The sequence below is a fragment of the Solanum dulcamara genome, chromosome 1 (assembly GCF_947179165.1).
Source record: "Solanum dulcamara chromosome 1, daSolDulc1.2, whole genome shotgun sequence".
NCBI lineage: Eukaryota > Viridiplantae > Streptophyta > Magnoliopsida > Solanales > Solanaceae > Solanum > Solanum dulcamara.
The window spans coordinates 34,841,697-34,913,785 of NC_077237.1; the positions used below are offsets into that span (position 1 = coordinate 34,841,697).

Consider the following 72,089-nt stretch of genomic DNA (forward strand, 5'->3'; position numbering starts at 1 on the left):
TAGAATATAAATCCCGACAAGGGAGTATTACAATAACTCAGGCAGTGAACAACTACAAATCTTGGCTAAAATATTATAATGATAACAACAACCTTCTTGTAGCTCATAAGCTTTATGGAAACATGTTGGAAAAAGCAAAGAGCCTTAAAATACCTTTTTCAATGATTTCAATCTGCCCATGGACTTCTTAACGAACCCCCCATGATACTACAATAGGGAAGTACCACAATTAACATAATAAATATAAGACACCATGACAATCCAATAACAAAAAGATATGGATTTCCATCATAGGTGGCTATTTACGGCTTATCGAAGCTAGAATAAGTGAAAGGAGGGTCTTACCTTGATCTTAACCTTGGAATAAAACTCAAACCCTTAAAACATAGAAAAAAAAACCTACTGCCACAACCTCCATGGAGCTACGCCTCATAATTCACAAATAAAACTATGCCAAAATGATGAGCTCGCGACATAGAGTAACTTTTCTAAAGCTTGCAAGATAAGATAACCAAGATCTAAAGAGTATTTTATGAATTTGGACGGAAATTCTTTGTATTTTGGCTACTGGATTCATCGAAATGAAAAAGGAAATTGAGGAGGCTGCTTTAGCCCTTTGATTTGATAAGCCACGGGTCCCAAAATTCTTTATATATTGGTAGAAAAGCTCTGATACATTTGACCTAAATTTCAAAGAAATCTTTTAAATGAACTTACGATAATTTTTGCCAATTTTTATTTTACAACCCGCTAAATTTTAAAAAATAAAATACGAACCTTGAACACTTAAAATGTGACATACCAAATAATTCTTAATTTATTAATCACTCTTTATCTAACTACGAAGACGTGGGTTAATTAGACATTTCAAAAAGTTGGGTGTTACATCCTTCCCCCTTAAAAGTATTCATCCTCGAATGAAAAAAACTTAGTCACGTGGTTAATTTCTTAGGAGTGGCCAAAATTTTTGGCACAATATCCTCCGTAAACATGACTATCTAGGAACCTAAATGTAGAAATTACAACCTAAGCATCTCACAGTACGACATAAACAGCTAAGCACCATAGCTCCGCAATAACAGTGCTAGCAGAAATACAACAACAACAACTATAATATTAAGCAATAATATAAAGACCAAATAGGTGTCTTACCTTACGGCACTACAATAAGCTGAGATGTCATCACCCTGGAGTATGAAATAGTGAAGATATTTAGACCTTATGTCATCCTCAGCTTCCAAGGTCACCTTTTCTCTATTCATGTTTCTCTATAAAACTTTAACCGAGGACATATCTTTAGTTCTCAATTTTCAGACCTGTCGATCTAATATGGCAATTGGAGTTTCCTCGTAAGAAAAATCCTTTGTGATCTGAACATCCTTAATTGGGACAACCTGAGAAGGGTCTCCTATACATTTTTGTAGCATCGATAAATAAAAAAATCAGATGAACCAATTCTAACCCCGAAGGCAACTATAACTCATAAGCCACTTGTCCTACACTCTGAAGGATCCAATATGCCCTAATGAATCTTGGGCTAAGATTGCCCTTTTTCCAAATCTCATAACACCCTTCATAGATGATACCTTCAAGAATACCCAGACATCAACACAAAACTCTAAGTCCCTTCGCCGCACATCTGAGTATGACTTCTGTCAGCTTTTGAGCTATCAACAACCTCTCCTGAATAAGTTTAACCTGCTCCATTGTCTTCTATACTAAGTCTGGTCCAATCAACCCAGACTCACCTACCTCAAACCAACCAAAAGAGGATCTATATTTTCGCCCATATAAAGCTTTATAAGGTGCCATCTTGATGCTGGAATAATAACTATTATTGTATGCGAACTCAATGAGAGGTAAGTGGTCATCCCAAATTTCCTTGAAGTAAAGTACATATGCTCATAACATATCCTCGAGCATCTGAATTATGCTCTCAACCTGGCCATCTATTTGAGGATGAAATATAGTACTAAGATTAACTTGTGTCGCCAGTCCTTTCTAGAAAGACTTCCAGAAGTTAGCAATCAATTATGCTCATTTATCAGAGATAATAGATATTGGAACAACGTGCAGCCTAACAATCTCTCTAATATAAAGCTCTGCATAGTCTTTAGTTGTAAAAGTAGTTTTGACTGGTTAGAAGTGAGCTGATTTTGTAAGCCTAACAATAATAACCCAAATAGAATCAAACTCACAACGTGATCGGGGTAACCCTATAATAAAATTCATATTAATTGCTTCCCACTTCCATAAAGAAGTATTGGTAAGATGATTAAATAAACATCATTCCTTTATGAAAGTGGAAGGTAATTAATATGGATTTTATTACTGGGCCACCTTAATCGCGATGTAAGTCTGACTCTATTTGGGTAATTGTTGATAGACTGACAAAATCAATCCACTTCTTACCAGTCAAGACTACTTGTATAGGCGAAGAGTATATAAGGCTTTATATTATAGAGATTGTTAGGATGCACGATGTTCCAGTATATATTATCTCTAATAGAGGGGCATAATTTACCACTAACTTTTGGAAGTCTTTCTATAAAGGACTAGGGACACATGTTAATCTTAGTGGAACCTTTCACCCTCAAACAGATGTCCAGGCTGAGCGCACAATTCAAATACTCGAGGATATGTTACGGGCGTGCGTGCTAGACTTCCAGAGTTAGGATGACCACTTGTCTCTTATTCAGTTCGCATATAATAATAGTTATCATTCCAACATTGGGATGGCTCCTTATGAGGCTTTGTATGAGTGAAAATGTAGATTTCCCATTGGATGATTTAAGGCAGGTAAATCAGGATTGTTGGACCCGACTTAGTACAACAGACAGTAAAGCTAGTTAAGCTCAGTGGAGAGTAGTTATTGACAGCTCAAAGCTAACAAAAGTCATACTCAGAAATGAGATGAAGGGACTTAGAGTTTGGTGTCGATAACTGGGTATTCTTAAAAGTCTAGAGTATGAAGGGTGTTGTGATATTTGGCAAGAAAGGCAAGCTTAGTCCAAGATTCATTGGTCCATAATGAATCCTTCGAAAGGTAGGATGAGTGACTTATGAGTTAGAGTTGCTTCGGGGCTAAAATGTGTTCATCCAATTTTCCATGTATTGATGTTACAAAAGTGCATAGAAGACCCTTCTCGGGTAGTCCCAGTTGAGGATGTTCAGATCACAGAGGAGTTTTCCTACTAGGAAGCTCTAGATGCCATATTAGATCGACAGGTCTGAAGATTAAGGGCCAAATATGTGGCTTCAGTTAAAGTATTCTGGAGAAATAAGAATAGATAAGAGGTGACCTAGGAAGTAGAGGATGGCATGAGGTCCAAATATCCTCACTTATTTCATACCCTAGGGTGATGGCATATCAATTTATATTGGTATAGTGAGGTAAGATACCTATTTTGTCTTTATATTGTTACTTATTATTATGGTTGATATTGTTGTATTTTTTTTATCGCACTGTTATTTATCCTGTGAGATGCCTAGGTTGGAATTTCTGTGTTTTAGGTTCATGGATAGTCACATTTACAAAGGAGACTCTGCCAATTTTGGTAACTCCTAAGGACTTAACCGCGTGACTTAGATTTTTTATTTGAGGATGAATGTTTCTAAAAGGGGAAGGATATAATACCCTGATTTTTTGAAATGTCTAAATTAACCCATGTCTTAATGGTAAGATGAAGAGTGATTAATAAATTAAGAATTACTTGGTAAGTCACATTTTAAGTGTTCAAGGTTTGTCTTTTAAGGTTTAAAGTTAAGCGGGTTGCAAAATAAAAGTTGGCAAAAGTTATCGCAAGTTCCATTTTTGAGATTTCTCTAAAATTTGGGCCAAATGTCTTTGAGCTTTTCTCCCAATATATAAATAATTATGGGTCCCAAAACCTATTAAATCTAAGGTCTACGAGTCTAGTTTTCTACGTATTAAACCGTTTGTCCATACAACTTCATAATAGAGAGATATTCATGTTTTTATGAGATGATGAAAATAGGCACGTGACACAAGCTAAGGTCAGTAGGAACTTTATTTAAGCAGACACCTCCATTTTATTTTTTCATTTCCACGACTCCATCAACGAAAATACAGAAAGTTTCCCTCCAAATTCATAAAATACTCTTTATATCTTGGTTATCTCGTCTTGCAAGCTTCAGAAAAGTTGCTCTACATCGTAAGCTTATTATTTTGGTATAGTTTTCTTTGTGGATTATATGGCGTAGATCTATGGGGGTTGTAGTAGTAAGATTTTGCTATGTTGTGAGGGTTAGAGTTGTATTAGGAGCCTAAGACCATAGCAAGACCCTCTTTTTATTGATTTTAGCTTTGATAAGTCGCAAATGGTAATTTGCAATGACGGAAATCCACATCTTTTGTCAAATTATCATGGTACCTCATATTCGTGGATTAATTTTAAATATGTCATATTGTAGTATCAGGGAGAGATTTAGAAATAATTCAATAAGCCACGTGAAGTCATCAAAAAAAGGTATGTTAAGGTTATTCCCTTCTTTCGACATATTTCCTTAAAGCTTAGGAGTAATACAAGAAGGTTATTGGTATCATTGTTGTACTTGTAGCCATGACTGTTGGTTGTTGGCTGCTCGAGTGGATATTATCCTCCCTTATCGGGATCCTAATTCAATTAGCTATTTGTATAGGTTGCTTATAGTTAAATTGCTCACTTTTAGCCTATTGAATTGTTATTGTTTCCCTTTGGACTATTGTGGTTAGCTATAGGAACATGATCTTTTCCTAAGAGGGCTATAAGTTGCCTACGGGGCTATACTGATGCCTTAGAAGTCTTTGTGTTGCCTACAAGGCTATGTTGTTGCATAAGAGGGTTATGAGTTGCCCACGGGGTTATATTGATGCCTAAGAAGGCTATGTGTTGCCTACAGGGCTATATTGTTGCCTATGAAGGCTATGAGTTTACTACGAGGCTATATATATGCCTAAGAGGGATATACGCTGCCTACGCAGTTACGTTGTTGCCTAAGAGGGCTATGTAATTTCCTATGGGGTTAGCAGACTACCATAAGGAGTATATAGATTGAATTGGCACCTTTTGGGCTTATTGGGGCCTAGGCATATGGTCTTTTTTGTTGTTTATGCCTGCCGAGTTTATAGGGGCTTGGTTAGGTTGTTGTTTACTTATTTTTTATATGTTTAGATTCATGAGCAGGTCAATATGCTTTTTTTATTCTTGATTTATTTATCTGATTACTCTTAGTATATTATGATACCTGCACATAGTCCATTGTCTTTCATACTCATTACATTATTTTTTACTGAAGCTCTATTGTCTAGGGTGTAACGCCCCTAATTATTTAAGCTAATTTTCGCATTAAAGTGATTATTTCTTAATGATATGATCAACTGCTACTGACTCGAATTTTGTTACGGGGAAAAAAAATGTTTTATTTTAGCTATGTTTTCGGGTGATCAGACTTAGGGAGGCCATAAACCCATAATAATTTGGAAATTTGGGAACTCTTATAAAATGAAAGTTCTAGATAATTGAAATACCTTTCTAACCATAGGTCGTGGGCTTATATGCGACATCAAAATAAAAAGTTATGGACATTTTAATGCAGAAAGGTCAAGCAGGGTGATGATTTTGGGCCCAACCCGAATCCAAGTCGGGTCAGGCCCATTTTCTTTGACATTTAAAGGATAAGTTCATATTATCTCTTCCATTGTATACCATAACTTTCTAGAACATCATAGAGAAAGAGGGAAAGAGAGAGCTTCTAGGCTAAGAAGCCATTTTCTACCCAAATCCGAGTCCCGAATTCTGAAGCTCGTGAAGAGAAAGGCGTTGCACGTTACGTTGTCTTCACTTTGAGCTAAAATTCAGCTAGTAAGGAGGGTGTTGTCGTATTTGCTGCACATCTAAGGTTGTTTATATCGTGTACAAATTGAGGAACTTGAGACACAGGTTGGTCTACGGTTTGAACTCCTGAAGTCGTATTGGATTATGGTATTCTAAAAGGCTGAGGTTTGTGTATAAACTCTTGTTTCCTACTAGTATATTGAAAGCCTATCTTGGTATGGTTGCTATTGCCTTGAAATTTGTCTTGTCATGTTGGTATTTTTGGAAATTTGCAAGACACTTGCTTAACTCGCCCACTTGTACGGATTGCTCGATCACTTGACATTCTTGTGGACCTTGTCCTTCTTGTGGCTGTGACTGTGTCACTATTGGCATGCCTTTTGTTTCGGACCCTTTGCCATCTTGATTATGGATTTTTAGTTCGTCTTAAGTATGGAAGTTGTCCATTTTAAGTACGAATTAGGAAGACATTTTTAATATGGTTCTTGGTTCTCTTGATTATTGGGTCTTTACCCTTCTTGATACAGGGCTCCGGTCCTTCTTGATACTTGATCATGTTGGTGTGACGGCATGACGTACATATTGGGCGAAACTTGGTGCTAAATCTTGTAAATGTACTTCTATGAATTATTTACACTTAAGCTTTTACATTTAGAACTTGATACTCGTGATATAGTTGTTGGCTTGATTTAATTATTATTGTACTTTGGTGCGGCTCATGACTTGAAAAGGATATGGTGGAGAACCTAAAGGCTTAAAACTTGTAGTTTTGCACCACTAAGCTTTATGCTTAGCGATAGTTGTTTCTATCGTAGGAAATGTCCGAGAAGATGCTTGAGGTTGGCCATTGGAGATAAAGTTTTTGGGAGCTTAAAGGAAGATCACATTTTCATATAGGCATCTATATTTTGTAATATGTTGGGACATGTATATGATCTATGGGGTGCTTGTGTATATGTATTTATGTATTTATTTGTGAGGTTGACCCAGTCATGACACCATGGATTGTAACTTAAAGTTGGTTGCTTGTTTGGTTATTTTGGGGCATGTAAAATTACTAAGTATGATGTACTAAATTACCTTTGGAGTCGGAATATTTGGATGATGCATGAGTTAGCTAACCTTGTGTACTTATTTGTTGGTAATAATTTATAGCATGAATTATAGTTATAAGGAATAATACATGAATGTCTCGTAAGTTAGTTTATTAAATTATTTTGAAACGTCGCCCCATCCTAAGTTAGAGCTTTTATTTGATTTAATTGGAATCAAAGAATTTTTTTAAAACTAGCAAAAAAAAAAACTTACACCTTTAGCTTTTTTTTTGTGTCACGAGCTTTATATACGCTTTTTTTAAAGTAGTAGCATCCTCCCTGGAGGGTCGCTACATAGGGGCACTACATTCATACGTGCGATCCCGATAGACGACTCGATAGACCTCCTTAACAGCAGGGTTAACTTCTACCAAGTTTGCTAGCCCCTTTCTTCTGGAGCTGCCACAGTCTGAAGGTTTGTTAGCTTTTGTTGTATATATTTTTTGGGTAGGTCGGGGCCCTATCTCGCCAAGCTTTACTACTCTTAGAGGCTTGCAAACTAATGTGTTGGTTGTTTAGCTACGTTATGGCCATGTTGGCCTGGTTGGTTGGTTTATTGAAGTTTGATAATTGTTCGATGTATTTTCTTAATATATATCTCCTTTCAACGTCTGTATAGAGATCATGGTGGCTTTACGGCCCAAACAGGACTTGTGTGCTAGTTGGCTATTTTTTTATATGAACTATTGGGAGTAGTTATTGACTTTATAGAGATGTTGACAGGGGCATTGCCTGTCGAGGGCTTATTTCTAAGCCGGGATAAACTTGTTTGTTTTCTTAATTACTTGTTGCTGCTATGCTCTAGTATCAAATGGTTCAGCAGGGTCAGTCTAGACCTGAGTTTTGACATTAGGTGTCAGATGTTACAACCCGTACTTTTGTACCTTGGAACGCATTCTTAAGTCTCTTGAAAGGCTCTTAAGTTCTTAGAAGGATCGTAAGCCTTTTAAGTTTCTTAAGGTTTCCCAAAGTTTCTTAAAGCTTCTTAAGCCTTTTTAAGAAAACTCTTAAGCTTCTTAAGAGTTACCATGTGAGTCGGGTAATCTATAACGCTATCAAACAACTCTAAGAAAAGGAGAATGCGCTACCCATAGTAGAGAAGATTGGAAATAGAGTTAGAAGAATACGGAAGAAGTTGGAGACCAAACAATGAGTCGTAGGACTCGACTTATTTACGTAAGCTTCCAACTTGGAAATCTTACATACTTAAGCTACTAGAGTACATACCAAGCTTACGTAGCAAGGATTACATAGGTTCATAAAACTAGACGAGATTACAAACCCACAAAGAGGAAAAGAAAGTGCCACGTGGAAGCATGGGAGAGTGCTACGTGGCAGCAGCTGGAGCAAAGAGGGTGGGCCCTACATTCCACATGGTAGCCCGTGATTGGAGGAAGGGATGTGTTGGCCCAATGAGGGCTTGACACGCGTCACCACTTAGAGCTTGACACATGTCACCACTTAGGGGATGACATGTGTCCCCCCTAAATTATCCTATATATATACATATCTTATGACTCACTAAGTTCTATATTCCTCTAGAAAATCCAAGAACAAGAAAAAAGAGAAGAGAAAAAACTAGAGAAGGAGAGAGCCATGGTTTTGAAAGGAAAAAACGGTGAGTTCTTTGATTTCGCTCTGTGAATTAATTATCTAGGGTATACCACGATATTATGAAGGTATTAGTAATGAAAATTTATAGTTTGGAGCAGCACCAAAATGTTAGCAAGCAACCACAAAGTTGTAGGCGCGCTAAAGGAACTTTCAAGGCAAGTTTCAACTAGTTTGATGCATTTTAGGCAAGGTAAGGGCTTCCCTTTCAAATTGTAGTTTATGAGGTTGTTATGAGGTATATTACATGTCTTAAATAAGGTTGGAAGTGGAAAAATTGCATAAGGATGCTTGACGTTAGAAACAAACTAAATTGAAGTGGTTATAGCTAAATCAAAGTCGAGTAGTGGGTTATCGTTGTGGTGCTGCAGGTGCAGCTAGTTGGGTTGCATGTTGTAGGGATTTAAAGTGTTTTAAAAAGGGTGTGGGTTCTTATGGTTGCAGCCACACGACCCTCCGTTTGGTATGGTTAAAGATTTTGTGAAATAAAGATTAAAAACTCTATTTTCGTACCGTAGTTTTGAGCTAGTTATTTGGAGTTGTATTGTGTAATATTGAGGTAGTTTACTTGTATATATGCTGCTGGTTGTTGTTGTTAGCATGGTTATTGACACTGTGGCTGAGTTGAAATCTCGAGGATGTTGAAGTTCTAGGGGAGATGTGACCCGATTTTCGGTAGATTCGGAACTAGTAACAAACTAGTCGAGAGTAATGGATAAGGAAATAACTCCTATGATTACTTGGGTGTAGAGTTGGAAATTGTAAAGTGAAAGGTCATTAACCTTAGTATTACTTTCATGTTAAATAGATTCAAGAGACGACGAGGCGAACGTGTAAGAGTAATCCGTAAGAGGTATGTAAAGTTATCCTTCTTTTCTTTTGGCATGTCTTAGCCTTAAGTGATTGATATATGAAGTGTGGAGATAATTTCATTCATAGAACCCCAAGTATGACTCATAAGTCTTATTCACTTCTCGATGGTAGAATTCCTATACTAGATGAGTTATTACCTCTCAACGCTTCTATATGATGGAGAGTAGTAAGTATGTGAAGTTATCTCCTTTCTCTTGGCATATTTTGGCATAAGTATGTAGAGCTATCCTTCTTTCCTTTTGATATGTCTTTGACATAAATATGGTGCTATGATAGTAAGGTAATGCAATAATAAGGTTATGATACCGAGCTCATGACGGGCCGGGTACGATATATGTAAATGATGACTCCTTGAGAAAAAGTAGAGAATAGGTAAAGCTTATTCTTTCTCTTCATTTGGCATGTCCTAATTGTAAGTAAAATGTGATACGAGCTCTGGGGTAACTCCACTTTTAAGTCCTAAATGTAATTCGTATCTCTTATTCACTTCTGAATGTCAAACTCTTGTAGTAAGTTGAACTACTTTCCTTGAACTCCATAGGTTGAGAAGTACTAGATGCATAAGCTCCTAGTCCTAAGGACTATGTGATAATGGGTATCCCTAATTCTATGAATTATTAGTATTACTTTAGTACATGTATAGGGTCCCCGAGATCCTAAATGATATAGGCCTCAATGGCATTTAGAAGGCACTCGCGATGGCTACACTACTATTTTGGTCCACGGACAATAGCTTAATCTTCTTACATTGTCGAGTCTCTGATAATAATTTAGATTGTATATGGTTACTCACTACTTGATTTGTGTATACTGTAATATATTTTTCACCGAGTACCATAAAGGACCGGGTACGATATATGATGATTATGACACCGAGTCCCATAAAAGATCGGGTGCAGTATATGATGATTATGACATCAAGTCCCATAAAGGGTTGGGTATGGTATATGATGGTATGATGACACTGAGTCCCATAAAAAGTCGGGTATGATATATGATATGTGGATCAGACCAAACGCTCCTCGGCATTACTATATGATATGTGGATCGGGCCATCATTCCTCGGCATTATTATACGATGTGCGGATCGGGTCGTACGTTCCTCAGTATTATTATACGATGTGCAGATCAGGCTGTACGTTCCTCGGCATGTACTTACTATATACATGGATCGGGCTGTACGTTCCACAATGCTAATAATATATATGTGCATATGATGACAGAATGATGTAGATGGTACACCAAGTCCCCAAAATGGGCCGGGCACAATACGTGATGGTAATATGTATGACTTTCTTTTATACGATGCGAGTACGGTAAATGGTTAAATGATATATATATCCCTTGCATCCCTATGCCAACTGTAATTTTATTATGATGTCTATATTTTACATACTCAGTATATATGTCGTACTGACCCTCCCTTTCTCGGGAGGCTGCATTCATGCCCGCAGATACAGATACACACTTTGGGGATTCGTCAGCATAGGAGTTCCACTCAGCAGTTCAGAAGCACTCCATTGTGCTGGAGCCTAGTTTTGGTATTAACCTTCAATGCATATATTTATTTATTCATGGGTACGGCGGGGGCCTTGTCCTGCCTTATGCTACTATTCTTACTCTTAGAGGTTCGTGAACATGTATGTGGGTTGTGTATGGGTTGTATATGCATGTATGTACAGTGGTGCCTATGATAAGCCTCGCCGGCTTATATGTTATCCTGTATGTTGATGTGCTATAACTTAAATAGGGGACATATTTACTTACAAATAGCAGGGATATACGTGAGTGCCCAGTTCGGGCACCCATCACGGCCTACGGGGTTGGACCGTGACAGTTGCGCCCTTTGAGTTTGGGGCATGACATAAAACTCTTCCTGTTGTATTTTTTCAAAAGTCATTCGATTTAATTGATTTAAAGATTAGCTTGAGATTTCATTGGATTGTAGTGCCATGTGTGGAAAGAATTTGATTCAGTTTTGTATATGCATGTTGTCTAAAACTTTTTCCAAAATATATTTCAAGGAAAAATTCTAGATTTGACTTGACTTGATAGATGAACCTAGGTCTTTTTTGATCAGCCACTCTATCCCAAATTTTCCCTCCAATGATGTAATCTTAGTCAGCCCCATTAAGCTTAAACTGAATTTTTTAGCCACTATGTCGCATACATTGAACTTTTGTAATCCTTTATCTTGACACCTCATGTCTTCCTAGTTGCTAATGATATGTGATGTAGGCTAAAAGTCTATGTTTGAGGGAGAAAAGGAGAAAAAGTGAATGATTTTAAATGTAGGCAAAAGCCTAAGTTTAGAGGTTTGTGCACCAATGAAATAAAGAGGTTTGAGCTAAAAGCATAGAGCACCATAAGCTTTAAAATGAAAAGTGTTGAAATGATTCCATAAATGAAGGAAAATAAAAATGTAGGTGCTATCTCAATGCATGCACATGTCTCAAGTGAAAAGAAGAATGAAAGTTGAAATAAGTAAATATCATAAAAAGGAAGAAATAATGTGGAAGAAAAAATAAAAAATATGATTGGTGTGCTCAACTGAGAAGTGAAAGCATTAGGGAGGCATCTTAGTCACTTGATCAAATAATACCCTACCTTTTTCCAAGCCTAAGCTAAACTCGCAAGTCCTTGGGAACTTTGAGTCTTGTCAATCAACATTAGTGGCGATCTACATACAGGGCAAGCCTATGGATCAATGTATGTATACTTGAATTCGTTTGTGAGAGTGAGTGTTTTTGCATGATCTATAATTACTTAAATTGACATTCTTAATTTTGTGTGAGATTCTCTCCTGTGTGATTGTCATTGCATCCTTCATGTGAATTGTGAAGTCTTGATTTCAATTGAGTTGCATGAATGCTTGATGCCATTGACTTGAGATGCTTTGAGATTCTGCTTGAATGGAAGGATGTCCCAAAATTATGTGTAACAAGTGTTTTGTTTAAAAAATAAGAAAAATCTTTGCCTAATGAATAGTAGTGATATCAATGGTGAGTTGTGCTTGTATTTAGAGTCTTTTGTTTTGAGTCTTTTATTTTTGTTGTTTTGAGTCAAGTGTGTAATTATGCAAATCCTACATGAGTATTGTCCCAATTTCTTCTTTTATGAGTAGCTAAATCCTTTAGCTTGGGATATGTGTGCGTGATGGGGATGTAAAACCCCCAAATGTTATTGATTAGTAGTAACTAAAATTGATTGTATGACATGGTTCTATTGTTGTCTTGAAGTTTTAATCTAAAAATCAGTGATTACAAACATTAATTGAGCTCTCTAACTCCGCTTTAGCTTTGAGAAAGTAAAATGGTCTTGGGTAAGACTCAATAGTGAGGACTTGTTGAAATTACTCTATGGATTTGATTAAGGAATGGGATAATTCAAGTAATTTCTCATTTAATGATGTGAGCTAGGAATAGTCTATCTACTCAGGCAATGTTTGATGTTTTACTGGAAAGAGTCTTGGAGTTCGAGAGAATCCAAAGCACATACGTTCGATAGTTCGAGAAAAAATTGAATATAGCATAAACCAAACGCTATCCATGCATCAATCGATTTTGTTGCGATTACTCTTTGCCTATTTGAGTTGAAACCTCAATCGTTATGCACACAACCCTAGTCCTTCCCATATTTTTGTACAGTAAAAAAAAGTACAAAGATGGAGGGAGGGGGGGTAATAGTGTTTTGAAAATATAGTGAAGTAATTAGATAATACACATAGATTTGTTTTATACTAATAAGAAACACTTAAAAATTATATTGAGCCAAGTGATACGCTAATAAAAATCAATATTAATAATTTAAAAATAATTCATTGTCTCTGTTCATATATGTTATTATGGGGGATAGGGGGTGGGGTGAGGTGGGGCGTGGGGAGAAATGAAGTATATTTCATTGAGGAACAATATGATAATTGGACTTTTTAAAAGGTAATATTATTATTTAACATGTCCAAACAAGACTTCACAATCTAAAATGATTAGAAATAATATTTTAATATTATTCACGAATAGCGCGGATACGTATACTATTAATCTATCTATACTATATTAAAAACAAAAAAGTCCTTAAAAATGTTAATTGAAGTTTTTGTCCTCCATTAAAAGATGTTACGCTAGACAAAATCGTCATTTACTTCTTTTTTTAAAATAATTATCATTTAATTATTATCCTAATATTTAGGCCTTTAAAATTAATGCTATTAAAATTTTACTTTAAGAAATATTAATATTTTGGTATTTGTTTCAATTCGGGTGTAGGAGTCCTTCATTATCAGTCCAATACAAATTTTTAGTTTTTAGCTTAAAAAGGAATTACATACATAAAATTAAATTAAAGAGGAACATTCTGTAAACAACAAATTTTCCGAGCCGAGAAAAATAAATAATCAAGACCAGGAAAATTGGAGTAATAAAGTGTAATATTTGATTTCAAAATGTAATGCGGTTACAATCTCTATAATAATCCTATGATTCTTCAAATAATATGAAACACGTTGAACTTGAATTTGAATTTGATTTAGAGTCAAGGGCTTGAATAGCTTGATCTTGAATCTTCGTCTTCGAATTTGGATTTGAATTATTCGTCACGAACACTTGTATGGTTATGACGAACAATAAATATGAACAAGTAACTTGATCTCGAACTTTTTGATATTTATCTTCGTTCTTGATCTTGAACTTGAGCTTGATTACTTGAACTTTGTAGCTTTGTAGAGAATTTGTGGTCTTTGATCCACGAGCTCTCTTCTTGCTTCTTGTTCTTCCAAAAAAAAACCTTTCAGAATAATGATGACCCCTATTTATAGTTGTAGGGAGTGGTATGAGGGTGTGATTTGATTGGATGGTTTGAACTGACCAATCAGATTTCTTTGTTGAAGAGTTTTAATTTGATTGGTCAGAACATGTCACACAGACACGTGGCATTGTTCTAGTGGCATCATTAGTTTGACTTAGATTGCCACATAACTTTGACATGTGGCATGATTTTAGTGGCTTATCTGATTTGACTTGGATTGCCACCTAACTTTGACATGTGGCATGATTTTAGTGGCCTATTTAATTTGACTTGGATTGCCACATAACTTTGGCATGTGGCATGAAAATGGGCCTCTAGGATGAGATGATATTGGGCTTAACAAAGTGGAGTCATCTTTATAGCCCAAATCAATGGATTTAGGTTTTTAATTAAATCCACATTTATTGGACTTAAATAATTGACTCAATCTACATTTTGGCTTTTCCCTCCATGAGATGAGCCCAGTGCATTGGACCGATGGATAAGAGAACTGAGCTAGCCTAAAAAGCGCTTGGGCCCCATTAAGGCAAGAATTTCACCCTTCCTGTTATACCCTTGAGTATCTGCTTGTAATTGTCATGCTCAAACTGGGAAGCTCCCTTTGATACAACTGCCTTGACATGATTGTTGGAGGAAGCTTGGCTAATCTTCACCTTGTACTCAACATCCGCGAACTGCATTCAAAGACCATTTAAATGGCATAAGCCAAAACTCTGAAACATATATCAACAATTTGATTCTTTGAAACATTTCTGAGAAATGAAAGATTGGTTAGAGAAAAAATTACCTTGAGAAATATGGGGAGGGGTTAATCTTTATCAGCAATTTAATCCAAAATATTTATTTGGACTAATATATCTTGAATTTAATATAAATTGAACCATTCTACAAATTTATATTTAATAAATTGTAAATGATTACAAATGCCCCTTGCTTCAAGTCTTGTCGAGATATTTTATCTTTTGAAGACTAGACTTGAAGTATTACTTGTAGGATAATGACATGCCATGTATTTTGAGATGTACCGTGAATTCATACTATATTGATGCACCCCTTCATCATTGTTGGAGTAGGAATATAGCAAATTAGTTATATCCAATGAGGATTAGGAAAGAGAAGAAAAAAAATGATTTTTTTTTTCATATTTTTTTCACATTTTTTTAGGGTGTTTACTTGTCATGCAAGATTCCACCACTAATTGGAATTCGCTTAGGAGTCAATTTTGTAGAAGCCTAATTCAAGTTTGAATCTAGTTATAATAGATGCTAATAAACCTCTATAAATAGATGTCTGACCTTCATTGTTTTGCAGCAATGTGGCTTGACGATCAGCATCGTGGTACTTTCTTCTTTCTCTTCCTTGATTTTCAACAGCCTTTTCCTCATCTTGACATGTCTGTCGTAGAAAATTCATATCTTATTGTAGATACGTAGGAATCACGAACGGTGTGATTTTCTAGAAACTAGACTTCTCGATTTACAACATATCCAAAATTGAGAATTTAATACTTTCATTACCGTTCTAGATAAAAAAAAATTAAAGTTAGCTCTAGATTTTGCCATGCTGGAGGTTTCAGATTTGAGTGATTTTATTAAAATTTTTGTATCTTCATGTAGGAACTTCAAAATCACAAGCCGCTTGATTATTTTGAATTTAGACACAGAGTTATACAACATATTCAAAATTTAGATTTAAACTCCTTCAATATCATTCTAGATAATTTATTTATTTATTTATTCATGTTTTTTTTGTCATATTTTTTTTTTGCAAATGCCTACCCTTTATTTTGTCTTTCAAATCCAATTAGAATTCTGAAAGGACACACTCCTTTTAGAATATGGATAGCCCAAATTTTCATAATTTCACATCCAATTAGGATTTGGAGAGAATAAATTTGTATCATTTTACTATAGTTCTACCCAAAAAGTAATTATAATTATTTTTGAAGAAGGACTCTCTCACCATCACTACTTGTCTATAAATAGACTCTCTCCTTCTATTTATTTTCATCATTGGTATTGACAGTTTTGATACTCCTTTTTGCATATCCTCTTGAGTTCATCAACATATGAGGTACATTTTTTTTTAATATATATATATTTTTGTTTTTTTGTTTTTTTATTTATTATTATTTCATTTTTTTTCGTTTTTTTTTTCGTTTTTTTTTTCAAATGAAAATATTACTTCATATGCAATAAACTTTTATTCTATTGGTCCAAGTTAAAGACTTTACACTGTCTGAGACAAAGACTTTACATGATTTGTGGCAAAGACTTTACACCCTCTGAATCGAAGGCATTCCATAGTCCAAGCTAAAGACTTTACACCGTCTGAGACAAAGACTTTACATGATTTGTGGCAAGGAAAAGGCAATCCATAGTTCGAGCTAAAGACTTTACACCGTCTAAGGCAAAGACTTTACATGATTTGTGGCAAAGACTTTACACCGTCTGAGTCAGAGGCATTCCATAGTCCAAGCTAAAGACTTTACATAGTCTGAGACAAAGACTTTACATGATTTGTGGCAAGGAAAAGGCAATCCATAGTTCGAGCTAAAGACTTTACACCGTCTAAGGCAAAGACTTTACATGATTTGTGGCAAAGACTTTACACCGTCTGAGTCAGAGGTATTCCATAGTCCAAGCTAAAGACTTTACACCATCTGAGGCAAAGACTTTACATGATTTGTGGCAAAGAAAAGACATTCCATAGTCCGAGCTAAATACTTTACACCGTCTAAGGCGAAAACTTTACATGATTTGTGGCAAAGACTTTACACCGTCTGAGTCAAAGGCATTCTATAGTCCAAGCTAAAGACTTTACATCGTCTGAGGCAAAGACTTTACATGATTTGTGGCAAAGACTTTACACCGTCTGAGTCAGAGGCATTCCATAGTCCAAGCTAAGACTTTACACCGTCTGAGGCAAAGACTTTAAATAAAAAAGGCATTCCATAGTTCGAGCTAAAGACTTTACACCGTCTAAGGCGAAGACTTTACATGATTTGTGGCAAAAACTTTACACTGTCTGAGTCAGAGGCATTCCATAGTCCGAGCTAAAGACTTTACACCGTCTAAGGCGAAGACTTTACATGATTTGTGGCAAAGACTTTACACCGTCTGAGTCAAAGGCATTCCATAGTCCGAGCTAAAGACTTTACACCATCTAAGGCAAAGACTTTACATGATTTGTGGCAAAGAATTTACACTGTCTGAGTCAGAGGCATTCCATAGTCCGAGCTAAAGACTTTACACCGTCTGAGGCAAAGACTTTGCATGATTTATGGCAAAGACTTTACACCGTCTGAATTAGGCATAGGCCTTGCTCAAAGAATATAGTCGTTCATTATCGAGATGCATGACCATGATTATTGAATTACTAATTTATGAGCTAACAAAACATATATATATATAATTATTATTTTTTTTTATTTTTTTTTTACAGATTGAATCATGGTTTACTTTAGAGATTTAACTTCTCCTTCTTCAGAGTTGCGATACCTTGTGATATCAGATCATAAAGACAGTGAGGTAGAGACCAAACTGCTTGTAAGTACGCCCTTAGCTGGCCAATATGCTGCTCTATGGCCATCTTTGGGGGAACTTCCTGGTTTAGAGGATTGGACTCTTGAATATAACAGCAGTCCTCCTAAGACGTGGATACTTTGTACTCCTAATCACCGTACCAAAAATATTGCAACTTCTTTACCATGTTTGGGGTGATGAATCATTAATAGAGAGACTCGATGGAATGACACTTTTACACTTGATGGAGAATTTCACTACATTCCAGGCTATTGGGAGTGGACTGAAGATATCCTTAGCAGGAATCGCCAGACTTTGAAGGATGCAAAAATATATGATGTTGTGTATGGTTCACTTTTTACTTATGATCGTAACACTAACATCTTGCAAGCCTTCTGCGAAGCTTGGTGTCTTGTTATAAATACACTGCTTACTTCAGTCGGAGAATTATCTATATCACTTTGCGACTTACACGTGATTGGTGGTCTACCCATAGCAGGAAGTCTTTATGAGGAAGTCGTGCCAAATATTGCAGAACTTTTAGGCACATTTGATAAGGGTAAAAGGTTTCTTCCTCACTCTTGTGAGCATTTATTTGATGCTTTTCATCGAATCCGAGTAAAAAATAATCATGACCCAAATGTTTCTGTGGAAAGATGGGTAGAGTTTTGGTGTAAGAAATATATGAAATATGGACAACCCCCACTGAGAAGAGAGAAGAAGTCTGCCCGTCTTAAGTCATCGCATAACCCAAATGGCGTAATTGGTGAATCTATTAACTGGTCTCCTGCTGAAGAAGCTTTATTTCACCAGATGGAAGTTAAGAGTAACAAAAAAAATGAAATATACTTGGCAGCTTTTTTATCTTGCTGGTTGTGTGTATTTGTGCTTCCTACGAAGGAGGATGACTTTATTCGTCCGGGCGTCTTCAGAATCGCCTGTCATTTAGCATGTGGACGAAGAGTTAACCTTGCAGTTCCCCGTCTTAGCCAGCATTTACAAAGGTCTAAATACGATTTCAAAATGCTCACAACTTGATCTCATTTAAACTTGTTTTCCAATTCATTATGTGTATGGTTGGTTGGCCTACAACTTCAAAACTCATTACCCACTAGCAGGTGGATCGGCTGATCCTCTTATGGCTTCTTTTTCTGGCGAAGGTGCTGCCAGGTATTTTGATAAGGAGGATGCGAGGAAGCGTATACATAGAGGGGGAACCATTGTGTGGGATGCAACATTGATCAAAAGGCCTAATGCTCACCACTACCGCGACGACGGCACTGAAAAGGAATTTCAATCAAATTTCTTTATGAGCCTTCGCTCAAACTATCTCACTTTAAGGGACGAAAATATCTTTATTGTGGAGCCTTATAGTCCCCACAAATTCAGTCGTCAATTTGGTTTTTTTCAAGATGCTCCTGGTCGATTAGATCAAGATTTTCGTGAAGCTTCATTAGCCAAGGGCTTAAGACTTGCACGAATTTGTGTACTGACAAAATCTAGGGCAAGAGCAACATTTTCTCCTAGTGGGTCCAACTTGAAGAAATTCTTTTCGCTCAATTACAAGTCTTGGTGGGAGAAGGTGCATGGAAATTTTCTTGAAAATTATATACAGTCCTTGGTGAGTGCTGTTGGTCTGGATAGTAATGTTCTTCAAAAGAAAGACGAGGAGGTCTTAATGATGAGTCAAACTACTATTTTAAAGTCTAAAGTTGTTGTTTCAGACAAGATCAAGGGATTTTCACTTGAGAAAGTTGAAAAAGAAAAGTATTCAGCTCAAATTCAACGGACATCTCACAAGTGGCCATCTCAAGATGAAAGTAGTAGCACCCGTAGTAATCGTTGTTGGAAGCGATTGAAACTACCTTGTGACACGCCAAACGATGGTAGTTCACATCCGATAGAGATTTCCGACAACAATGCTAGTTCTTCAAAGACTTTGACAGCTATTAAAGAGGTAATAATTTTTTATTATTATTATTATTATTATTATTATTATTATTATTTTATTCCATGATACCACACGATTCTACTAACTATGATATTTTTTTTATTTTTTATTTTTATTTTTTTTATTTTTATTTTTTTTTCCAGGCGAACGACGTTAGCATGTTAGAGACTTTTTGTCAAAGCAAGCCACAAGATAGTAATGAATCTGTAGAGGGGCCGACTTCAAGAAAATCAATTTCGTCACCCAAATTAGGGCGAGAGGCTACTTTTGTCCCACATGAAAGGACTACGTCCGTGTCCATTTTTGATGGAAAGCAAGTTATCTCAGAGCTTCGAATGAATTTTGTCGAAGGAGCTTGGAATAAGATTCGTTCTAAGCTCGCTGATCTCACTGCAGAACGTGTTTCTTCTCTTGAGGACGAGGTCCAAGTAATTCTTAAGGATGTAGATGAAATGGGTGTGGATATTTCTCCTTTGAAGAACTTATTGGGATCTCTCTTTGTACTTGCCACCTCCTGCGACCAAGCACGATCATCCCTATCTGATAAAGCCTTGAAAATTGAAGAATCCGAGCCATATATAAATGCCAAAAGACACCTTGATCTTGTCTTGATTGAAAAGAATGAGAAATTCGAAGAATTATCTGACATCTGCCAATCTCTTAAGGAGGCGAGGAAGAAGGTGAAGGAGTTAAAAGCCCTCCGAGATGCTGCCATAAAAGAAGTTGAAGATGTCGAATCTAAAGTCTCAGCAGCTGAACAAGAGTATAACAAATGTGCTGATGTTTCTCTAGCTACTGCGAATGCCTCAAATGATGTGGAAGAGAAGAAGAGAGTTTTAGAGGTTTCTCTTCAAGACTTAACTGATTATAAGCTGCGTTTAGGCTAGCTTATTGTGAACTATATATTATCATTTTTTTTAGCTGTCACTCTTTCACAAATCCTTTTGATTGCATTATATTGCCCATTTCTTTAAGTATTTCTTTTACGTTTCAGCTTTAACAGTTATATGCTCATATTGATGCATTGATGTAATTCACATTAAGCGTGGACTTTCCCCTAAACATCGTTGTTTATTACCTTGTGTGTTTTGATAGTACGAGAGATATATCATTGTATGAGAGCACCAAATCCAGGAGAGGTTCAATCTATCAAAAACTAAACTTCTTAACATATCCAAAATTTATAGTTCAAGTCTTGGAGGATAGTTCTAAGCAAACTTCAAAAATGAATTTCACATACAGAAAAGCTGATAGATTCACATTCGCATGTTCTTATTAAAAGAAAATATTTGTATCTTAGCATAGAGAATCCCAAAAAAACTATATGTACAATAATCACAGCTAGTAGCTTTATGGATTTGTACGAATATTTCTTTGAAGTCAATTCAAATTTTGTCTTGATTGGCCCTCTTTAATTCACACGTCATATATGACAATATACAAGAACATTGTGATGCTCAAATAATAGCGTGCCCCATTTCTTTTGAACTTATGAGACTAAACTTGGGATGTAACTCATGGATCACGGTGGAGAGGGTCAAGAGAGACTATGGGTTCTTTGGATACTCATGCGACTGAACTCAGAATGTAATTCTAAGCGCCTACGTACCTCAGTGAAGAGGATCAAGTCATAACATAGTTGTGAGAGAATGATGTTTTTTTTGTCCTAACTTTTGCCTAGGCCGCCTCTTTCAAGATTTTCAACCTAGCGAACATTTTTTTTATGGGGTGCCGTGCACAGTTTATACTCTTGCGGGCCAGGAGTAACATGCAGTTTATACTCGTACCTTAAGGAGTGGGTTTCTTTTCTTCAAGGATAGTATCTCTTTATGAACTTTCCGTTAATGGGGCCAATGCGCAATCCTTCTGAGTCAACCAGTTTGTAAGCGCCACTTGAGTATACTTCTTGTACCACATATGGTCCATCTCATTTGGCAGAGAACTTGCTTCCAGACCGACGAGAAGTAATAATGGGCCTTCTTACAACAAAAACTTAATCACCCACTTGGAAGCATCGAAGACGAACCTTCTTATTAAAAGATCGAGCTAGACGGGCTTGATAACATTCCAGACTTTGTTGGGCCTCTAGTCTTTTTTCATCAAGAGCCTCCAATTCTTCAAGGATCAACCGAGCATTTTCTTCATCAGTGAGCCCTTCTTGAATGGCAAGGCGCAATGACGGTATTTGACGTTCAAGTGGAAGAACTGCTTCAACTCCATAAACAAGAGAGTAGGGAGTCGCTTGTGTTGGCGTGCGATACGTAGTCCTATATGCCCAAAGAGCCTCTTCCATTCTTTCATGCCAATCTCTCTTAGACTTGGAAACAACTTTTTTCAACAAGTTGCAGAGTGTCTTGTTAAATGCTTCAGCGAGACCATTAGCAGCCGCATAATACATAGAGGAATTACGTTGCTTGAAGCCAAAAAGATCACATATCTTCTTCATTAACTTGTTATCAAATGGCTTGCCATTATCTGTCAATATGTATCGAGGAATACCAAAACGGTAGATAATATTAACTCAAATGAAGTTGGCGACATTCTCTTTCTTTACTTCTCTAAGAGAAACAGCTTCTGCCCATTTTGAGAAGTAGTCAGTTGCAGCCAGGATGTACAAATGTCCACCAGAGGACTTAGGCAATGGTCCAACAACATCCAAACCCTAAGCTTCAAATGGCCATGAGGCAATAGTTGGGTGCAATACTTCTGGGGGTTGATGTATAAAATTCGCATGGAATTGGCAAGCTTTACATCTTCGGACGTAATCCAAGCAATCTTTCACCATGGTTTGCCAGTAATATCCCATCCTTTTTATGTGAAAATGAAGTTTTGGTCCAGACTGATGCGCTCCACATACTCCAGAATGCGCTTCTTGCATAGCTTGAGTAGATTCATCTGCCCCCAAACATCGTAAGAGAACTCCATCGAACGACCGCCTGTAAAGTGTATTTTTATAATAAAGAAAACGAGGGGCTCGTCGTCGGATTTCTGTTCTTCTTCGAAGGCTTTCTGGCAATATTCCATAATATAAATAATCTATTATTGGTTGTCGCTAATCGTCAATTTCAGCTTCCGAAATAGCGATAACTTGTCGAAATTCTTCTTCATGCTCATTTGGAGGCGGAGTTATCCATCTTTGGCAAACCACAACTTGTATTTCATCAGGAGATACTAATGCAGAAGCTAAAGCTGCCAATGCATCAGCCTTTTTATTTTCCTTTCTTGGGACATGTTGAATAGTCACCTCTCCAAGCCACCCTATCATCTTTTGAGCGTAATTGCAGTATGGGATTAACTCAGGCTTCTTTACTTCATAATTACCCAAGACTTGATTGATCACCATCTTGGAATCCCCAAAAACTTCTAGTTGCAATTGTTTCATATTAATGGCCATCTCAAGCCCAAGTAAGAGTGCTTGATATTCAGCAACATTATTGGAGTAGTTTTGTGTTAGAGTGAAGGAGTATGACAAAACTTCTCCATGGGAAGTGACAAATACCACTCCAGCACCGGCTCCTTCATGATGTGCAGCACCATCAAAATACATCTTTCAAGGTGGCTGAATTTCCACTAGCATTGCGTCTTCATCAGGTAATTCATCAGATAACTCCCAATCATTCGGAATTGGATGATTGGCTAAGAAATCTGCTGGCACTTGTCCTTTTACTGCCTTCTGAGATATATACACAATCTCAAATTGTTGAAACTGGAGGTACCACCTTGCTAGCCTATCATTTAAGACAGGCTTGGACATGACAAACTTGATAGAATTCACTTTAGAGACAAGTTGTACAATATGAGCCTGTAAGTAATGCTTCATCTTCTGAATTGAGAATACAAGTGCCAGACATAACTTCTCAATAGGTGAATACTTGATCTCGTTTTGTGTCATCATCCTACTCAAGTAATATAGGGCATTTTCTTTCCCTTCATCATTTTTTTGTGCGAGAAGTGCTCCTACTGACCTTTCTTGTGCTGCAATGTATAAAATCAATGGTTTTCCAGGTATAGAAGCTACAAGTACTGGAGGTTTTATCAGATAAGACTTTATGTTCTCAAAAGCATTGGTACAAGCTTGGTCCCAATCAAAAGGAACATCTTTCTTCATAAGGCAACTGAATGGTTGACATCTCCCAGCCAGATTTGAGATAAACCTCCTAAGATATGCTAATTTTCCTTGTAAGCTTTTCAACTCATGAATATTTTTTGGCTCAGGCATCTTCAAAATAACATCTATCTTATCTTGATCAATCTCGATTCCTCGATGTCGAACAATAAAACCGAGAAACTTTCCCGAAGTAACTCCAAAGGCACATTTTAAAGGATTTATTTTGAGTTGGTATCTTCAAAGTCGTTCAAACACCATTCTCAAATCTTTCAAGTGGTCATCACTCTTCTTTGATTTCACTACTAAGTCATCGATATAAAACTCAATATTTTTATGAAGCATGTCATCAAAAATATTCTGCATGGCTCGTTGATAAGTGGCTCCAGCATTTTTTAGACCAAAAGGCATCACTTTGTAGCAATATATACCTTTAGGAGAGCGAAATGCAGTAAGTTCTTCATCCCTTGGTGCCATACGAATTTAATTGTATCCAGATGAACCATCCATGAAGGACATTGCCTCATATCCAGTTGTAGCATCAATCATAAGCTCAGGGATTGGAAGAGGAAATTCATCCTTAGGGCATGTATTATTAAGATCTCTAAAGTCAACACAAACTCGTATTTGGCCATTCTTCTTTCTTACAGGTACAATGCTCGAAATCCATGTAGGATATTTGACTTCACGAATGAAACCTGCTTCAATGAGCTTGTTAACTTCAGTTTCGATCAAAGGAACCAGTTCAGGTCTAAAGCGACGTTGCGCTTGTTTAACAGGACGAGTGCCTCGTTTTACAGCAAGACGATGAACTGTAACTTTAGGGTCTAACCCTGGCATCTCTTTGTAACTTCAAGCAAATACATCCCTAAATTCCATAAGCAGCTCAATATATTTGTTCTCTTCATCTTCATCCAGCGAAGCACTCACATATGTAGGCCTTATATCATCATCAACCCCAAGATTTACTTCCTTCAATGCATCAACAGTATTCTTTATCCCTTCCTCGAGTTCAGGTGGCGTATTTTCAGCATCCTCATCTTCTTTAGGATCACCATCATTAAAAGATATGTGATGGTATACATGAATATCAACAAACCCAACATCAATTTTTGCATATAGTGGAGTACTTTCTTCATCACAAATTGTGATATGATTTGATGATCCCACACTTTCTTTATCTTTATCTCGCTCCCTAGTGTGAACTATGGTATGAGTTCTTGCTCTCAGGACATCTCCATATGAAACTACAAGTTTTGTTTCCCGCCTCATTCTAGAAGGGATCAAACTGGGCCAATTCTTGGGTGAATTATGCTCCCGAGTATGTACCCGTTCTTCCATTATTCTATAATTTCCTTGGCTCTTGTATTTCTTCTTCATTTGTCCCAATCGATCAAATACTGAAGTTTTTGGAGTTGATTCTATTAGCCGATCAGATGCAGAAATGTTAGGAGTCATGCCACTAAGTCGATCAAACACAGAAGGCTTTTTGTTGAACATCATTGGTTCTTCCACAGGGGTAATGTAGTTGATGCTCATCCTTTTTATAGAGATTCGGATGGGTGATGGTTGTTTGTAACCCAAGCCTTCGCGCAATTGCTTGACATCATACCCTCTCTCTATCATCATCCTTTGAGTTGGATTTAGGCCATGATTTGCCCTTTCAATAACTTCATTTGGAAGCTTCCCTACTTTAGCAGCTTCATTGGGATTGTATCCCGCTTTCACCAATAACTTATATGCATTCGGGTCAAAACCCTCATTTGTACGCTTTTTAGGAAGTAATTCATATGAATCATGATTCGATGGTCTGACAAATCCTTGCATCATTTTTTAAGGTGATTTGATTGTATCAATTTGCTTGATAGGGAATGTCAACTTGCTACTCTGCAACTCAGAGGGTGGGATCTTGACTTTGTTTGTCTTTGGGACATAGTGAGAAACAAGAATCATTCTCTTACTTGAAAATGCCTCACTTGTCTTAGGTACTTTACTCATATCTGAAAGCATTTTATCCTTTTCAATCATGACCCTCGCATTATCAAGTGCTACATCAACCTTTTTTGTGATATCAGCAAGTATCGCATTATCAACTTTAACATGATTCTTTAAGTAGAATTTTGCATCAGCAAAGTGCGCTTCCGTCTCGATGAAAGGTTCATCATCAGCAACTACCTTCTTTTGAACCCCATCTTCAAAGTATTTGAAACATTGATGGTAGGTGGATGGTACTACTTTATTCTCATGTATCCATGGTCTTTCTAACAAGATGTTATACGAGGTCTTTGAGTCAATAACATGCATCCATGCACTCGAACGCATATCCCCCATCGTTATATCTAATTTGACAACACCAATGGCTCTCTGCCCCCCTTGGTTAAAACCTTGAATCATCAAACGACTTTCAGACAGTTCATTTATCGGTATTCCAAGTTCTTTCACAGTACGAATAGGGAGAGTATTGACCCCAGATCCATCATCCACCATGATCCTATTTACTTTATGTCCACGCACAAAACCTACCATATATAAAGGACGATTATGCAACACTTCACCCAATAAAAGATCATCATTAGTGAATGTAAACTTCGCATAACAAGTGTCCACTTCTTCAGAGTGAGGCTTTATAGGGCCTTCATGTGATGGAGGTAATGATGGTGATGAGCTTTCTACCATCGTCTCTTCTCTATCAATGTTACAATACGAGGCCTTGGTGTCATGATGAGAAATCTTTTCACGAAACCAACTTGGCAAGAATTCCTCTAATGTCACCGGAGAACGTTGCTTTTGATAGTAATTTCCCTTGACTCTTGACTTCTTCACATTCTTCTTTACCCTTTGAGTTTTAGGGGTAGGTGGATGGCACCACTTTGTTCTTATCTTCGCTCTAGTCACTTGCTTATTTGGTTCTCTTTGCAAGCTCATTTTACGATGTCTTCGTCGTGTCACTAAAATCCATCCTTCATCATCAGTATAAGCACCGCAAGATTGGTTTTCCTCTAGAGATTTATCTTCCCATATTACTTCATTCATCAAAGGAACAAGCGATGATACGTTAACATTTATTGGTTTGAAGTCATCAAATTTAATCATCTTTGATGGTGATGTGGCTAGGTCTCACCACTATCATGTATTTCGACAAAGTTGCAAAGAACTATGGGGTCGAGTGAACCAAAAGTGACAAAGACTTGATTTGAACTCTCCTTCTCATCTTCAAGCAATATCTTTCCTTCACGGGCCAAGTCCATAATCTTTTCCTTAAAGATAAAACATTTTTCAATAGGATGGCCCATCAAACGGTGATATTTGCAGTAATTTGGATCATTAGTCCTCCCAGCCTCATCTGGACGCTTCATTTCAGGTAGCTCAAAGAGTTTTAACGCCAAAAGCTCTTCGAAAATTGTTGGAACATTTGAGTCCAAGAAAGGATACTCTTTTATCTGCATTTCCTTCAAAGTCAACTTTCTACCAGCGTTATTCTGAAAAGTTATGGTCTTCACCCTTTGATTCTTGCTTAGATTTGTAGCCACTTTCAAAGGTACGGCATTAACACTCATCGACTCCTTGTTTCCAAACTTAGGTGCCGATTTTCCCCCTTTCTTTACCTCTATTTTGTCTTTTCCCTTGCGAGGCCCATAAATAATTGGTCCTTCAATCCCGCTTGCAGACATGCTCAACTCCATATCATGAGCACGTGTGGCTAGTTCCTCAAATGATTTGGGTTTAATACCCTGTAGGATATAACAAAGTCCCCAACGCATTCCTTGAATACACATTTCTATTCCGGAAGTTTCACTAAGCCTATCCTTACAATTGAGGCTTGCATTTCTCCATCGGTTGATGAACTCAATGAGGGTTCATCTTCCCATTGACGTGTATTTGTGAGTTCAACCATGCTCATAGTACGCCTTGTGCTATAGAAGCGATTAAGAAATTCATGCTCAAGTTGTTCCCAACTATCAATAGAGCCTGCCTCGAGATCCGTATACTAGTCAAAGGCATTTCCTTGTAAGGCGCGCACAAATTGCTTGACCAGATAATCTCCATATGTTCCAGCGTTATTGTAGGTTTCAACAAAATGGGCAATGTGTTGTTTTGGATTTCCCTTTCCATCAAATTGTTGAAATTTTGGAGGTTGATAACCTGCAGGCATCTTCAAAATATCGATTCTTGAAGTGTATAGCTTTGCATATGTGAATGATGACTTTGAAGACACGTCATACTTATCTTTGATAGTTCCCATAATGAAGTCCTTCAGTTGATGAATGGGAATTCCTCCTTCAGTAGATACTTGCAGCTCATCACCCATATTTATTTGCTTTGTAACTGAATCTCCCTTTTCTTGTATCATCGGATGTTTTCCAAGTGCATGACTTGAGTCCCCCTCCATGACATTCTCAACTCTGTCCGTCAACTTGACAATTCGATTATCCTGATCTTGCACATATTTTGTTAGACCTTCAATTGCCTTTGTCAAACTCGCCAGTTGTTCTTCAACAGTTAAGGTGTTAGTCATCATCGCTTGGATGGCCGTTATGGATGATGGAGCAAAGCATGGATTTTCCCTCAAACTGAGATCTGTCTGAAACAAGTTACGTGGAGTGACTGAGGCAAATCTAGTGATCAAGACATCATCTTCATCTTGAATAGTGCAATTCCTTGTGTTAAAAGGACTAAGTTGAGCCAACGTCTTTTCAACAATATCAGTTATATTCTCTCCTTCTTCCAATTCTTTCGGAAAGAATCTTGCTCCCTTTGAAGATGGAAAATCAAAAATAGGAACTGATGCGGACGACACTTGAAGTGCTTGTTGTCCTAGCAAGTTTGCTCTGTTCCTAGTGATGGGTCCCAAACTTCCCATAGTAGCATCCAGTATGTTCTCCACCTCAGAGGAAAACTTGGAATCAGTAGCCTTAGCAATAATAGTCCTGGAGTCAAACTTCTTAGATGCCATTTAAGTGTTCTTGAAGTTTGATGATCGATGTGAAGAGATGAGAGGTAGAGATTGTCCCACTGGGCGTGCCAAAATTTGTAAACAACAAATTTTCCGAGCCGAGAAAAATAAATAATCAAGACCAGGAAAATTGGAGTAATAAAGTGTAATATTTGATTTCAAAATGTAATGCGGTTACAATCTCTATAATATTCCTATGATTCTTCAAATAATATGAAACACGTTGAACTTGAATTTGAATTTGATTTAGAGTCAAGGGCTTGAATAGCTTGATCTTGAATCTTCGTCTTCGAATTTGGATTTGAATTATTCGTCACGAACACTTGTATGGTTATGACGAACAATAAATATGAACAAGTAACTTGATCTCGAACTTTTTGATATTTATCTTCGTTCTTGATCTTGAACTTGAGCTTGATTACTTGAACTTTGTAGCTTTGTAGAGAATTTGCGGTCTTTGATCCACGAGCTCTCTTCTTGCTTCTTGTTCTTCCAAAAAAAACCCTTTCAGAAAATGATGACCCCTATTTATAGTTGTAGGGAGTGGTATGAGGGTGTGATTTGATTGGTTGGTTTGAACTGACCAATCAGATTTCTTTGTTGAAGAGTTTTAATTTGATTGGTCAGAACATGTCACACAGACACGTGGCATTGTTCTAGTGGCATCATTAGTTTGACTTAGATTGCCACATAACTTTGACATGTGGCATGATTTTAGTGGCTTATCTGATTTGACTTGGATTGCCACCTAACTTTGACATGTGGCATGATTTTAGTGGCTCATTTAATTTGACTTGGATTGCCACATAACTTTGGCATGTGACATGAAAATGGGCCTATAGGATGAGATGATATTGGGCTTAACAAAGTGGAGTCATCTTTATAGCCCAAATCAATGGATTTAGGTTTTTAATTAAATCCACATTTATTGGGCTTAAATAATTGACCCAATTTTATTAATCCAAAATATTTATTTGGACTAATATATCTTGAATTTAATATAAATTGAACCATTCTACAAATTTATATTTAATAAATTATAAATGATTACACATTCTTTAAAAATGTAATTTTTTTAAAAGTTTGGTACTTAATAGTATGACGTATGATACAATTATTTTCAATTTCTGTTTCGTTTCAAAAACTGTATCAACATACATACAACAATCTATTCTTTTTAACGTGACTTTCTCCGTTCTATTTTAATTATCATAATAAAAATTTTACAATTTTAAAAAAATATTAATTATGAATGTTATTTGATTAATATACTCTTTATTAATTCTTTAATCTTTATCTCTTTATATGTCTCCTAATTCTAAATAATTAATGCCAAAAATAAAATTAAAAAAATAAAATTAATTCTTTTTTGCCGTGGTCCAAAACTTGGGGTGACGTAATTGATACAAGCGTGCACCATATTCCACCCTGGCGTAGGTTAAGGAAATGATTGTTAAAAGTGCTATGTTACGCACTGCCCCTTATAACCTAGACCCGACACAATCTTGGGAATTTTGAGCAGTTTGAGGTTCTACTTTTTCCAATGTAACTACATTTCACGATTTCAATTTTAGGTTTAATAACTCACTCTTTTAGCCAGTAGTGTTTGTTAATTATTTGAATATTGTGTGGAATTGTGATGAAGTGTGTGGATATACCTGAATGGCTTAAAGGGTTGCCCCTCGCACCTGAATTTCGACCTACTGATACTGAATTTGCTGACCCCATTGCCTATATATCAAAAATTGAGAAGGAAGCTAGTGCTTTTGGTATATGTAAGGTCATTCCACCATTGCCTAAACCTTCAAAGAAGTATGTCCTTCATAACTTGAACAACTCTCTATCCAAGTGCCCCGAGTTTGGGAATTGTGGTGGTGACGATAAGGGAAATGGCCACTTTAGGGCAGTTTTTACCACGCGACATCAGGAATTGGGTCATAGTCAAAAGAAGAAGTTGAAAGCGGCAGTGCCATTGGGATCTCAGAAGCAAGTGTGGCAAAGTGGACAAGTTTATACATTAGAGCAGTTCGAAACCAAGTCCAAGAACTTTGCCAGGACTCAATTGGGCATGGTTAAGGAGATTTCTCCCTTGGTTGTCGAGGCAATGTTTTGGAAAACGGCTTTTGAGGACCCTATCTACGTCGAGTATGCAAATGATGTGCCCGGTTCTGCCTTTGGGGAGCCTGAGGAGGGACTCTCTAGTAGTTTTTGCAGGAGGAAAAGGCCATGTAAGAGGAAAATTCATGATATAAATAGTCGAGGAACTTCGAGTACTAGTGTGGACAATGGTCAGTGTCATCATAGTGTAGAGACACCATCCTCTTCTTTGTTAACCCCTTTATCAAACAAATCCACAAACTCATCCCCTTTTAGGCCAAAAGGTTGTAGTAATGCTGGTGAAATGGAAGGTAGTGCTGGTTGGAAGCTTGCAAACAGTCCTTGGAATTTGCAAGTAATTGCGCGGTCGCCTGGCTCACTGACTCGCTTCATGCCAGATGATATCCCTGGTGTTACTTCTCCAATGGTCTATATAGGGATGTTGTTTAGCTGGTTTGCTTGGCATGTTGAGGATCATGAGCTTCACAGTCTAAATTTTCTTCATACAGGATCCCCTAAGACTTGGTATGCAGTTCCAGGAGATTATGCATTTAGTTTTGAAGACGTCATTCGTTGTCATGCTTATGGAGAAACTACTGATCGATTAGGTATGAATACATTTTTGTCAACAACAATGTGATGGCATTTACAAAAGAAAAAAAGAATGCAAGGCATATTTTATTTTCTTCCACGACATCTTCTTTAGCTCCTTAAAATGTTCTAACTCTCATTTCTTATCATCTTACAAAAGATGGAAAGAACTAGTGCTCTTTGGCAGTTTCATAATTGGTAATCATCAGGTTATGCTGATACTTCTCTTTTACTTAATAATTGTCCTTTGTCATTACTCTATTGCTATTGCCAATGGAAAAAATATCTTGAAATGTATGGTTGATAGTCACTGTATAATGTCCATTGCTTTCAGAATTGGATATTTATAAGCCATGAAAGCTTATTCTCTGCTGCATTGCACTTCTTTCTGGGATAAGCTTTCTAGATGTTTTTTTTAAATGGTTGATACCTTCATTTACAAATAACTTTACGTTTAGCTTCCAAACTTCATTCAGTTATCTAGAGAAGTAGTTATATCCTGTTTATTATGAAGAAACAACAAATAATAGGAAGGTATTCAGAATTAGGACATATTTCTTCCAATCATTTTTTTTTGTTTTAAATGATGTTTGGCATCCAGTAGAGTGTCTCTCCCATCTTTAAGAATCCCTCCCTTCAATGTGCATTGACTGAGAAAATTTCAGTTTGTATTTGTTTAGGGGTGGTATGCTGGAAGTTATGAGATATGAGCCATGGTAGGAAGTTTACATGCAGTTGCGGTCTAACTATCTTTTCATAAGTTAGAAAGTAAATTTTCTAATGAAGAGTATGAATTTCTTGTGTGGTCTGTGGAAAGAAGTCTGCTCTGCTTCTTGATGTGGGTTTTGGAAGCTGTCTTCACTAAGTGAAAGGTTGAACCTAAATGTGTCTACCAAAACATCTTTAGGGCGCCAATTGAAAAATTAGTGTAAATAATGACCGTTGCATTTCAGATTTGTCCCAAAAATCAAAAAAGAAGGTTTCGGCGGTGTCTGTTTAAATGAATCTATTTTTTTGAAGTACCTTCAGAAGTGATCATGTTTCCTATATTTCTGATTCTGGAATTGCTACAGATGTTCAGTCTCTTGTTTGTGTTTATACTTTAAATTCTGATAACTTGACTTTCTAAAGTCTTATTCAAATTTCTGTTGAGGTAAACAATTTCCATAGGCCTTCTCAATTTGTGTCACTTATCAATGTAGATCTTTGGCTTCAGTCATCTGGCAACTCGCTTATTGACTTTAAAATGGAGATATTCTGGAGTTTTTGCTCTGAAAAATTTCTAATTCTCAGATTCAATAAATATAATATTTGATCTCCAGCTGCTCTTGCACTATTGGGCGAGAAGACCACTCTTTTATCACCTGAAATTCTGGTAGCATCAGGCATCCCCTGCTGCAGGTGGTTTCCTTTTGTCTGATCCCATTTTAACTTTGTTTTTTCTCTTGGTTATATCCCGAAACTAAGATGGAGGTTTCCTTTGCCGTTCCGAACTTATCAAAAATTTTGCTGTCATTCTAATGTATAAGCTTTTGATTTGCTAAGGTTGGTACAGAATCCTGGTGAATTTGTTGTCACTTTCCCGAGGGCCTACCATGTAGGTTTCAGCCATGGTAATTGCTTCTGATCTTCTATTAAAGATGTTGTTATTGTGATGAACTTCAACAATTTATGCAGAAATAGCTGCTTTTTATTTTATTTTATTGTCATCTTTCTTCGTAATAAGTTAAGTTTTCCCCCCCTTTTGTCTCGGACATGAAAATATATATATGTTTCTTTGTCTGTTTTGACGTATACGTTTTTGCTTCTACTCCACATCAGAGATCTTCAATCCACAATTAGCAGCTTTCTCTATCTATAAATGATCGGGAAACAGAAATCTTCTTAGGCTTAAGAACATGCGGTTCTCTATGAAGGTCTTAAGGTGATGGTGAGGGGCTGAGGGCCCAATGAGATAAGCTATTCGCGGGAAGGTGATCCGAGTTTTAGACTGGTGAAGAAGCTAAGACTGTTCAAAGACTATCTAAAGATTCTGAAGTGAGTGGTAGTTGGCCCAAAAGACAAATAGAATCGACTCTCTTCAAGGTACTAGTTGCATTGCAGAAGAAAGAAGATAAGCATTATCTTGATGAAGAAGAGGCGCGTCCCTATTGGATTAATTTGGATGTGCCCAAGTTTACCTGAAAACAAAAACTGCAAATAAAAAAAGTAGGGGAATAAAACACAATTTTGAATCGGTAGTGGTTGCACAAGAATGGATCCAAAGTCTCAAATTAGTTGGCTTTGGAAGGGGACAAACACTAAGCTTTTCATTAAAGGCCAGTGCTAAAGAAGTTATGGTTTCATGAAGAGGCTTCACATCAAATAACAGTGACTTCTGCATGCGAATTAAAATCCGTAAAAAGATTTTAGTATCTTACTGTTGTGTGGTAAGTTTTATGAGGAGGAAGAAGAAAGGACAATGTCAAAAGTTCAATTTCAAGAAAGTCAAAGATTCCATTCTTCTAGCCTCTCTTCTCAAACTATCAGCATTCCATCAAAAGGTGTTCAAACCACTGTGGAGGGTAGAGTTTATCACAAATAGCATTTGAGTAAAATTGAAAAAGGCTATTTGGAGAAGACAAGAGGAGGAACAAGTCCCGTTCTTTCTCTTGCATGAATTATAAAGTCATGATGTTGAAGGAGAGTCACAAGATATTTAAAGACATTTAGAGTGCCAAGGAAAAGATATTTACCATCCAACTCGTCTATATGTTATTGAAAATAAGAAGAAAGTCATCGTTAAGATGAAAGAGGAGAAGTCTCACAGGTGCAAGAGCTGCTCCAAGTGCTCAGCAGGAGATTTATGCTAGTGGAGAGATGGGATTTGGAAAGAATTTTGAGGAAGATGAGGGGAAGAGATGGCATGGAGACAAAGGTCCAGAGCTATATGGTTGAAAGAAGGTAACAGGAACTCAAAAGTTCTTTCACAGAACTGCAAACTGTCACAGGAGATACAATAATATAGACAAACTTCTGGTGGATAGTGAGTGTACAGGTGATCCATCAGTGATCAGAGAGGAGATTGTCAAATTTTATCAGAATTTTTATACAGAATCAGAGATTTCGGAAACAGCCGCCCTACCTTTCAAGGTGGGGGTTAGGTCTGCGTACACTCTACCCTCCCCAGACCCCACATGGTGGGACTATACTGGGCTTGTTGTTAATCAGAGATATGGAGACCTCAATTCAACCATAGATCGGGTGCTATTATCAGTCAAGAAGACAATTTAATGCTATAATGTCAGTTCAGTGAGTCTGAAATCAAAGAATGTGTTATGGCATGTGCGAGGGACAAGGCGCCTGGACCAGATAATTTCACCATGGCATTTTTCACCAAGTGTTGGGAAATAGTAAGCAAAGAAGTAGTGGCAGCAGTTCAGAACTTTCATAATCAGAACATTTTTGAAAGGAGCTTCAATGCCACCTTCATATCTTTGATCCCAAAAAAATTGGGGACCAAAGAACTGAAGGACTTTAGACCTATTAACTAAATAGGTAGCATTTATAAGATCATTTCAAAAGTGTTGACTGAAAGGCTGAAAAAAGTGGTTTCAAAACTGGTAGATGCACATCAGATGGCATTTATTAAGGGCAGGCAGATCATGGATGCTATTGTGATTGCCAACGAATGTGTAGATGTTAGGCAAATTAGCAAGGTCCCAGGCATTCTTTCTAAGCTGGATATAGAGAAAGCCTACGACCACTTAAATTGGGGTTTCCTATGGAAGACTTTGGAAAACATGGGTTTTGGTGAAAGATGGATAAACTGGATCAAATTTTGCACCACTACAGTGAAATTTTCAGTTTTGATTAATGGTTCTCCCACAGGTTTCTTCTCATCTGAGAGAGGCCTGAGACAAGGGGATCCATTATTTCCTTTTCTCTTTATCTTAGCAAGAAGGGTCTCAATGATATGCTAAGAAAAGCCCAAACAAACAGCTGGATAAGGGGCTTTAATGCAAACATGGAGGGTAGACAGAGTCTAGCCATCTCACATCTCCAATATGGAGATGACACTCTAATATTTTGTGATGCAGACATCAGCCAACTGAAGCTTTTAAGCATAATATTGATACTGTTTGAAGCAACCTCAGGTCTACACATGAATTGGGGCAAAAGTTTCATCTATCCAGTGAATGAGGTACCTAGGATTGACAGTCTGGCAAATATTTTGGGAGGAAAAAATAGGGGAGCTGCCCACAATTTTTGGGAATGCCTTTGGGAGATAAGAGAAAATCAAAAGGCATATGGAACAATGTACTGGAGAAATGTGAGTAGAAGCTTGCCAATTGGAAAAGTCAGTATCTATCCCTGGGTGGCAGAGTTACTCTCATTAACAGTGTTCTTGATGCTTTGCCTACCTATATGATGTCTGTGTACCTTATGCCAGCAAGTGTAAGAGACAGATTAGATGCTCTCAAAAGTAATTTTCTTTGGCAAGGAAACTGTGATCCTAATAATCACAAGTTTCACTTGGTCAAGTGGGATGAAATTTTAGTCAACAAGAAACAAGGGGGACTAGGAACAAGGAATCAGAAGTTACAAAACCACAGCTTGCTAATGAAATGGCTGTGGAGGTTTTCATCTCAAGAACAATCACTGTGGAAAGATACCATTAAGGCCAGATATGGAATGGAGACAAGGTGGATCAGCAAAATAACAACATAACCACATGGCACTGGAGAGTGGAGGATAATCAGAAATTTATGGACAAAACTTATAAACAAGTGCACAATAAAGATGGGAGATGGTGGGAAAACTCTGTTTTGGGAGGAAGTTTGGGTGGGACAGGCTTCATTCAAAGCTAGTTTCCCTGACCTGTTCAGCTTGAGTCTACAGAAAGTGGCCACTGTCAAAGAAATGAGAGATACTCAGGGTTGGAACTTAAGGTTCAGGAGACCTTTAAATGATTGGGAGGTGAACATGATGGTTGAATTTCTAAATATACTGAAGCAATGCAGGGACCTCAATAGCAGTGAAGACAAACTTTTTTGGGTTCCAGATAAACAGGGGAGATTCTCAGTTGGATCAGCTTACAGAAACTCACAGAGGACACACACTCAACCAAGCTACTGGACATGGAAAATGATCTAGAAAGTTAAGGTGCCCTACAAGGTGGCCTGTTTTACTGTTTAGTAAAACAGGTTGTTCTCACGCAGGATTACCGAATGAAGACGGGCCTCCAGTTGTGCTCCAGATGTTTTTTTTTTGAGAAAGGTAACATTTACTTCTATATATCCACAGGTATACTACATCAATGTGTAGTCCCCCTCCAAAAAGTTTTACTTACATCATTCCTAAGATCTCCTAGTTACAGCCAATCAATAACATTAAACATATCTTCATTGTCTCCTATCACTACTTGCTTACACAAAAAATAGTAAAGCCCTAGGCAGTTTGTCTTTATCTTTTGAATGTTGTTCTACTTTCCTTCAACACATCTTTGATTCCTTTCCTTCCAAATAGTCCACCAAATGCAAGCTGGGACAATCCTCCATCTCTTCTCCTCTTTTCCTGCATTTCCATCCCTGTTCCAGCATTGTAGAACTTCTATAATACTCCCAGGCTTTGTCCACTTGATCTTCTTCTTGTGAATGAACATTTGCCACAATTGATCTGTCCATTTGCAGTGTAGAAAGAGATGGTTGACTGTCTCCACCTGTTCTTCACATAGATAGCATCTATAGCATAGACTGGGTTTCCTCTTGTTCAAGTTCTCATGTGTCAAGACTGCCTCCTTTGCCAAAAGCCATATGAAATAATTCACCTTGTATGGAATTTCTGTTCTCCAGATCATCCTCCCAAGGCCATCCTACTTGCTGCACCTCAGTAGACCTGAGTTCTCTGTATGCTGATTTTACAGTGAATTTTCCCCTTCTCTCCCCCTTCCATACTAGTCTATCTTCCTCTCCTGTCAGATTGGTAGCCATGTTCATTGTGTCATGAAATCTTGCTATGGTTGTCATTTCCCAATCATTTAGGTTCGTTTTCAGAAACAGGTTCCACCCTTGCCCTGTCCATAATTCTGCCACTGTTGCTTCTTGTGCTTGGCTCAAACTATGTAGTACAGGAAAAGCATGTTTGATGTCTCCTGTCCACACCAAATGTCATTCCAGAAGGCTACTTTTTCTCCATTGCCCACCTTACAACTTGTTCTCTCCCAGACCAGTTGCCATAGGTTCCTGATGATCTCCATACACTACAATTATAAGGGATGGTCACTTTCTCTGTCATCCATTTGTCCTCCATGCCATATTTTTCTATTATTACTTCCTTCCATAAAGATACTTCTGGTTAGACAAATTTCCACAGCCATTTCATCATCAAACTTTTATTTTGGGTACTCAATTCTCTGATATTGAGTCCACCCCCTCTTGCTTACCAGCAGTTCCTCCCATTTGACCAAATGGTACTTTTTCTTATCTTCACTGCCCTACCATAAAAAGTTCCTCCTAATTGCATCCAACCTCTTGGTAACCTTGGCTGGTATAGGGAACAATGACATCATGTATGAGGGAAGGGCATCCAGGACACTATTAACTAGAGTTAGTCTGCCACTTGAAGATAAATATTGACACTTCCAGTTTGCAAGCTTCCTTTCACACTTTTCAATTACTCCACTCCATATTTCTTTTGACTTGCTCTTAGCTCCCAAAGGCATTCCCAAGTAGGTTGTTGGTAGTTCACCCACTTTCCCTCCTAGTTTGTCAGCTAAGTCTTCAATATTTATCACTGTGTTGACTGGATAGATGAAACTTTTGATCCAGTTTATGTGCAAACCTAAAACAACCTCGAAAATATTGAAGATGACCCTCAAAATCAGCATCTGCTCCTCTACTGCATCACAAAATACTAGAGTGTCATCTGCATACTGTAGATGAGTAATCTCTATGTTTTGTTTGTGAATGTGAGGCAGAGATAATAAATCATCTCTGACCTTTGTCTCCATGCCATCTCTTTTTTTTTTGCATTCTCTTCAAACTCTACAGTAAGAACTGTTCTTAGATAGATCTCATCATCAGATAATTGTCTCTGGTCTTGTATTGCCTCAAGTTCTGCCAACTGACTTAGGATACTTTGTTTTTGTAATCCCAGATTGCCTTGGCTAGTTCTGCTCCACTCTATTAGCTTTCCTTTCAAATATTTTAGTTTGTCAGCTAAAATATAATCTGGTCTGCCTCTACAATGGTGAGATTCCCACCATAACTTTACCTTCTCCTTGAAATTTTTTGTCTGCAGCCACCAGTTCTCGAATTTGAAGAAAGAATTTGATTTCTCCCAATTTCCACATTCAAGAATTGGGGGCAGTGATCCAATGTTACTCTGTAGGACTGATTGCTTGATGTTCCTAAAAGAGTTTTCCCACGTTCAGAAATCAAAAATCTGTCTAGTCTGGCTGCAACATCATGGCCTTCCCCTTTCTTCCAAGCATAATTGTTCCCTGCTAATTGTAGGTCCACTAGCTCCGTATCCTCGATGAACTCTGAAAAGTCCATCATGGCTTTATTATATCTTGAACAGTTCTTCTTTTCTGAGGGGAATTTAATGGTGTTAAAATCTCTCCCCACCACCCAAGGACCTATGAAGAGTCCTCTTACAGCCTCTAGTTCCCACCAGACCTCTTCCCTTTCTGCTCTACTATTTAGAGCGCAAACTCCTGTCATATGCCAACTGAGGTCCTGAGTTTTGCACACAAATTTACAAGTTATACAATATGTCCCTATCTCGCAAATTTCCCCATCCCACATTAGAGTTATGCCCCCTCTTGTGTCACTAGCTTCTAGTTGCACGTACTTCACCCATCTATTTGACCATAAATCTTTTATAATATCCCTTATATCCCCTTGTAATTTCGTCTCCTGAAAGCAGAAAACATCAACTTTCCAGTTTTGCATCAAACTTTTAATCAAGAGTCTCTTCCTGGCATCATCGAGACCCCACACATTCCATGATACGATGTTAACCTTCATTAATTTGGTCAATGGTACGCCCCCCTTGCTTCTCGTGCCGTAGCTGTAAAAATTGTTTCCAGATTTCAATCTCTTCAGTTCCTTTGATCCTTTACTTTTTGGAGTCATCGGGATCAAAGCGTTTGCTACTTAGACGGAGCTTTATCTCTTCCCATCTATCTTCATGAACAACTCCTCCCGCTAACTCCTCACAACCTTGAAAATGTACTCCAAATTCTTCACCCAATCTGAGAATATTCTGTCTAACCCAAAAAGAGACTAATGAGTGAGATTCTGGGTTCATGTTCTCTATTAATTCTGCTGAATTCAGTGGAATAACCTCTTCTATATTTAGTGCCCCAATTTCCTTCCTTTCTTCATCTACTTGTTCGATTAAATCTCCTCTTCCTTCAATATATATTATGGACATGGCATCTTCATCAACTGGGTCCTTAAATTGAAGTTCCTCCTCACCACCTCCTTCGTTGGTGTCGATGTCGAGTGAGAAAAGGGCTTGTTTTTCTCCACCTTTTTGTTGAGGAAGAGTATCGGGACCTTACTTGAGGTGTCTAAAATGAACAAAGCTTAGTTGAGGTGTCTAAAATGAACAAAGCTTAGTTGAGGTGTCTAAGTGAAAGTTGGTGCCAACTTTAGAGGGCCATCGATGGGTTCCGCCTTTGGAATTTCCTCTGCCAGCCACACATCTAGTCAGCAAATCACTGGGTTCTCCCTGCCTCGTGAGAGATCACCAAAGTATTTCCTTGTTTGTGGGTTCTAGCAACATTCATTTCTCTTGTGGACCATTTGTTATTTCTGACTTTATCGGCATACAGTAACCCCTTTTCTGTATTTCGCTATATTAATGTCACTGTCCTTTTCCTCTTAGCATTAATGAAATTTGTTATTTTGAAAGCAATGTCAAACCAACCTGAGTTGGATGACTATTCAGGAATGATGGTTATTGTTTTCCTGTTCCCTTGCATATTAATAATGCTAATGTAACAGCCAAATTTGTTGAAATTTTTGGAGCAAAAGAATTATGAGGCATGATCATGAAATTTCCATCTTTTGACTGAATTTCCTTTGGTGTTCGATGCTTCTCTGAGGACATGGCTACCCATTCCATCGTCTTTTGGCTAAAACTTGCTCTTGTCATCATGCTATGTTCTCTTTCCACCCATTCGTACCAAGTCTCAACTCTTGAAATTGTTCTAGTGATATCGTATGATTTAAAACCCACCACGAAGTATGTGACATCTTCATCCATATTTGAAGAGAAAGAGAGAGGTTGCTAGAAAAGAAAGAAAAGGGAATCAATAGGTTGATTTCGATGATCAAATACCACCGAAAAAGGACTCTAAAGGTCCAAAAGGGACCTTAGAGGTGGACCTCGCGAAAAGGGCTTGGGAGCATTCATATTATATTTTACTTCACAAGATCCACAATACTAATTCTTTTCCACCCTTTGGGAAAAGTGCTTTTTTAAGATTCACATTTGAGAATCGCAGTGGGAAATGCGACGCAAGATCCTTTTTTTTTAATAATCGTGGTGTCAGGCCAACTTCCATGCACATCTACTAGTTCGACAGGGTACCTGCTACCTCCAACCAACACAGTCCGGATAACTCTATCCACCAATGTTTGGACAGATAAGAAGATATCATCTAGCGTTATTGTGTCCATTGGGAATTGAACTTGAGATCTCATGGTTCTCACTCATTTCATTGACCATTAGGCCATACCTTTGAGTGCGATGTAAGATGATTCATTATAGGGAGGCCTAATGTTCAAGAGTTCCCTAGAACATCCACTGTTACTCCCTTTGTCCTAGTTTATATGACTCACTTTCCTTTTTAGTTAGGCCCAAAAAGAATTGACACATTTCTATATTAATTAACAACTAACTTTAAAATGCCTATATTACTCTTAATGAAATGTTTTATAGCCACACAAGCATCTATCACTTATTTTAGATCACAAGTTTCAAAAATATTTCTTTCTTTCTTAAACTCCGTGCCAAGTCAAACTAACTCATAAAATAGGACGGAGGGAGTACTATGGATAAGGACGCCAAATTAGCTGAAATGATTAGGAGAGACGGGAATGAGTTCCTTGAAAAATGTCTTTGACAAGACCCATTCAAGATTGTCAAAAGGATGATATATACAATGTATGCAATTAAGGGAAGATGACATAATAACATAAAAGGGATAGGACTAAATATTTTTTGCTTGATCAATGGAGGAATTTGAAGCACATATGGAAGCTAATATCAAAACTAAAGCACTAAGAGACCTCTTTGTAAGTGTGCATTGTGTAGTAGAGGAGCAAATCTGTAATCCACCTTGTTTTGAACCGTGCACCACTATTCTCGAGGATTTCCAGCCTCCAGGTGGAAAAAATGTAAGCCAAGAAAAAGGTGCTATGAACGATAACTCCTATTTGCTTGTGTGGACAATTTGGTGAGAAAAAAATGGTATAATATTTAATTGCACCCAAGAGTGTTGCCTAGTGGTCAATGAAGTGGTTGAGAATCATGGGGTCTCAGGTTCAATTCTTAGTGGAGACAAAACACTAGGTGATTCTTCCCATCTGTCCTAGCCTTGGTGGATAAAATTACCTGGTATCTGTTGCTGGTGGGAGGTGGCAGGTATCCCGTGGTATTAGTTGAGGTGCGTGAAAGCTGGTCGAACACCATGGTCATAAAATAAATGGTACAAGTTTAAAAGGAATACATAAATCTATAAGGAGGTTAAAAATGAGTTTTCACTAAAGTTGTATTTGGTGGAGCCAAATGTTGCTGCACTTTATGTGGGAGAGATAGGGGGTTAGCCTCATCCCCTCTCCTCTTTATTAGTAGTAATTAGTAACCGCGTGGTTTCTTATTCTTCAATGTGTATTAGTGTCTGCTGCTTCATTTACTTTGTATCTTGCTATTTGCTATCATAGTTTCTTGCAACCATGCTTCTAATACTTCTCTTTTGAGCCGTGGGTCTATCGGAAACAGCCTCCCTACCCACAAAGGTAGGGATAAGGTCACTCGTGGGATTACACTGAGTTTGTTGTTGTATTTTGTTGGAAATGAGAAAATTCATTCTTTTATAGAATGGTTGGATGGAAGTTTTGGGAGCTTAATAATTGAAAGATGATACTGTCTTGATGAGATATTCAATGATTTTTTTTTGTCTTGTATAAAAGAAATTCTATTTCAGTTGAGTTGCGTGTGAGTCTGGATCCTTTACTGTGGTTGAGTGCCCAATTTTTTCTTTGACAGTGCCCTCTCCCAAATTTTTGTGTTCATGATGTGGTATGAAGTGAAATCTGTGTTGGTAACACAATGAGTTTGTTTCAATTTTATCCTGGTTTTCAAAGATTCACTTGTAAATGCAGGCTTCAATTGTGGTGAGGCTGCCAACTTCGGTACTCCACAGTGGCTTACAGTAGCCAAAGAAGCTGCTGTTCGTCGAGCTGCCATGAACTATCTGCCTATGCTCTCTCATCAGCAGTTGTTATATTTGTTGACAATGTCTTTTGTTTCAAGGTCTGCTCATCAGCTTTTGTTGCATATGTGGATCAGCCCAACATGTCCCCTCTAGGAGATGAGAATTAGGTGTTTCTTTTACATTCCCGGATTGCAACTTTGTAGGCTTTAGCTTAATTTGTCTTTTATTGATCCGTATTTGTAAGAACTACTTTTTGTCCAGCAGTACAAATCTGTTTTTCCATGTTCACAATACAATATTTAGGTCAGAAGTGAAATTGTAGACATCTGATTTAAGTTAAGTGGGTAATGAGGTTAATGAATACTTTTTGGTTACTTTAAAAGGTGAAAGTTGCTGTAGTTTGCTACTGTCCCTGCAATAATGGAAAAGTTGGGCTGTGGAACAGGTGACTGTTGAAAAACCGAGCAAGGATAGTTAATGTGTGATATGGGGATATCTAAGCTCTGTTTTACTCCATTTTGTTGCTTTCCCCCCGTCATTCACGTTTAATGAATCAAGAAAAACCAAAGCCTCTAGGGACGGATAGGCTTATGGTTACATTTCCTTTGACTTTTAATTTAATAAACATAAAAATATCTTTTGGTTTCTTTACTTCTATGTTCGTGATGACAGTGTGCCAAGATCCCTGCTGCCTGGGGTTCGAAGCTCTCGTCTGAGAGATCGTCAGAAGGAAGAAAGGGAGCTTCTGGTAAAGAAAGCCTTCGTTGAGGATATAGAAAAGGAGAGCAACCTGGTAAAACTTTTACTTAAGAAAAGCTTTTCTGACAATGCAATGTTGTGGGATGTGGATATGCTGCCATCTTCTGGTAAAGAATCTGAACTGCACAAGCATGTTACTGCGGATGCTTCTAGAGGGGACAATCAGTCTGAAAACAACAATAGTCAGGATGTATTAGACCAACTGAGCTTATACATGGAAAATTACAGTGACTTCTATGTGGATGATGATGTGTCATGTGAATTTGAAATCGATTCTGGGACATTACCCTGCATAGCTTGCGGGATTCTTGGTTTTCCATTTATGGCTCTGGTGCAACCATCGGAAAAGTCTGCAAAACACCTTTTCCCTGAGGAATTTCAGAATAAACAAGAATCTGGAGTGCTGAAACATGTGGAGTCGGATTCCCATCCAGATCATAGGTGCATGATTGAGGACTATAATAGAGGTAGGAGGCCCTGTATAACTATTCTCCCTTGTTGAGTTTGTCTGTTCTGCTATCTTGATGACTAAATCAATCTCTCTTGTTGATGATATCTTCCTCTGTTATTATGAAGAGCCTATTTGGATTGACTTTTGGCTTATGACTTATAAGTCAAAAGTCATAAGTTAGAAATTTTAATTTATGGTTTTTGGCTTATTTTTATTAGTTTGGCTTAAAGCCTAGTGCTTAAAAACACTTTTTTATCTTATCCAAACACTACAAAAGTTCTTAAAAGCTATTTTGGCTTGAAAGCACTTAAACTAAGTCAATCCAAACAAGCTCTAAATGTGCTAATTTTACTACTTGTAAAAGGTTCAGCAAATTGATTTATGAAACTTCTTGTGTCTGATCAACATGTGAGAAATAATCCAAACTCGTTGAACACAGCAGTACTGAGTTCTTCTTCCTCTTTTTTGCTACAAAGGATGTATCCATACTCCTTCTGTCATTATTCTCCTTTTGACACGTTTTTCCTCCAATGAAATGTTGTTTGTGTTTCAGCTGAATACTAATAAAAGAAAAGAGCATAACTTTCACTGATAGAAAAAGAAGAGAATTGCTTCAGTTTGTTGCTTCTGTTAGTGGCTGCTCGCTAACTACCAGTTCAATTCTAAGCTGAATAAATTATACTAATTATGCTGCATTCACATGTTCGAAGATCTAATCCTTTAAATGATTTAAATTTGAAGATGTAGTAATGAGTCCCATTTGTGTATGTTTATGAACTACAGCTGTTGATTTGTAAGTTTCATTTCCGCCTGAAGTAATAAGATACACATGGTTAGAATATCTAGTGAATATGCGTTTAGATTAATATATGGCTTGTCTCATTGTACATTATAAGGAAAACTACCTAGAATATTTTAGAGAATATTCTCTACTTAATTATAGAATATATATCACCTTATTAGTACAACAACCCAGTGAAATCCCACAACGTGGGGTCTGGGGATATATCACCTTATTAGTATGTAAACTATTTCCCTACCATATTACAGATAGCCTAAAGCTCCTATTAAAGACCACTGCACCTCTTGTACACTGTCACTTAAGTAAATGGGAAGTTTCTTCGATATTTTCACATGGTATTGGAGCCTCCACGATCATGGTAGAGACTCAAATAGCATCCACTATGGGCCGGCCGTACAGGCCAATATGTGTTGCCTGCAGGGTTAATATTCTCTTCTTTTATTATTCATTTTGGTGCTCGACAACACTCCTCTCTTGGATTTGGTGCCCCCATCAACAAAGAAACGATCAGGTGCCACTCCTCTCTTTAAGATCATTTAAGCACGATTCATCTCTCCAGCAACTGGCACTGCTACTTTTTTTTAATGAAGTGGTATTAATAGAGGCATGAAGAAGATGCAGAAATGCAAAAATTACAAGATGTAGCATTGTAGCTTACAAAATATCACTGGCTGACTGTACAAACTATCTAAGCCAGAACTAGTTACCGCAGAGCAAGTCCTGAAATTGCTCTGCGTTACCAGCAGGGTACAGACTGGACCAACTAAACAAATTGACTAAACATCTTGCCTTCAAACTACCTAAAGAGGTGACGCCCCATCAAATCATCTTCTATTCCTTTCTAACCAGATACACCACAATATACAAGCAGGGATCATGATCCAGATCTTCTTGATGGCTTTGTCAACTCTCCATAGACTCCAACTCTCATAAGCATCCTTTACTGAGAGGGGTGGTAGTCCATCTAAGATCAAATAGACAAAAAACATGTTCCATATTTCTGAGGCCACTTCACAGTGAAGAAGGAGATGTCTGGTAGTTTCAGCCTCTTTTTTGCACATATAGCATCTGTTTGGAAGATGGATTTTGCTTTTCTTTGGATTGTCTTGAGTAAGACATGCCTCATATAGAGCTGTCCAAGTAAAACATACAACCTTAGGTGGTAGCTTGGTCCTCCAAATGATCTTTGTGGTATCCCCATTTAAGCTTCTCTGCTGTCTGGGGATTTATGTGACAATGCTGGCGTCTTGCAAAAAGATCCATCAAATCATTCACTTCTCAACCATGCATGTTTCTTCTGAATGTCAGATCCCAGTTGGTCCCTTCTCTATTTGCAGCAATATCAAAGTTGGGATCATGAGCAATTCTGAACAATTCTGGGTAATCATCCTGAAGAGTTGTATTGCCAAGCTATTTGTCTGTCCAAAATCTTAAGAGTGCACCATTACCCACTTCAAAGTGAGCATGCTGATCAAAGGTGTCCCACAGCTGCCTAATACCCTTCCAGAGTCCTGGGATTTTTTATTAAATTTGACAAAAAAAGTTTCAAAACTAAAAGGAAGTGACACAAGTTTTAATTATTGAGTAGAGGTGATAATTTTAAGATTAGTGTTAATGACACTAATTTTAAAATCCTCAAGTTTTATTATTTACACAAAGACCCTATTTTCCCATACCCACCACCACCACCACCCCCTCTCCCTCCCCCTTCCTCTCTCTTCCCCCTCTGCCGACACCGTCATTCCTACCCCTTCTACTGCCGCCGTCACCACCACGATCTCCTCCGCTATTACCGCTACCTCCTCTTCCATCACCACCACCACCATGTTTTTCTCCTCCTCCACCATCACCATCATCTCTTCTTCTACCACCACCTCTTTCTCCTCCTTCACCACTGCCACAACAACCATCACCTCTTTTTCCACCGTCGCCACCACCACCACCAGCATTCTCCTCTGCGACAATCACTCTCCTTCACATTTTTTGCCAAAAGATTAAACAATTTTTGAAGTTTGCTGCAACAATTATGCAGAAGTTGCTACAATAATTCAACAATTGCTGCAACAACTCAAACAACTATTGAAGTTGCTGCAACAATTCAAGCAATTGCTGAAGTTGCTTGATTTTCGGCAGAATTTCTTTCAGCGATTTAAATATTTTTTTTTGAAAATTCTCAAAATCAAAGCAAAACAGTCTGTAAAATAAAAATAAAAAAAGATAAAAAAATGTGATAAAAAGAATGAACGGCGGTGACAACAATGGCGCGACAAAAAAGAAGAAGAAGAAGATGGAGGAGGGGAGAAAGAAAGAAGAAGAAGAAGAAGAAGATGGAGGGAGGGAGTGAGAGAAATCTGATAAGAAAGGGAGAAAGAAAGAAAAAGAGAGTAAGATTGAAAAATAATGAAAAAGGGGGGAAATTTCAAAATTTGTAATTCAAAATAAGAGGGAAAACTTTTTAAAATTTCGAAATTCTAATATGCACCCCAAAGTTTTTAATCACTCAAATCATGTCCACATTCCATTTAATCCCATTTGATCAAGTCAATGTCACATTTTTTTAATTGAGAACTTTTCTTCAGTCTCCAATCTAGTGCCTCATTAGCAATGCTGTTTTGAGCTTATTAGCCAATAGCTATGAAGCAATCTTGTAGGTACTGCTAATATGACTAATTGGTCTGAAATCTTTAAGTTCAGTTGCCCCTTTCATTTTAGGGATATGGGATATAAAGGTGGCATTGACAGATTTTACCATGTGACATTGATGATGAGTGTCTCAAAGCATTGATGATCTCATATTTGATAATATCCTAGGAATGTTGGTAGAGGAATGCCATAGTCAAACCATCCTTCTCCGGAGCCTTATCTGGTGCACAACTTTTAATGACCGAGTAGATCTCGCTCTTCAAACTCTCTTTCCAGCCAAGTTTTTTCTGCTTAAGAGATTCTTGCTGAATTCTCAAATCTAGCAGAGGGTCTCCTAGGCTCATTCTCAATGTACAATTGTTGATAGAAGTTCAAAATCTCCTCTTTGATCTCTGCTTTATCATCAATAATGAGCTCCCATGTTTGTAGTTTATCAATACAGTTGTATCTTCTGTGAGCATTTGCCAAGCTCTGAAAATACTCTGTGTTCCTATCCTCATTCTGTAAAAGCTTAGCTCCTCTAGACCATGTATATAGTGCACCCTGAAGAGGTAAATCCAAGAGTCCCAAACCTAGTATAGTATCTGAGAAACTTTTCATAGCTCTAGTCCTTCTATGAGTTGAATTTTTCATACTCAAATCTGCATACATTGAAATCTCTTCCCAAAACCCAGTGACCTTCCTAGGTGCTCCTTATGGAAGTTAGTTCATAAAGTTCTTCTCTTTCAATGTAAGTATGTGATCCATACACTCCTGTATAGCACCATCTAAATTGCTTTTAGAGACTAAAATTAGTGAGACTGAGTATATTCCTGGTTCAATATTGATACTTTTCCACAACCTTTGTCCCACGACATTATGATTCCCCCCTCTGGTGCCATTTGCTTGTAAATCTGCCCAGCTAGCCCATCAATTCCCCCAAAGAGAACCTACAAGTTGCTGAGACCAATCCTCAATTTTTGTTTCTTGAAGACACACTATATCAGCCTTCCACTTCATTAATAGAGACTCAGGCCTCATTTGTTTTCATTAAGATTAAGACGTCTGAATCTGAATGCTCATCTGAATGATTAAGACACTGTCTCTAGATCTGAACACTAAATGATTAATATTGTTTGTTTTTCAACATCTGAATATGGAACCCTTGACCCCTTCGTAGACAACCTCTCATTTTTTGACTACTCATGGTATATTTATTTCTAAAGTAATAAACATAATCAAATAAATAAATAAATAAATAAATAAATACAATCTCAACTACCCTTTAGGCGCGCACAAGGTAAAACCCCCGCTCCTATACAATAGCTCGCAAACCACTTAGGAGAGGTAACTTGCACTAGGCAAGCCGTGCGACGGGCTCGACCCAGAAGGCAAACCCCTTGCTTTCGCTGGCAAGGGGTCTCGAACTTGAGACCTCCAATATGGAAGTCCCAAGCCCAAATCACTGGGCATTATCTTCCTATTTCCTTTGTCACCGGCTTCGCAATTGCTTGGGCATTCAATATCTTCAGTTTCCAACACCAAATGTTGAAGTTCTCGAGCTTGTAGTACGAATGAGATTGGGTCTAGAGAGTCCTACATATGTGACATGCGTTGATTAAAAATACAGGGATATTGGGCTCTGGGCTCCTAAATATTTTTGGAAAAACTGCTAATTATACAAACATTCCTACCATATTTACTAATTCTCCCTATAGTTTGAAATAATTACATATTGTCTCATTAATTAATAATTTTATACACTTAAATACATGTATTTTTGCTGCCAGATACACTAAAATAGGGAGAGAGGCGAGCGAGATAGTCTATGTATCCCAGATACATGTGAATCACACTAGATCCATGTATCTGAGATATCAGATTCATCCCTGATACATTCTGAAATACAGATACATCGGGAGAGAGGCGAGCGATAGAGGATAGAGGATAGAGGATAGAAGATAGAGGATAGAGGATAGAGGATAGAGGCGAGAGGCGAGAGGCGAGAGGCGAGAGGCGAGAGAGTCAGATACATGCAAATCCATTTGGATACAATGTATCTAGAACAAATTACACATATTTTTGATCTTATGTATTCGAGATACATGTATCTGGATGCGCTAGATACATGTATCTGAAGTCCAAATTCTGGTAAGATTCATAATATTGGAGACTCGGGTGAAGGGAAGTAATTTGCTCCTAAACTAGTGGGATTTGTGTTGTTTGCCCAATATTTTTCCCCTTATTTTACTTCGGATTTGGCCTTTTGTGTAGAAGGCCTTACTAGCATAATTCGAAGGCCAACTTTATAGGAAAAGGCAGCCCTTTTTGCTGGTCCATTGTGTCTATAAGTTGGCCCCACTTCGTGATTATGTGGCAGATTTGAATTATCTGTGTAGGTCACGTGTCATGCCAGAGGCCTGTCCACTCTATTGACCTCTGACTCCCTCGAAAACTCCACGTCTTCTTCTCCAACCTTCTTCTTTCTCTTCTGATCACAGTTTTCACCGGCGACCCATATGTTTGTGTGTGCATCAGTATCACCTAGATTCATAGCTCAAATCAGCTACTTTTAGCTCCAATTTACAGGGGATATCTCTACAGTTCTCCTTGATTCAAATTCTCGCCCATAGAAGATTAGGAGCCCCGTTTGGATTGGCTTTAAGTTGGTCAAAACCAACTTAAAGCCCCTTTTCAGCTTTTGAACGTGTTTGCCTAATGCTAACTTTAAGCCAGAAAGTTCTTAAAGTCAGTCAAAAATGAAAAGTTAGGATTCCTAACTTTTTTTTTCCTAAGTGCTTAAAGTCATTTTCTTTGACCATGGAAATTACTTTTATATCCCTTATATTTTAATTAAATTCCCAAACTATCCTTTTTGTTCTTTTAATCCTAAAATTCACATAATTTTCCTCATTTATGCACTTTTATCCAAACACTCAACTGCTTATTTATAAAAATAACTTTTAGCACTTTAAAGTTCTAAAAGCACTTCATACATAAAAGTTATTTTTTTTAAGTCCATCCAAACGGGCTCTAGATCTCTTCTTTGTATCTTCATCAATGTTCACATAGCCACCACAAAGATCACCAATCGTCTGGAAAGAGCATGCAGACCAAGCATGTAGTGGTATTCCGAAGACTTTGATCCATCATTCTTCAGAAGATAGCTCCTTCGTATCCAAATTGACCAGCGGGGACCACCAGTCTAGGTATAGTTTCTATGCTTCTTGTCGAGATGGCATTTCAAAGAGAAAAAGGTTGTGCAAAATTGGGGAAACCTTCAAGCCTGCTGTCATCTTCCATCTGTTGTAGAACCACTTTTGGATTGTATCATGATTTGGGTTAGTATGGAAGGAATCATTGAATTTTCCAACCAGACATTAATCCAGATATTTGAGATTATCTGGGATGGCTGCTGAAGTTGTCGGATTGGATCTATTAGACTCCATTGACGGCCACTTCTCCACCCTCGAAATATCATAATAAGACATTGCTTGAGAGTTGGGACACCATCTCTCCGATTTCAGGGTAGGTCTCCATAAAAATCTCAGGATCTTGTTCACAATGTCTTCCCATCCCCCATTGTCTTCAATCTCTGGGATGATTACGGATTATTTCTCGTCACCCAGCCCTGTTTCAACTCGAAAGAATCTGCCCTAACTGTTCAAATTCTGGTAAACCTTGTAAATATAAGCTTCGGTTTTCCTACTCCACCTTCTACAGAGCTTCCCTTCTCCCTTAGAAGCCTTTTTCATGGCTTCACATACCCATCTCAAGCTGTTCTCATCGATCCAAATCTTCTCAACAAACCTCCTACTGTGTTCAGTAAAGCATAAAGCATCTCACCCGATCATCACTAATGTCAATAAGTTCGAAAGATTTCTCGCCGGCAGAAAAAAGGTTCTTCCCTCCATCCTAGAAGGAGGAGAGAGAGAAGAAGAAGAGAGAAAATGGAAAAGGAGAGATTTTCTGGTGATCAGAAAGCTCACTGGAGAGAGAAGTACCGACAAAGAATTTCTATTGGGTCATTGCCTCGTAAGATATGCCTGGGAGCTTAGGAAAATAATAATCTATGACTATTAAAGTTCAAAGGTTATGGCACTGCTTCTTTTTACGCGACCGACATCCTCTAAACTTTGAATTTCTTTTCATTGCTATACCAATTTACATTACGTTGATAATATTCTGGAAATTTACATCACCATATCTCTTTCCAGTGATTAAGAATAGATTTTTTTCGTGTGTAATGCAAGAAGCACTTTCCTTTGTTGTACAGTTACCCAAGACTTTCTGGAGGAAAGAATTCCAGCTCCAATTTTCTTATGGTAATTGTGCACTATGCTAGAGAGATGCGTCGACTTTCTATGTTTTCAGAACAACCAAACTCAAGATGGTTTCTCACTTTGAGTTTGAGGGAGCATGTTAGAATATCAAGTGAATATGCATCTAGATTCGTATGTGTCTAGGTTCATAATTCTTGAATAAAATATTCTCTGTACTAAAATTATATAGAATATTTATTCAACTTATATTATGGAAATTAATTTCCCACCATATTGTGCGTAGCTTAAAACTCTTATGTAAGGAGCACCACTTGTACATTGCCTATCAAGTTAATGAGAAGTTTCTACTATATTTAAACACACATCTTCATATGCTGGCCCACACATTGGATTAGAGTAGTCTTGGGGAATATTAGTTCACCTCCAGTGGCATGACCAATTAGCAGATGTTTTATCTTTTTTCACTCCTCTTCTCCGTTTAAGTCTATTAAATAGGTACATCTTAGTTAAGGTGGTTTCTATGAACAGAGAGTTGTATACTTATATCACTGGATGGAAGTAGTTGTTTTCACGTTTATTTAGATGATGAGATGAGAATACCTTCTTTTTTTCTTTTTCCTTTTTTTTAATCACAGAAACCATAAATGGTCATTTTATAAACAAAAGAGTAATTGTTTTGGACCCCAAGAAGTCCCAATGTACAAAACTCGGCCCAATATGTAGATGAGTATGTAGTTTGTAACTGACTGATTGACCATGCTTTGTGGCCTGTGCCTATAGGTATACATCTAGACACCTGGTGTAATGTAACAGAAAGTTTAACATCATTTGACCAGATTGTTGCCCGCGATAATTTATCAAGTAAATTGTCAACTCAACCAACTGATTGACGATGATGCTATGTGCCTGTAGGTTAGTATCGGTGTTGAAATGTGTGAACATTTCATCTAAAAGCTTTTATTTGCTTAATTATGTATTCGCCACGCCCCACACATGCAGGTCAGGTTCTTTTTCGTGAGCCCAAGTATGTGGAAATTCTAATTGGTTGCAGTGAGACTCAAACCTGGAAACTTGCTCAAGGTCCATTTTTTCGACACAGAATTATAGCTAGACCTATTTATATTCTTGGTTTGCTCAATTTTAGGCCCCATGTTATATTGCCACTATGTTGTTCGAACTCGGGTACATATCTAGAGGTTGGATTCTTCATCACATAACTTTTAGGATTCGGGGATATTGATATGAGTGTAGATATGGATGCTGGGATACAACCAATAAATGCATATTACGACATAGATAAGTGTATATTTTGATTAATTAAGATATGGAACTAAAACTAATAGTTTTTTTTTATAAACACCAAATGTTTTGTTCATAAGATATAACAACAACATACTCGGTGTAATCCCACAAAGTGAAGTCTGGGGTAAATAGAGTGTATGCGGACCTTACCCCTACCTTAGAAGTAGAGAGAATGTCTCCGATAGACCCTCGACTCAAGAAAAAAATAATACGCAGTAGTCCTGCTAATGAAATAACGGATGTACAAAAAACAACAAATAGCAACATAACAAAAACTATAACAAAACAATACGATAATTAAGGTACAATGAATCAACAAAACAATACGAGATATCTTATTCATAACATATCTCGTATAACAGCAAAGCATTCTCATACATTATACAACTATATATATATGACATAAACCAAAAAATCAAATCAAATACCTAATCAATCTGTAATTCTTGGTCATAGATGTAATCAAGCACCCAAGGTAAGTTGACCACATCCGGTGTGGTTTCCACACCCACACCCACACCCACACCCACACCCACATCCACACCCAAATCCTGTTGGATCGACATGGGTGTTGCTGGGAATTTGAAGGGTCCGAGCAACATAGACGAGGTGTTAAGTGCCCCACATTGGATGAGAAAATGGATTTTTATCTCTTTAAATGGTCTTGGCAATACTCACCCTATTAAACTTTTGGGGTTTGAGTTACGCCCAACCTCCGCATCTTCTTTAACAATCTGGACACCTGGTATAATGCAAAGTTTTAACATCATTTGACCAAGTTGTTACCTGCTACAATATATCTGTTTAATTGTCACTTACCTAACTATTTGGTAGCATTTGTCCAGACAAATAATTGTTATTCTCATGTCTGGGAGATACTGCAAATTTATCAGAATGATTGGACTTGCCTGCGGAATACTGAATTTCCTCTTCACGCAGTTGACAGAATTGAAAGAAATGGAGTGCATTCCCTTAACCACGACAAAGTGTCTTTGTCTGCCCAGCCAAGCGAGTCTGCAGTTTCTCTGCACGAGGGTCAAACATCACAGTCTCATCATCTTTCACATACAGATAATGCAGCCCTGACATCAAAAGTTGACATTGAGAAGGAATGTGATATTTCTAGATGTCTTGTAAGACCACGGATATTTTGCCTTGAGCACGCAATTCAGACTGAAGAACTGCTGCATACTAAAGGTGGAGCAAATGTTCTTGTGATCTGCCATTCAGGTAAGGTTCCTCATCTACAACCTCGTTTGAATTATCTTAATGATGATAATACCAAAGAAACTACTAAAGTTTTCAGTTTTTCTAGTTCTTGATGTATTGAACGTTTGTTACAACTTTTGATTTCATGTAGACTTCCAAAAAATAAGAGGACATGCTGCTGTTGTTGCAGAGGAAATTGGCACGACATTCAAATATAATGAGATTCCTCTGGCTAATGCATCTCAAGGACATCTTTCATTGATTGATCTTGCAATCGGGGATGAAGAACAAGACAAATGTGCAGAAGATTGGACATTGAAATTAAATATTAATTTAAGGCACTGTGTGAAGTTGCAAAGGAACTGTCCACTTAAGAAATTAAAACATGCATTGATTTTGGGTGGATTATTCTCTGATACAACTCACAGTTCAGATTCCTTGAGTCTCGTCAAGTGGCATTCCAGAAAAGTGCGCTCAAAGAGAAAGTTGAATAACTCAATGGAAAGTACACCATTTGCAAATGTTCAAATAGCAAAGGTAGTTTCAGGGTCTACAGCAGACATGCAGAATGTCAGAAAGGGGAATATAACAATCCAGTATTCCAGGAAAAAATACAAGCCTAAGGCTTGTAGTTCTGCGGAGGTCACCAGGGTTTTCATGGATCCTTTTAACGTTTCAAAAGAAGTTTCACTTGCAGATGCAAAAATATTGGGAAGTACTTTCCTCAGGGATGAAAATGCAGGCACCGCTTCTTTAGCAGAAAGGTTCGTTGCTGCTTCTGATGGGAAACCCCGATTGCAACATGAACATGAGATGCTTTTACTAAATAGAGATCAAAATGGGAATCTCCTCGCACCACAAGAAGCAAAGTTACTTGTGACCACATCTTTAATGGTGGAATTCGATGAAGCCCAGGCTGAAATTTGTACTACTGAGAAGTTTTCCTTGGAGGATAAAACTTGTGATACAAATTCAAATAGTTGCCATACAGAGAATAAGACCATGGCTGCAGAGACTAGTGGAGAAACAGAGATAGCACATGTGCATACTCCTGCATTTACATCCACATATGTGGTTCAAAGCACTGCATATAATGAAAATTTGGAGGAGAATCATGATATGACGGAATCTGTCATTAGAGATAAATCTGCTCATCCAACGGAAGCAGATTTTGAAAGAGATCATCATAGTGGGGATGATAAAGCTATTATGATCAGATCTCCCGTTCCTGTCAACTCCTCAGGATCTTGCACTGATGGTCCTTCAAGTTATAAGAAGATTGAGGATCAAGTCTCACTACAATTTGGCTCAGGTTGTGAGGCATTTAATAGTGAAACTTTGCACAAATCTATGGAGCAAGAAATCCAAATTAATAATTCAGTTAAAGACATAGCTGTCTCTGACCATGTCACACCCATAGAAGCAGCTTCCGCTTCAGCAGAAAGTCTCAAAATGACGACAGAGACATCTAGTACTAAGCACTCACAGAGTGGTGCTGATATCTCTGAGCAGCATAAGAAAGAGTCAAACGATGATACTACTGCAATAGTATTAAGGCCGACTGGAAAAAATGGTGGCAAAAGGAGGCGTGAGCTAGACCTCTTAACCGATTATGGATGTAGTGTTAGTGGCTTTGTTAAAAGTCCATGTGAAGGTTTAAGGCCACGAGCTAGGAAAATTGTACCTGGGAGTAGAGTTGATACTAAGGAACTTTTTGAGAAGAAACCCATGGGAAATAAGGTGAAAAGGTCTTTACATAGTTCCATCATTCCCAACGATAAGAAAGAACAGAGGAAGGCAACTCATAGGTGTAACTTGGAAGGCTGCTGGATGAGTTTCCAGACAAAGGTAGAGCTGCAACTGCACAAACAAAACCGCTGCCCCATTGAAGGGTGTGAGAAGAAATTTACCTCCCACAAATATGCTCTGGTTCATCAACGTGTTCATGAAAATGATAGGCCCCTCAAATGTCCATGGAAGGGTTGCACCATGACATTCAAGTGGGCCTGGGCAAGAACTGAACATTTGCGCGTACATACTGGTGAGCGGCCATACAAGTGCAAGGTTGAGGGTTGTGGACTCACTTTTAGGTTTGTATCAGATTATAGTCGGCATAGACGGAAAACTGGCCATTATGTAGATGCGGTCAATTGACATTAGTTACTTTAATCAGGTTGGTTGTGTAATGTACCAAATACTAGACTGCCAGAGTGCGATTCTGGGGTTGAAAAGGCAATCTTAAGAATCATGTAAACTAATGGGCACTTGTCAGTTTTAGCATGGGGTCGTAGTAGAGTACCTGTGTGCTGGATCATCTTTCAATTAAATTTAAAATTGCATGTCATTCTTTCAAATTTCTTCATCTGTGGAAGAGAGGTTTAAGCGGACAAGGCCTGTCTCGTGGTACTCTGGTAATGCTGGACAGTCAATAATGATCATATAGAATATCCAACAAACTGAAACTGCAGCTTGTGCTGGAAGGTCAGCTTTTCAATTGAAACCATGAAGAAAGTCTGCTTTTTAACTTTTTCAATAAATTTTGTTGCCTCTTAAGGAGATCCAAATGTTTTCTAACTGGTTATTTTCGGTCTTTCAAACATGTAGAACTTTTAACCGCATTACATATTTCAGGAAATTTGGCATACTAAATAATTAATTATTTGAAGAACTGCCAACTTTGCCTTTTAACGTTTTCCTCTCCTTTCTGTTGTTAGTTTGTTCTTTTATTTCGTATAAGAGCAGAAGTAGAATGTCATCTTGGTCAAAGAAGCGAACTGAGTTCCTTAATTTTTCGAAATGTGTACTAGTGTTTTGTCCTTCAACAATCGATCACTCATACAAGATTGCAAGAAGTTTTCACAGATAAGACATTGAATACTGTGCAAAACATTTAGTTTGATAAACAGGACAAGATTACCCCTTTGTAATCGTTACTTGGGACATGTGATTTATTAAGCTTAAGTATATATATATTTCCATTTGTTTCTCTTGCTTTTCTTTTAAGAAAGGAATGAATCTTTCCTATTTTGAAAGCTTTTTAATTTTAATTTTTAACACATTTTTTTAAAAGTGAAATTGTCTGAAAGGCCAAAGTTTTATTGATCAAAATATCATGTACACAAAAACAATCTGGCCCGGTCCAAAGCCTAGACCCAAAAAATAAATAAACAATAAACGTGAAAATTAAACAAACAAAAAGGAAAACAGAAAGGGAAAGTGTGGAAACAGATCAGACACTCTCGATGCTTATGGAGGTTGAGCTGCCTTGTGTTCATTGCTGAGGTCTAGGTCGATGCTTCATCGGAGCATGCATAAGCCTTCATGTTTCGATTGAGCCAACAGAGTACCTCTCTGGTGGTGGTTGATAACGCTCAACTATACTTTGCAATTAAAGTATTGGTGATTGTGTGTAAAAATAATATCCAATTTTATAAGTTGGATCAAACCACAAGGATTGACAAAAAAAAAATTATGCCTTATTTGATCATCAGCTTAAGACTAATAAACACACTGCTATCAAAGTAATAAAGTAAAATGGGTGGGGTGGGGGGAAGGGGGAAGATAACACAAGATTTGATTCAAAACTAGGATTATCAAGGTCACTTAGACAACACAAAGAGAGATTCAACAAGTTGAAAACGACTAGGGGTGTGTGCAATATTGATGGGGCTTCAACTCAATAAGCAATAATCAACTAGTTCTAAACTAATTTAATCACATGAATAACATTTGTTGAATATTATATCCAATATTCTCTCGAACTAATGAATATGTGTATCTCGGGTTCTTTTGAACCCCAAAACCATGGATACAAAACACCAAACATTGCTTGAGTGAGTTAGACTATCTCTAGATCTCTACTCCAATTACTAATTTCTCAAGTCCTCACTAATGAAGTCTTACCCAACTTCACTTTTTTTTTTCAAGTCAAAGTGAAGTTAGAGAGTTCAACCAATGATTGCAACCATTGATTTTTAGGTTAAAAACAACAACAAATCCATGCATAATAATTGATTTAAGAACTATTTAATCATTATCCATTCAAGTTTACACCCACATCATGCACACACACTCCTAGCAAGAGATTTAGCTACTCACAAATAAGGAAAGGGAGAATGTACCATGAGACTAATACTCCATTTCATTCATATCTTGTAATGAAATTCAGATCCAAACTTGGAGAGTTACAATTTTGTGTTTTCTTCTTCATCAAGTAAAAACTATTGTTCTTCAATGCTAACAACTAATCAATACAACAATGAAAAATTATTCTAGAATCATCCCCCATTGTGAAAATGATGATAGTACATAATTACACATATCTCTAAAATATTCTTGAAACCTTTCAAATAAAGTCTTTTTGCATCAAGTATGAAATTGTCCTTGACTCCCGTTAGCATAACTTGGACTGCACCTGCGTCTTGCAGGTGAAATTGTGCTCAAAGCAATTCCAACTCATGTACATAATGACTTAGACCAGTGGCACTTGTGTTTCGTAGGTGCAAAACTACACAACACAAGTGCATCCATCAGTGGCTTCAACTTGAGCCTGCGTTGCAATGGTGAAACGCAGGTTCAACTCTGCAGGACGCCTGTTCCTTAATATTGTGTTCAGTAATTTTCATCCCAAATCCTTCATTATTCAAATTTCAGAAATGCTTGCTCATAAGAGAACAAGGGCTTAAAATCCCTTCTGTTAGCATCAAAATATGTCAATAATTCATAAATAAGAGTCTAATAAGTTGATAAAATACCAACTCATCAAATTCCCAAACTTGAACTATTGTTTGTCCTTAAGAAAAGCATTCACAAAACATAGGATTGACGCTTCGCTACACATGTTCGCTACACATGCACAACTAAGTACCATGACTCAAGCAAAATATCATGATCCAAGCCTAGGGCCTAGACGTGACACGACGAATGAGACACCCGGAGGTACCTCATCCAAGCCTCTTAGCATTCATTTAGCTTTTCATAGGTGATGACATTCAATAACAAGCAAAAATAAAGGGATAACGGGACTAAGGAAATTTAAGATGGAATAGGAGTCAAAAGTCAAACTTTAACATCATACATTTTGTGTCCAAGCATACCTCTACTAAAAATACTTGGCGGGGAACTAAGACATGTCCCTAGCTCACCCTCATAATAAGTGTCAAAAGAACCAAAAGTAATCAAGAGTCTATATGTGTCATAAGCTAGAAAAGGAAAGGGGATGTTGTTCCCGAAACATGGGAACTCACCAACTATGTAGCATTCAACATAATCATCTAGCCACGTGGAGAAGAGTGTGGAGAAACGCCGGTCCCTACATGGTGATATCATGTAGGCAAAAGAGTATGCATTTGTATTTTGAATATACTAAGTATGTAGTCATGCATGAACATTTAAGAAACATTAGAACATTTATGTAATATGAAACATAAGTGCAAATGCATGAGTAATCAGTCAAGTACATAGCATTTGAAATATTCATTTTGTGGGAAGATGACTGTAACTGACATCTAAGACCATGCGAGCTGTTACATGAAATCCAACATAACCCCCTACGTTGGCACAAAGAGACTACTTGCCGGGTAGAGCTTCGTCAACTTCAATAATTTTTTTAAACTTTAAATTTAAGGTCTATTTGTGGATCCACTAGCCTACATAGCCTACAAGGGCTCCTATGTTGGCGCATAGTTAATGCAACATGAGACTTTACTTAAGGACCCCTTAGGTCGAGTCCCCATCTACATGCTACATTCGGTGCTAGGTCAAATGCCACGGAATAACATTTAAATATCATAATAACATAAGCATTCATATAACTTTAGACATCAAATAACATTCGGTAGAATAGCTCATTAAAACCTTTTATTTATTTCAAATATGTGAGAATTGTTCTTATCACATAGAATCCATTCTTTGTCTAAGAAGCCCTTTAATCATCATTCAATCATTTCTTGAGACTCTCTTTAATAATATACATTTTCTTTCATAAACTTTCATTTTGGAGTCGAAGCTTTCAATTCAACTTTATTTCAACATAATGAAACTAGGTGGGATCCTATCATTCAACCTTCAAATACATTTAAAATAATGCTAGCATGCATGAGGGTAATGAAAATGCATCAATAAAAACATCTTAAAACAACCCACCAATACACTTTAAAGCTACTTTTATGCCTTCATGTAAGGACCTTGATAAATCATCCATGTCATGAAATTGAGAGTCAATACATACCAATGTAGGTAAATAAACTTCAAATAGACAATAATCTATGCATTTGGAATCATTATATAAAAATCCATGAGATTTCATCATTTAAAATTGAAATATTGAGCTTAGAAATCACTTGGGATCCATGGGTGGAAGAACCTATGAATGAGACCCACATACCTTGGGGAATAAAATCCTAATGTAACATTTATAGAAATGGAGACTTGATCTTCTTGGAATGAACCCTAGCTTTCTTGATGAAAAGGAAGACCTAGAGAACTTGAGAGGTTAGGGTTTGGGTCTTAGAACTTGAGTGAGAGTGAATGAGTGTAGAAAGGCTTAGGATCTTTTAGATGATGAATTATGCCCTCAAAATGACCTCACTTTGTGTTAGAACATAGGAAAAGACCAAAATGCCCCCTTTTTAAAATCTGGCCGAACTGGCTTCACTGGGACACTTCATGGTCCGTGGTGCTTACCATGGCCCGTGGTGAGGTCCCGTGATGAATGACTTGGGAAATATTTTTGGAAGTCTGCAAGGAGAGTCTCTGAACTTCCTCCATGGAGACCTTCACGGTCCGTAGAGGGCATCACGGCCTATGAACCATGGCCATGGTGCAGGTCTTGTAGGAGGCCTACAAAGTGAAAACCATAGAAACACACTACGGTCCATGAAGAGATCCATGATCCGTAGTGGTTGTCCGTGGCCCTTGCTTTGGGAAGTTCCTATGGCCTTAGGGGAGGGGTCACCACGGAGGGCACTATGGTCCATAGTGCTCACCACTATCCGTGGTTCTTCTCTACAAGTCTGATTCTCTGAATCCCCACTATGGTTGCTCACCAGGGTGCATGATGGCCTTCCGTGGTCATCACTAGTGCCAATTTTTGCATTTTCCTGATATTTCATCCTTTGTTCCTCATTTTAGGACTTTCCAACTATTGGGGTCTTACAATATCTCCCCCTTGGGAACATTTGAACTTGAATGAGAATCATTAGCATAGAAAAGAACACAGTACGAGGACTAGCTACTCAACATTAATACAATGACTCTTGAAATGCATAAAACATGAGGTCTTTAAACTTAGCATAAAACATGACTTTAAAATCAACTTTATGAACATGCATGCATATGAAGACTTAGGAAGAACTGAAACATAGGAGTCTTAAACATTTGAGCATGAGTAACTTAGTTCCTTAGGCTTGAGTAGAATGAAAGAGATGAGGGTAACGCTTCATCATATTCGCTTTTGCTTCCCATGTAGCACTTTCAACTTGTCGATTTCTCCAAAGGACTTTGATGGACGCAACTTCTTTGTTCCTCAATCTCTTAATTTCCTGGTCCAAAATTTCAATTGGAACCTCTTCATAAGTCAAGTTTTCTTCAAAATTCACTATTTCCAATGGGACAATGGAACTAGGGTCACCCACATAGTACCTCAACATAGACACATAAAACACCGGATGAACCATAGTCATTTCCAAAGGCAAATCCAACTCATAAGAAACCTTACCAACACGTCTCAAGATTTTATAAGGCCCTACATACCTAGGGCTCAATTTCCCTTTCTTACCAAATCGAACCACACCCTTCATGGGAGAAACCTTCAAGTACACCCAATTATCCACACTAAACTCAAGATCCCTTCTTCTAGTATCAGAATAGGACTTTTGATGACTTTGAGCCATCTTCAACCTTTATCTAATGACTTTCACCTTCTCCAAAGCATCAAGCACCAAATTGGGATCCAACAAGGTCATGTCACCTACTTCGAACCAACCAACAGGAGACCTACATCGCCTCCCATACAAAGCCTCAAACGGCGCCATCCTAATACTTGAGTGGTAGCTATTATTATAGGCAAACTCAATGAGCGGTAGATGATCATCCCAACTTCCTTTAAACTCCAATACACAAGCCCTTAACGTATCCTCTAGTGTTTGAATTATCCATTTGACTTGCCCTTCGATTTAAGGATGGAATGCGGTACTTACCTTTACCTTGGTACTAAGACCTCTTTGAAACAATCTCCAAAAATGAGAAGTGAATTGGGTACCATGATCTAAAATAATCGGCAAAGGCACGCTATGCAACCTCACCAACTCTTGAGCATACAACTTAGCATAATCCTCGACACTATAGGAAGTCTTGACCGGTAGGAAGTGAGACGACTTTGTCATTCTATCAACAATCACCCAAATCGAGTCATGATGTTTCCGAGTATGAGACAAACCCACTACAAAATCCATATTCACATCTTTCCACTTCCAAGTAGGGATTTCAATGTCTTGGGCTAGGCCACCCTACCTTTGATGTTCGACCTTCACTTGTTGGCAATTCGAACATTCGGACACGAACCCTGCTATGTCTTTTTCATGCCACCCCACCAATAAAGTTCTTTTAAGTCTCGATACATTTTTGTCAAACCGAGATGAATAAAGTGTGAAGAATTATAAGCCTCCTTCAAGATCAAACTCCTTAGGCCATTCATATCTGAAATACATAACCAACCTTGGTAATGAAGTACTTCATCTCACCCTTGTGAAAAGGCCTCTACTTTCTTTTCGTGTACCAACTCATCCACATGTACTCCATAGAGGTAATGCTGCCAAATCTTTAGAGAAAAAACAACGACCGCTAACTCAATATCTTGGGTAGGGTAGTTACTTTCATGCACTTTTAGTAGCCTAGAAGCATAGACTATAACCTTGCCATTTTGCATGAAGATGCAACCCAAACCAATCTTTGAAGCATCACAATAAACCACAAATCCTTCTAAGCCTTCCGGTAAAGTCAAAATAAGAGGGAGGTAAGTCGATCTTTCAAAGTTTGGAAACTCCTCTCACACTCATCCGTCTATAGGAACTTTCCAATATTAATTATTCATAAAACTCTAATTCATTTAAGCTTAGTAAAATCATGAAAAAAATTAGAAATATCAAGCTTTATAACTCAAGTAACATATATGCACTTTGGACACTCATATTCCCTAAAAACTCTTCTTTTACTCAATGCATGAAAATACACCATCTTTAGCTCAAAATAATGCATAGTTATAAGCAATGTAAATACATAACTAGGGTTCATGTGGATGTAAGCATGAATAGTAAATTCAACACTTCGAATATTAGGAATTGATCCTAATAAATATATACAATTAGAATTCAGTGGGTTCGGGCCTATATGCATATGAAGAATTGTTCAGGTCTTAGCTTAATTTTTTTTTGGGTGTTACAATATCTCCCTCTTGGGATCATTCATCCTCGAATGATGGTCAGACTGAATTGGAATGGGAAAAAGTTACTCTTACTATTTTTATGACTTCTTAACTTGTCTACTAATGTATATATGACTAGTTCATACTAAGAGTTTGGAACTGTCCATATCACATAAGGCACAAACGATATGGGATTGAACATAAGTCACATTGTATCCAAAGCTATTCAACAAGGAATATGGGTGCCTTGTGCATGGAGTAAGGATCGGACTATAGTGCTTTGGATGATATGACTGATAACTTTAAAGCCTAACAACACCTTTCGAACACTCTTTGTTTTACATATAACTTTTCATCAACTGCAACTCATAGCTCTCACAAGGGTACATATGACTACTTCTATCAAGGTGTAAGTCTAACTGCTTGCTCTTACTATATTTAGGCCTAAGCTAAGTCACATGTTGCTACACATAAGATGATTATACTAATCTAAACCACAAGATTCATGTTCTACACCTCTATAGGGAATTTATCCCAAAAGTACTACTCCTTACAACCACATTCAACAAACCACGAGTCCTAATCAAGAAACACCTAATTCACTGTGCATTCATCTACATGCCATCAACACCACATTCAAGCCTAGTTTTATAACCAATCCATGGACTCTATATAACTTACCTTAGATGGAATATCACACCACAACTATCATAATAAGAAACATCAACCTTGTCCTATCTATCAATACTCAACTACTACCATCAGTATCACTATCAAAATTGAAAAGGATCATTAGAGGGGCTTAGAGAGAGATGCAAAGCATGATTCATTTGAGAAATTTTGGTATAAGAATATGCATGATATAACATTACTTTGCGAGCCACTGAGGGTTAATGACAAATTTATAAGACTTAACATACTATAAGACCTGAGTGCTTATATGAATAGATTTATATCATGAGGCGGATATTTGAAACTTTATGAAGAAAGATTAAGATCAAAGGGCTAAAGTCTTTGTCTCTTATTATGGGAACTAAGAATAGATGTGAATTTGTCTGAAGTGTATGAGCATAGGTTATGGACAAAATGCTGATATGTGAGACATCAATAGGGTGTTATAACGATTGAAATTTGAGGAATTTGCTAGAGTAGGAATGGACTAATATATCACCAAAGCTTCTTTTGAACACATCACTATCTGATTCTCATCACTTAACTTGGTTCCTCAACTTATCATCTCCCCCTTAAGTCTGAAGCCGACACTCTAAGGCTATGTACCTATTTCACATTCTCTAAACTGATTTGTATTCGCTTTACTCTAATACTTAAAAAATATTAATCTCATATCTACTAAACTCTCCAAGTGCAGGTACTAAGATTCCTTCTAAGGCTTCTTTCTGAGATGCTTCCCTTAACTTCATCCTGCTTCTATAAAAGTCTTTCTATAATTGTTACCCGCACTGTCTTATAAAGCCATTTTATCTAACTTTAATATCCCAACTTCTCCTTCTTAGCCCACCAAAACTTATCTATTAGATTCACATATACATAACTGAAGGAAAATTGAACTATAACGAGAGACTCATCACCATCTCCACATTGGCAACTAAAGGATACTAACTAGGCAAACATAGAAAATCATAAACTTAGAGCTTCTTACAACTTATATACTATCTCAGATACACATCTTAAGCCTCTTCTTACCAAATGACTCACCACAATTCACTGTTTTCAACTAAGGGCAACATAGACCATATCTGTAATATCACACTTCTCGTAAGTTAATATCATAATATCTCGCATATGCTATGTCAAGCCTACTAGAGCAAATTTCAAAACTAACACCATCACTCTCATAATGCTATCCCATCTTGACAATGCTTATCTAAAATTCAAGCTTAGTAACTAGTACTAAATATGCACATCCTCACACTCCTCACATACAATACTGACTTACAACTACTAGATAAAATCGAGAAATATTAGACCACTTAAAACCTCATGGCAAGTAATTGATCCTTATCTCATAGTCTGTCTAATTACAATCTATCACCACATCTCCTTTCACAACCTAAGTACTATTTACCCATTCATTACACCTCCTTGCCTAGTTATGTTCATATCTCTCTAAATAATATGAGGCTCTCTCTACAAAATAATTAACAAGGTATAGCCTAAATTCATTAACTCCCAACTAATAAATCCTTCATTCAAAGTCTATACTTGGTCCTTACTAACAAGTTGACACATCAACACAAACTCTTTTCCTAACCAACAACTCTTCCTCTACCTTTTATCATGAAAGCTAGATAATGCTTACTACTCTTTAGACAAAACAAAAGGGAATATCACCTCACTAATGACTTACTAGGTACATAACTGCAACTATATACTATACTCAGTAATTATCCCTACTCTTTAGGTTTCTACACGTCTAAATGTATACTTCTAACTCTAGGCACTTCTACTACTACTGGCTTGTAACATCGCATATCACACAAACCTTCAGGTGACAATACTACCCAAGCATTCTAAAACATACTTCCCTATTCAAGGATAACATCTGGAGCAAGGTTTAGATAATAGAGTGTGGGGGCACATTTTTCTTTGGCTTAAATGCACAATTCATATGAATTAGGGTGCACACTTTAAATAGATAGACTTAATCTCACTAATGGGATCCTCTTAGGCACTTATGCAGTATCTTTAGTTTTGAAGACTTTATTTGAGAGTAACTCATTAATAAGGATCCGATCTTTACTATTTCAACCACCTTGAGTATGAGGGGTAGTCAAACAAATTTGAGCAATGCACGAATCTGAATAAGTTTCTTAGGGGACAACTCTATTACATGATCTAGAATTCGAAAGAAGGGAAACTTTTCTTAAATATTCATAGTCCCTAATAGAAATGGGGCCCTTACAACCATACATAAGATCCTACTAACACAGCTTCATAGACTCTCTAGGACACTTAAACTCTATGCTTTGATACTAAATTTATCACACCCCGAGCCTACACCTTGGATGTGGCTAGCACTTGAAAACTATTTCTTGTCCCAAGCAAACCCTTGGCCTGGATTACTACTAAACTGTCATGCCCCGAGCCTACATCTTGGACATGGGCGACACTTGGAAACCATTGCTAGTTCCAAGTGAACCCTTGCTTGGCTAACTCATTTTGAAGAAGACTCAACTCATGAAAAAATGTAATTCAAGCAGGCATCTCAAAACATAATCATCAATAAGTGATTGATAGTTTAAAATACTCAATAATGAATGTAACTCATGCCATAACTCAATAATGAAGTCATAGTTTAAATATAGACTCAGAAAGAAATCACTATAACTTAAAATCTACTCATGTCTATGAAGCCTGTAACTCACTACTAAGAAGGTACCGAGACAAGCCCTCGGCTACCTCAAAATACTACTAAATAATGAAATAAGGATTGAAATAAAGGATTCCTCCAAATGCAAGGAGGCCTTACAAAAATCTAAAAAGGACTGATCTTCAATAGTGCGCCTGTTGAGGATCTCTAACTCATATGTATGCATCATAAAACGATGCCTCCCAAATGGCGTCAATACATGGAATGTACGAGTATGTAATAAAGCTAAAAAAGAACTTACTCAAAGATACTCAACTCAGAAAATAATTCAACTCAGTAAAACATGCAATATATGTAAAAGAATGCTCTACAATATGTGACATAATAAATGCAACTAAGTGTATAAGAATATAATACTTTATGCTTGTGGAGTTTTTCTAACCAAAAACCATCACTTATGAGCTACATGATGATACAGTGAACTTCTGTCCTTGCCATAATTGTCCAATACTTTTCCAAGGTAAGGGACACAAACTCATCTCTGGATCCAATAAAATTCCTCTTTTGGGACTACAAGGAGTCACCCAAATGAACGATACGATCCTATCTTACATTGGCTCCATAGTTTATGGGGTTCGAGTTGTTCTATGATTTTATCCAAATTGGTGCTCAATACTACTCCCAAAAATATATTTATTATTCTCATATCTCAAGTGCATTTATTTACTCAATTGACTCATTTAGTCTCTTTTGCACTTTACTCAAAACTGATCTCTTCTCAACTCATCTCATTTCCTTAAAGTAGATATAATCTCAACTCAAGGAATGCATTTAAAAGCATGAATTAACTTCTCAGCTCAATCTAAAAAATAGATGGTTAAAATATTTATACTCATGCATAAAATAATAATTAAGAGCCTTCTCAAACTCAACTCATGCTCAAACTCTTTCTCAATTAATGATGAAAATAATTATTCTTCAACTTGAAATAGTGCATAAAATAATTAATTCCAAAACTCAACTAGGGTTCATGTGAATGCAAAAATGAATTCATGATCTCAAAACTCAACTCATCAAAGTATAATCAAATATACATACTAAAATTCAATAAGAAATTATATAGATACTCAAGAATTCACTTTATCGGGACTAAAACTCAAACTTAAAACTCAACTTGAATGTATGAAGATATAGAGAACGAGGATAAACTTAGCCCAATGTTGTGATAGCCTTACATACCTGGAACAAAGATTATCTTCGTAAAATTCAAATATCTTGCTTGAAACTCTTGAACCCTAGCTCTTCTCCTACTCTCCAACTTGGTCTCAATAGGTTTTAGGTGTTAATAAGAGAAAAACCTCGTTAGGTACTGATAAGGGATTAATTTTTCTCCAAAAACGTCTTGAGTTAGTTTAGAAAGATGGGGAAAAGACTAGAATATCCTTAAAATAATTAAAGGGGACCAGTGGGTGAGATCGGCCAAGCTTGCTGTCTAATCGGTGAGTCGCTGATCTCCTATCCATTCTCGCCAAACCTCCTTGAGTTCTAAAAAACTTTTCTCTAAAATATTTGGTGAGGATGATATGGCTTAATGTCCCAATCGGCAAATCACCGTTCCCTCCCCTACCTCGCCAATTTGGCCTCATGTTTGATCAAAAATATTTGATCTAGTCGGCGAGGTCTCGCAACTCGCAAAACCCATTCTGTGTGTCGCTGAATATCCCTTAATTTCACCAAAAGTCCTTGCTCCCTGAGCAAACTTTTTAGGACATTTTGGAGAGCTTAGGGGAAGGTTGGTGTGTCTCCAAGTATGTTTTGGTGAGTCATCGAATGTCTTGGCGAGCTCTAGCTGCCTATTTCCTTTGAACTCGATCCAATCTTAGGAAGACTTTTTCTCAAACTTTTTTCCTCTATATTTACAAACTTAATTTTGGCTAGAATAGTATGGGGTGTTACATAAACTTGAAGACTAAACATACATGCAAAGGTTTCTAGAGTAGTATTTGATTTTTCAGATTTGGATATTGTGTTAGAGATAAAATAATATTTGGTTTGATTTCTATTTTGTGCTTTTGTAATTAATTAAATATTATATTATTTATGATATGGGTCATTGATTCTATGATTGATCTCATGCTTTAATTGATTCTAAGGGAGTGATCAACCCAAATACTTTCTTATTTATCTTGATCTTCATTGAGAAAGAATATTAAGTGGAAGAAATATTGATTACCACAATTTAAAAATTGACAAAAGTACTAGAGCTTGAAAAAGTCTAGATTCGGTCTAAACCTCAACATATGGATTTGAGCTAAAGATAGAAGAATCTTAGTGTTTCCGTATTGGTTGTGTATTTTGGTATACTTACTAAGTTCGAGAGAATTAGTCAAAATATACTTGACTGTGATTGAGAGATACAAGTGGGTACTTATGAAATCAAGGCAAAATTGACTTACCCATGATTATCTTGATGATGTTTGATTATTTGTGATGGATCATATCAGCATGAATAGAATTTCTATTCTCGAATCCAATTGCTATCTTCGGCTCAAAAGGTATTTGATCAATCTATCTTTAATTTTAATTATCTTACTTTTAGATTTTGTTACTTATCAAAACCCTCCTAAAAAGTACTTGTATCAACTGTACATATTCAAATTCGTGCCTTGTAATTCTTTATCTCTTTGATCACCCCTATATTGTTACATATGGGATTCAACCTCAACCTCATAAGTTGGATATTATTTTTCATATGACTATCTACAATTCTAATTTGAGAAGTGTAGTTGAGAGTTATCAAAAATGGTACCATTTTAGGGAACAATTTGGTGAATTGAACTACTTTAGAATTTATAGTTCATTTGTTTTGATCCACATTGTAAATATTTGTTTGTGTTTTTTTGTGTTTGAATTAGTTTTTGTTCTTGTTTCTATGTCATCTTGTGATGAAACCAAGCTTTGGGTTGCAATTCCTATGTTGACTACCCATGTCCATATTATGAAGGACGTCATGTGGGGAAAAATTATGTAGATGCCTCCCAAAATGAAGAAATGAATGACACACTGGAGGTGGTTAATGAAACTTGGCTCATGTGCTAAATTCAACATCTTGAGATTTGTTAGAGGCTATGAGATGGCTTGTTGCATATGAGGGATTAAATCCTTAACATGCACGTTAAGCGGTGCCATACAGTTATCCAACTTGAGATTGAAATTGTAAACTTGAAGACCTATTTGAGAACAAAGCTTAGGGCATTTGGTGTTATTCTTCAAGTAGTGAATAGTGATGAACTAGAGTTGGAATCCAAGGAAGAAAGGGTTGTTCTTAATATGGACCAATTGAAGTCATAGTTCTTATGCTAAATTGTTGTCTATGAAAGGAAAGTCATAATGATAAAGTGCGTGCTGAAAAGATTAAGTCTTTTTATGTTTTGATTGTTGTTTTCTTAAGGTCAAGAAAAGAACTATATTAGGGGTATTGATATGGTGAATTAAGAACTTATTTGTGTTCTTTTTCTTGTGATTTTGTGCCTTATAATCATGAAATAGAACTATTTATGTGTGTTTTATGAGTATATTAGGTGAAGAGATATAAAAGAAGGATTGGAGAGAAAGAAGATGAAAAAAAGCTTAAAAAAGAGGAGTTAATGCAAAGAGAAAATAGACAGGTCCTTCTATAACACCTCGAAGTTGGAATGTTGAGTTGGAAAGAAAAGTGGAGAAAGTTACTGGTGCAACTGGCTCCACGACCCCTTGAATGGACCATACAGGTTTGTATGGGTCGTAGAAACAAGTCATAGAGTAATGGTTGGAAATTTGAAAAATGTCAATCCTCAAATAAGTTTGTACGAACCAACATGACGGCTTGTGAAATGGTCTATGAGAAGTAGATATCTCCCGTATATGAAATTCAGAGACTTGGTGATTTTGGAACTTAAGCTCTACGAAGGGTTAATACTAGAAGGAAATATAGTTTGTACAACTGGCTCGTGGTTGGTGTCCTGGACTTGGGGAAAATTGCTAGACTTGTGATCTATGAAGAAGGTTAACGTAATGGAATGTTTGATGGGACATAGACTCTAACTCGTGGTTTGACATCAGAGAGTTTAGTTTCAGTACTTGATTCCATGACCGAACATGACAGTCTGTGGATTAGTGTATGGACTCTACATGGGTTTATAGGTCACTCCGGTAGTTATTTTTCCAAAGTTAATTGGGTCTATTCCTACCATTTTAATTTCTAAACTGTGTTATTTATAAACTATTCGTAATCTCTATAACTGATTTACTCTTCAAAAATTACTTATTCCCTTCCATTCTCTGAAAACCCCAAAGCTCTCTCAAGGTGTTCTCTTCCAAGGTTCCCTTAAGGCGATTCTAGAGTTCTTTCAACTTCAAGTCTCCATTGAAGATATAGGTTAGGTTTTCCACATTGTGTGTGGGAGGTTCATCAATGGATTCCTCTGCATTCATTGAGTCCCAAAGAAACCTCAAATTTCAAATTATGTTCTTGCCCAAATTTCTAGAATTTCTATGATTATGGTATGCGTTCAATTGATTAATACTTTTTTCATTCCTCTTGGATTTATTATTAATGATTTGATCATAATTATATGATTTCAATTATTTCCACATGAATCTGTATTATATGAGTATGTTGATTAAAAACATTTTTTAAAGACTATACATGCATTATGAATTGACAAAACTATGTTTTAAGTATTCTTTTGAATAACATGACAATATGATTTGATGAAACTAGGTTGCTTCGGATTGAACTATTCTCATTATGAAAGATTATTATAATTTAGCCACTTTCAATTGAAGTGTGATTTTACTATGAGAAGACTATCATAGTTTAGATCCTTTCGATTAAGTATCTCTAAGCATTGATTATGTTATGAAACATGCTATTTTTAAAGGATCTATTCTTATGATTTTGAGTCTTTATGATTAACTTATTTTTACTAGATTCCTATAATTTCAATGAATGAATATATTATCTATTTCCGTTGAGAGTATTACCAAGTACCGT

The 72,089-nt window shown here is 37.2% G+C and overlaps 1 protein-coding gene across 3 annotated transcripts; it reads left to right on the forward strand.

The window, feature by feature from the left end:
- The first annotated feature begins 30,258 nt into the window (after nucleotides 1–30,258).
- LOC129903655 (lysine-specific demethylase ELF6) lies at nucleotides 30,259–56,961 on the forward strand. Of its 3 annotated transcripts, XM_055979209.1 has the most exons (8): nucleotides 30,259–31,040; nucleotides 31,359–31,457; nucleotides 32,763–32,841; nucleotides 32,986–33,053; nucleotides 42,822–42,972; nucleotides 43,547–44,100; nucleotides 54,033–54,323; nucleotides 54,454–56,961. In XM_055979209.1, exons 1-8 carry the CDS (start codon nucleotides 30,392–30,394, stop codon nucleotides 56,454–56,456), a joined length of 3,894 nt encoding a protein of 1,297 aa, XP_055835184.1. In that variant the 5' UTR covers nucleotides 30,259–30,391; the 3' UTR covers nucleotides 56,457–56,961. The 3 variants fall into 3 exon arrangements, with proteins under 3 accessions (XP_055835184.1, XP_055835176.1, XP_055835178.1); XM_055979201.1 differs by having other exon boundaries at nucleotides 30,259–31,457; XM_055979203.1 differs by lacking the exons at nucleotides 32,763–32,841; nucleotides 32,986–33,053 and having other exon boundaries at nucleotides 30,259–31,457.
- Nucleotides 56,962–72,089: the final 15,128 nt, after the last annotated feature.

Bases quoted from the DNA above. Each gene is read 5' to 3' on its own strand.
- LOC129903655 (XM_055979201.1), top strand. From the start codon at position 30,392: ATGAAGTGTGTGGATATACCTGAATGGCTTAAAGGGTTGCCCCTCGCA. The intron at 31,458-32,762 runs GTATGAATACAT...TTTGATCTCCAG, and splicing joins AGAAACTACTGATCGATTAG to CTGCTCTTGCACTATTGGGC. The intron at 44,101-54,032 runs GTAGGAGGCCCT...CTCTTCACGCAG, and splicing joins GATTGAGGACTATAATAGAG to TTGACAGAATTGAAAGAAAT.